The 72089-nt window shown below is 32.5% G+C and overlaps 2 protein-coding genes and 1 pseudogene across 3 annotated transcripts; 2 read left to right on the forward strand and 1 right to left on the reverse strand.

Annotated features, from left to right (window-relative positions):
- The first annotated feature begins 2179 nt into the window (after positions 1 to 2179).
- On the forward strand, positions 2180 to 15248 carry LOC143042171 (membrane progestin receptor alpha-like). Of its 2 annotated transcripts, none has more exons than XM_076214442.1 (2): positions 2180 to 2281; positions 14037 to 15248. In XM_076214442.1, exon 2 carries the CDS (start codon positions 14067 to 14069, stop codon positions 15039 to 15041), a length of 975 nt encoding a protein of 324 aa, XP_076070557.1. In that variant the 5' UTR covers positions 2180 to 2281; positions 14037 to 14066; the 3' UTR covers positions 15042 to 15248. The 2 variants fall into 2 exon arrangements, with proteins under 2 accessions (XP_076070557.1, XP_076070556.1); XM_076214441.1 differs by lacking the exon at positions 2180 to 2281 and adding an exon at positions 9186 to 9491.
- A 21562-nt stretch (positions 15249 to 36810) lies between these two features.
- On the forward strand, positions 36811 to 39693 carry LOC143042172 (membrane progestin receptor alpha-like; annotated as a pseudogene).
- A 7534-nt stretch (positions 39694 to 47227) lies between these two features.
- LOC143043698 (uncharacterized) lies at positions 47228 to 70002 on the reverse strand. The gene is made up of 13 exons (XM_076215880.1): positions 69787 to 70002; positions 68440 to 68599; positions 67386 to 67486; positions 66017 to 66142; positions 65007 to 65186; positions 63898 to 64013; positions 62422 to 62539; positions 61992 to 62000; positions 60854 to 61662; positions 60143 to 60223; positions 55017 to 55337; positions 54323 to 54427; positions 47228 to 48884 (listed from the first exon to the last, which is right to left on the reverse strand). The coding sequence occupies exons 1-13, from the start codon at positions 69860 to 69862 to the stop codon at positions 48675 to 48677; spliced, it is 2412 nt and encodes an 803-aa protein (XP_076071995.1). The 5' UTR covers positions 69863 to 70002; the 3' UTR covers positions 47228 to 48674.
- Positions 70003 to 72089: the final 2087 nt, after the last annotated feature.

The raw sequence follows: 72089 nt of genomic DNA on the forward strand, positions 1-72089 counted from the left end.
AATTTGTTGTTTCTGCTTTAATAATAATTTCATTTACCTCTAACTATTTATTTACGAAAGCATTTCTTAGGGAAAGTTTCTATTATAACAGAATATAAGAATTAAAGAGAAAAAGCTATCCAAAACACTAAGTATGGAAGCAGTTGTATATATTCATGGTAGAGTCCTATATATTTCAATCCACTCAGAATATTTAATTTTTTTTAAATATTTCACTTAAAAAGAAAAACATGAGAGTACTCACAAGGTCAACGGTTCATGTACTTGTTCCCATATTAAGTGTAATACCACAATTGATTTCTCCCGATTACTTCTTGTTAAATTTTCATTTTTCGAAAAATTGTGCAGAATTTTTCTTTGTTTTAAATAAAGAAATACTTGGCAGTAGACAGTTTTATCCTTTCTAGTATTATAAAATACATATCAATTACATTTCATTGCATATTGAAAAATAATCAATGATTTCTTTAATTTGTCTACACTCTTTCTTACCTCTAGTGTCCAAAATATTTTATAGAAACCCAAAATAAAAAAAAAAATATAATGATACTTTGAAAGATACAAGATTTATGTTTATGATCCAAAATGTTTTACGTTTCCTAGGAATAGACTACCTCAGACGTATTTGGCACAACGTTTTTGAAATTTGGTATCCTCAATGCTCTTCAACATTGTACTTGTTATGCTTTATAACTATTTTGATCTGAGCGTCACTGATAAGTCTCATGTAGACGAAACGCGCGTCTGGCGTAGTAAATTATAATCTGGTACCTTTGATATCTATTTACACCACGTGGACGTTTTGTCCCGGAGGGTATCACCTAACCAGCAGTCAGCACTTTGGTTTTGACATGAGTATCAGTTATATGGTCATTTTTATAAATTTCCGTTACAAAACTTTATTTTTTTCGAAAAACTAAAGATTTTTTCATCCCAGGAATAGATAACCTTAGACGTATTTGGCACAACTTTTTGGAATTTAGGTTCCTCAATGCATTTTTAACTTTGTACTTGTCTGGCTTTATAACTATTTTGATCTGATCGTAACTGATGACTCGCGCGGCTGGCGTGTTAAATTAAAGTTAAACTTGGTACCGTACATAATCATTGACTACAATGAAGTGTAGGATTAATTACATGCAAGTTTCAATTCAAGGGAATATTTTATTCGACATATTTTTGCATAAAACCGGCTGTGACGTACTATGATGATGTGGTGGTATTACACCTTAAAGTAACAAGCCACCGCAAATAGATATTGCCAAAAGTAACCTCAACTGTTAAAGAAATAATTTAAAAGACAAATAAAGGAATACTATAACACTTCATTGAGATGACAAACAACGGCAGTACCTATAATGTATACTTCAAGACCATCGTTTTTTTTTAATTGTGAAATTGATAAGGAATATTTATTAACAAGGTCTTGGTATCTTGCAATGAAATTTGTTTAAAAGATAAAAACGAGACTGTGGACAACGCTCACAAACAATCCTACAAAGTATTCGGGAAAATGGTCAAAGAGAAAGTCTTTGATTTGTACAAATGCAAAAAAAAAAAGTGTTGGTTAGAACATCATTATCTAATAGCAAAACGACTAATGTGTTAATAATTTATGCTTTTTACAACGATTTTACTATATATATAATTTATGTCTGTTTGTTTCACGCATCATAGTAAATATAATGGAATTTGTCGAAACTGTCATCAAAGTGAGAGGGTGAGCGCTATAAACCCAGGTTAAATTCACCATTTTCTACATTTGAAAATGCCTGTACCAAGTCAGGAATATGACAGTTCTTGTCCATTCATTTTTGATGTGTTTTGTCATTTGATATTGCCATGTAATTATGGACTTTCCGATTGGATTTTCCTCTAAGTTCAGTATTTTTGTGATGTTACGTTTTAGACAGTAATTAGATACTGTTTGGACAAATAATCGTATGCTTAAAACAATTACAGAAATGGCCATACACAAATTTAAGTGAATAGTTCTCCAGTACAACTATAACATGTATCCCGAGGGCTTAAGATGACTATGTCCAAATCACGGAATCTAGAAGGTCAGCTAGAACCAGTTGTAATCCTGCGGACACAAAATAATAGATAATCATACCCAACAGCTATCGGAACTGGAACATTATATCACTCATCACCAGAATTCATATTCGTCAGGATTCTTTATTTAATTTCTAAGTCGACTACACTATACGTTGTAAATTTTTGCATTAATCAGAATCAACTTTCATTCAATCTTAAACAACGCTCAGGAATAAAAAAAGTAAGAACTTTCATTTTTTTGCTAATCAATAATTTAGATATTTCTATGTCAGCGCAAAAAAAAAAAAAAAAAGAATAGGGTTTTCGATGGAAACAAGCTTATTTATAAAAGGGTTCAGATCTTACATTTGTTTACTAGATATGGTTCGCAAAATACATCTGGAAGATTGTTTAAGGTTTTTAAGGTATAGGTCAATTTTTGAATTATGATTACCATTTTTAAATAAGAGTTAGAAGGAACTTGAGGTTTCTTTTTATATATTTTTTTATTCTATCTATATCTTTAATGAGCCTGTCTGTCTAAGTTTTGTCAAAATAAGAAAAGAAATATCACTAATGATAAATCTATTCACAAGTAAATAATTCAATCTCATTGAATTCGTATTCATGAAAACTTCAGTTTAACACTTTTGCAAGGGAATGATTACGCATTAAATAAGGTTAAGGGACGTCAACACTGGGAGGGAAAAATGGTTAAAACATTTGGTTGACTGATTCGATCCTCAAAAACCCATTCTTGTATATGTAAAAACGATATTAAGATATTGCAAAGTGCACATAAATTTAAGTTTTTGGCAAAATCACTGGTGAGGTTTATAAACAGAAGTTAAAATAATAATCGAAAAATAAATAAGTTAAGATTTAGAAAACGAATCTTAAGAAATGTTTGTTATTCATTATGAGCATAGAAAAATCAATGAATTGTTTTCAATGATCAGTTTTAGTTACAAAACAGATAAAAAAAAAACTGCAATTTATAAAAACAGGATAGGCAATAGGTTGTCTTAGTTTTAAAACAAATTTGAAACAGATGTATTAAAGAGAGAGGAAATCTAATTCCGAAGATTATAAGAAAAATCATTGCCAATAGTCAAAAAGGGGTCATGAACAAACTCAGAGAGTGCGTTATTAAGTTTTATTACATGTAATTGTTTGGTCATTTTGATAATATTGGACGCTCATCTTGGTTTATGTGAATAGTAAATAAAGGACACAGATGGTTTCATGATCTTACTTTACTGAACATTCTTGCTGTCTACAATTATCTCTATCTATAGAGAACTTAGCCCAGTAGTTACAGTGGAAAATATTTTGTAAAAATTTACAAATATTAACAAAATTGATGAAAGCTCTTAAAAATTTATTATACAGAGAATAACTTCTTAAAGGGTCAATTGACCATTTTGTATCATCTAAGTTATTTGTCTTACTTTGCTGTACATTATTGCTGTTGACAGTTTATCTCTATCTGTAATAATAATAAAGATAAAACCAAAAGCTGCAAAAATTTTCTTAAAATTACAAATTCAGTGGCAGCAACCCAACAACGGGTTGTCGGATTTGTCTGAAATTTCAGGGTTGAAAAATCTTGACCTAATAAACTATTTAATCCTCGACAGATTTGCTCTAAATGCTTTGGTTTCAGAGATATGAGTCAAAAACTGCATTTTACCCTATGTACTAATTTAAACCATACCAGCCATCTTGGTTCGTGGGCGGGGTCGACGGACACGTGTTTTAAACTAGATACCCTAATGATGATTGTGGACAAGTTTGGTCAATTTTGTTTTAGTAGTTAATGAGGAGAAGATTTTTGTAAAAGATTATAAAAACTTACGAAAAAGTGTTAAAAATTGACTATAAGGGGTAGATCTTACTTTACTGATCATGTTTGCTGTTTACAGTTTATCTCTATCTATAATGTTTAAGATAATAACCAAAAAACGGCCAATTTTTCTTGAAATCACTTATTCCGGGGCAGCAACCTAAGAACAGGTTCTCCGATTCATCAGAAAATTTCAAGGCAGATAGATCTTGACCTAACTAACAATTTGAATACGTCATATTTGCTCTAAACGCATTGGTTATAGAGATATAAGCTAAAATCTACATTTTACCCCTTTGTTCTATTTTTAGCCATGGCGAACATCTTGGTTTGTTGGCCGAGTCACCAAACATATTTTTTAAACTACATACCCTATTAATGATTGTGAACAAGTTTGGTCAAATTTGTTTTAGTAGTTTACGAGGAGAAGATTTTTGTAAAAGATTATAAAAACTTACGAAACATTGTTAAAAATGAATATAAAGGGCAATAACTACCTAAGGGGTCAACTGGTCATATTGCGTATGTTGACTTATTTGTAGATCTTACTTTGCTGAACATTATTGCTGTTTACAGTTTATCTCTATAATATTCAAGATAATAACCAGAAAACGGCAAAATTTCCTTAAATCCTTTAAATCACCAATTTAGGGGCAGCAACCCAAGAACAGGTTGTCCGATTCATTTGAAAATTTCAAGGCAGATAGATTTTGACCTGATAAACACTTTTAATACTGTCAGATTTGCTCTTAACGCTTTGGTTATAGAGATTTTACCCCTATGTTCTAGTTTCATTAAATTTGGCCCAGTAGTTTTAGAGGAGAAGATTTTTGTAAAAGTTAACGACGACGGACGACAAGTGATGAGAAAATGTCAATTGGCCCTTTCGTCAGACGAGCTAAAAATGAATGAATGACAGATGTGTATCAACAAACAACCACTGAATTACTGGCACATATATAAAAAAATGTGGCGGGGTTAAGCATGTTAGTGCATTTTTGTTCCTCTTTCTGTGTGAATTTGTTTTAGGCATTGCAACAATTTGAGCACGTACTGTGATCTAGTTTGACAATATACGTTTGTTTTTAACAGATAATTCGATATTTTAGAGAATGTATTGATGCATACATAGAAATTGCTATCTTTATTTTTCGAGACTTGAATAACTGAGTGAACTAAAATCGATTAATAACGCTCAATACAATCTTATTAAACAGTATAGAAAAAAGAGATTGAAATGTTCATAATGTCTAACTGTATTCATATTAGAAATACTTCTTGGTTGAATTAATCCTTATTCTTGATGATCTGTTTTACAAATTCAAATTTGACGTCATTTTTTTGTCATTTTTTTATAATTTCTAATATGACGTCACTTGGCGTTGAGGTTTTGACTTATTCGGATGGTCTATATATTTTGTGTTGCATTTTGTCGGGTTTTGTAATATATTTCGGTTGTTTCCTGTATCATGTATATTTTTAGTATAGTCATTTTATAAAATTTACTGTTTGCAAAAGAATAAATTATTCTAAATAATAGGGATGTTCTGGTACCTAACAGAAAACCCTGGCCTGACAATTTTTATGAACTGTACTTGTTTCGGTTTTCAAACTTTTGTATCTGGGCGTCACTAGTAAGTGTTGTGTGGGCAAAATGCATTTCTGGCGTATTAAAACTTTAAAACTTGTTGCCTTTTGTTAGCTATTATTCGTGTGTTTCTTTGTCAATTGTGTTCTCCTATTTATTTATATTGTAGTCCAGTAATGTTGTGTTGTCATTTTAGTGTTATATTGCACATGGCCATAAAATAGGGAGGTTTGGCATGCCACAAAACCAGGTTCAACCCACCATTTTTTCCTTTAAAAATGTCCTGTACCAAGTCAGGAATATGGCAATTGTTATAATATAGTTCGTTTCTCTGTGTGTTACATTTTAACGTTGTGTTTCCGTTGTGTCGTTTGTTTTCTCTTTTTTTTGAGTGTGAATTCACATTACTATAAGACGTGTCACGGTACTTATCTAACCCAAATTCATGTATTTGGTTTTGATGTTATATTTGTTATTCTCATAGGATTTTGTCTAAAGCTTAGTCCGTTCCTGTGTGTGTCACATTTTAATGTTATGTCGTTGTTCTCCGCTAATATTTAATGCGTTTCCCTCAGTTTTAGTTTGTTACCCCGATTTTGTTTTTTGTCCATAGATTTATGAGTTTTGAGCAGCGGTATACTACTGTTGCCTTTATGTATATTACACGGGTATTTCTTTTATTCAGATGTACATTTTGTAATTAGTATCGTGTCTGTATAAATGCAAATATATAAGCTTAATAATGCATAATAGCTTGCATGTATAACACTAATACCTATTGCAAATATGGTATCTTAAATGTCAGTCATGTTATCGTTTTTTATGACCAGTTTTGTATAACAGCTTTCTTGAGGGTTTTTAATTTTGCTGTTTTTAAAATAAGATAAAATTGAGAAAGGAAATGGGGAATGTGTCAAAGCAACAACAACCCGACCATAGAGCAGACAACAGTAATAGATATCTATTTAAATTTTTTTTTTTACCATTCTTAAAAGCCAAACCATTAAACAGACTTATTTACAAAGATATATTTACGATACTGTTGTCAAAGATGACATGTTTTTGAATAAATATTGATTCTCTCAAATGGTCTTTGCTTCGGAAATAAACATTTTTTTTTCTAAAAATCAGCTTTCGGCATGATAGGGGTATGTTTTTCTCATGTAAGTTATGATGACAGTAAATGCATTGCCTAACGACATGGATTGTGGTTAATTTTCATATGATAGAGGCACTAGAGGTCCTGAGTTGGCATTTAAGTAATTGCTAGTAGCCATTTGTTAATTTTTGTTAAACATTGTCATTTTGCTAGGTTATTGTGTGATCTATTATAACATTAGACATCGGAATTTTTGAAATAGTGTGACTGTGAATATTAATGTTTGTTTGTTTATTCTGCATCATCAATATTTTTTGACGTTTATTTTCTGTGATAAGTAGTATTGTGATGTTTCATGTTCTCTGTTTAGGTTGTTTTCTCCATGATATATTCACCGTTTCCATTCTTTATTCAATCTTGAAATGTATCTTAATTTTGAAATATTTTCCATGCCAGTGCTATGCATGTTTAATAAACTGACATGTGCATTTTAAAATGCACTGTTCAAACTGTTCAAAAACAACCCGCCGAATGCCAATCATTTCACATGTACATGTATAAGCAAAATGCAGGTGTGATGATTATAACGCTGCACTGAAAAAATTATCGTTTTTTTTAGAAAAATAAAAAATTTCAATCTAACTACATAAATTAATCTGATTGACTCTTAACGCATCCGTATTCAATTATCATGATGTTATGGATAATTTAATCCCTGCACATCGGAAATCCGTAAAAGTGTGTTGTCGGGAACGCTTTTCTGGCTTTGTCATAAGCCTTTGTTGTATAATTGCCAATGTATTTATTCCATCTATATATTTCATCTATGTATTCTATTGTTTCAATTGTATACCAATTCGTAATCTTCATACTTGTTTAAGATAAAATTGAGAATGGAACTGTTTACTCAATAATATGGCTCCTTTTGATTATATAAAACATCCAGTATCATAAGTTTTATGTCAAGATTTAAGATTTTAGGGGGGGGGGTCATTGCCAAAAATATCATACCACTGGGGGGTTACCATATAAAAATATTTTAACTAGGGGGGGGGGGGGGTCACACAATAAAGGTGTTTATGTCTGACTTGTACATAAATTGTTGACAAAATTGAAGTTGATAGTGTAAACTGTAAAGCACCATGCAGCAGGATATGCCTAATTTCTCAAGGCCAGTGAATCTGATCACTCCTTATCACAGTTGTATAAATTTACAATTCATAAATTAACAACTCTTTGAAACGTTTCTTCCTAGTTTTGACCCCAGGAAACAGTGAGTTGGAAAGGTTTCTGGACATGCATAATTAACGTTCTATAGTTATGATAGTGTTTAAATAATTTTGATGTGATTCTTGAGATGAAATGGGTGTGTTTATATAATTATCTTGATGAAAGCAAGGATACATGTTAGTTATATGTCCGTCACGTGGTAATAGGTATACTTATTTTATGAAATTATTACAAAGATATCGAATAAGAATAAAAGATGATCTCGATATTATAGGTATATCCCTTCTGTATTCTTTAATTTTTAAGGTAATATTTTCTATTCGTTAGTATTTTTTGCCCTTTTTTCCTTTTATTCATATGTGAACACCAGTGTTCTCTGTTTTTTTTTTTATTTTTTTGTCCATTATTCTGTAAATTTTATCCATTCTCCGATATTCTTTCCTATCCAGATTTCAGACCTTAATAAAAAAAAAAATCCTTTAAATATACATCTGTACAAAACAAAGAAAGGCCAGAGGTTCCTGGCTTGCTTGTATATTTCTTTATCTCAAAAAAATCGTTTACATATTTAATCAAGAAAGGACAAGAACCATTTAATCGGTGTTATTTTATTTGAACTTCCTAAATCATTTGTACATTGGAATCCTGAACACCAACCCCTCCAATTCATAACTATATATTTGAAAGTTCAAAGGTTAAAAAAAATAGGATACAAGGGCCTGTGATTGGGATTAAAATAACAGTCAGTTTATTTACCAGTATACTGATAAAATTTGTAGGTTGCTGTAAAATAAATTAATAAATTGGAACATACATTTTTCTGTATATTTTTTTCTATTTTTCACGTTTCAGATATTCCTTTTTGAAAAAAAACAAGAAGACATGCTGTTTGTTATACTCGGAGCTTCTAAAAGCCGGTTACTATGTAGCTGGTCACCATCTCCTCAACACAACTGGGAATTCTTTTTTTTTTTTGGGGGGGGGGGGGGTCAGACTTTTGAAATTATGTTCTTAGGGGGGGGGGTCATTATGTGGTTTTATAAAATAATCGGGGGTTCCAAACATAAAATTTTATATCAAAAATTTGAACCAACCCCCTCAGCTGATAAATAATGACCATTCCCTAAATATTTCCCAACATTTATGAATATTATTTCATATGAATGATAAACGCTTGACAACAGATACATATGTGACTAGAAAATAAGGACTTTTTATATAACAAACCAATAGTCCATCAATATATTTACGACCAAATAAATGGATAATTTAATCAAGATTGAACCAGATCTGTATTTTTATGTAAACATATTTCTTCTCGGTTGAGGTGCATAAAACCAGTGACATTTAAATCAAATGATGTCAACTATCACAACATTACTAATGTGTATAGTAAAGTGTGTTTCAAATATTACCGGTTATATATAATATAATATGTAGCCAGGTATATCATTTTATAAAATACTTCTGAATGCAGTATTCAGGTTAACCACAGTTAAGAAGTTAACCTTACATACACTATGGATTGAAGATCTGTTAAGAAATTGTATAATTCGCGTCCGGGTTCATGTTATGGAATTTAAACTTGAATTGTTTTTGCAACAATGATATTTTTAACGGTTTTACATAATAAGTTGACAGACGACACCTCTCACAGTTAAACAGATACTTATACGATACTGGTACATGTAAGTACATTTGTATGTTTACACATAATGGGTGGTATAGGATGTAACTTTCCTTGTACACTAATATAGAGTACACATACTACACGTTAAATGTATACACAGGCGTTTGAGGGTGTTCAATTACGTACAATGTTTCGGTTATTATTTCCAAAAGATACTAGTTAAAAACTTAAGAATATCAATACACCTACAAGGCCACATACTTGCCTTCCACTTGTCATAGTTTCTAAAAAGTATCGTAGCCAAAGTGATGGTAGTTTACCTTGCATTGTGGTGATGTAGGATATTAAACCAGTTCGAAAAGAGTATTTTATGGAAAGTTCATCTTAAATACTAATAATATGCAAATTTCTGTAAATTCCATCCCTTTTCATTTTAACTACTGTTAATTTTATTTTATCTCACTGGGTGGGATTCGTATGTGTGTGTGAGTGTGTGTGTGTGTGTCGGGATTTGAGGGATTTAAGGCATAAATGTATATGTCCTTAGGGACTCATATTTAGAAATTTTATCGACATAAACAGTATGTACAATATTAGATTATTTACCATACTTTGGCATTAAGAATAAACAATCCTTAGAAAGGTTCGTGGCAGGTGCACTTTTTATATTTTAAACTTCAATACTTTGAAATCTTCCCAATTTGTAGCAAACGCACGACTTATAACCCTAACACTACTTATGAACAATATTTATATATTCACAAAACAATGATAAATGCATAATCAATGATAATTAACACATTATTTAAATAATAATATAAGTTATAAGGTAATTGATTGTTTATGCCATGTAATTTCAATTGATATATAGGTATTACCAATGTTATTTCAAATGATCGGGCGGAGCTTACGTTTTAGTTTGCATAAGGACAGTCTATTTGCAGATGTGTGTGATAAGGATGATTACCGTAATAATTCTAACTGATCTCTAATCACCTATCAGTGTCATCAAAGGAATTTACAAAAGAATGACTGGGCACTTCATTGATGAATTTATTCTAAAACATCTATCTATAGATGGACTGGTTTATTATGAGCGAACCGGTTAAACTACGCCCAGTCAAGTGAAATAAATTTAGTAATAAATTAGTAAAACAAACACACACTTTTTATATATTTATGAAGAATTATTACAATAAGATATAAAGCCAGGGATACATTGCAGAGAATATAATAGAAAAAAAAAGAATATAGAAAAAGTAAATATAGAAATGTTCTTCGAATTTATATAAAGGAAAAAAAAAACCGAACATTTTAAACAATGACGGAGAAAGGGCTTAAACAGAAAAATTGAAATCTCTTTAAAAATTTTACAAATATAGTTTATAATTAAAAATGTTATCTTAAAAATAGACCATTATTGAATTTTGTGATAACATTTTGTGTCGTTATTTACTTTGGAAATCCATCTTACACTAGTAAGTAAGGCAATTCACAGTTAGATATTTAGTTTGTTACCAATATATAAGTCATACAGAGTCTAATCAACATTAATACATTATATAAAGGTCAAGATTGTACCTTACATCCTTTAGCGACGGAGCCATCTACCCACTTGTTTATGCATTAACCACATGCACTACAGGAACAACAATGAAATCAATACGGTTCAACGTACAATATTGCTCCCTCTTGAAGCATGTAGATGATGTTTGGAGGATGACATTATCAACCTAGTGATACTCCTGCAGAAACTGCAAACACCTTAGTGTTGAGTTCAATTCAATCCTCGGCATGTCTGTTAACTTATAGTGAGCAGAAACGAAAATTATTTTAAAAGGATAACAGACGAAGTCACTCGAGGATAACAACATGACACTGTTGTACCAATGAAGCATGTTGATGATATTTGGTTGAATGCACTAGAAGAAATAGTAGAAACAAGCAGATCACTTTAGATTTGGAGAGATAATATCACCAACTAAAGAAATATACCTTTATACCTTTATCTTCGGGTCTTTATATAAGCTAACGGCTTCCACTGACCCTTCATCTTGGATTTTCGTAATGCGATTTCTGGTCTCATATAATATGTCTATATATATTAGACTTATTAAAAAAACTTATTGGTATATTATTTACAACCAAACATCTCTTCAGTTAAGCATTATTAAGTACTAAACAGGTTGTAAACATCATCCTCACAACGTACGTGCTTTGGAAATGACAAAAGGCTAGTGATCTAAACCGAAACTTCAGGGTAACAAAATGACATTAGTTGAGTATGCAAATGCAGAAATCATATTTTATCATTTATTACATTTTGTTTGACTTGTTAAATTCGTTCTAAACTTTATCCTATTATTTGACTGTGAACATATTGTAGGATTTAATAGAGACCATGATAAATCGATTTACAACTATTAAACAGCGGTATACTACTGTTACTTTATTTAGCCTCTAATCAATTTATGTTTTATAACTCTTCATTTCTTGGAATTTTTTAACTTAGGGCAACATTTTATACAATTTTAAACCTACATTTAAATATTTTGGCTTAAAATGAATGAAACCCCCAACATGGATTTTTTACAGAGGTCAACCCCCTGTTTTACAATGCAAGAATAGGAGAAATAATTCGTAAAATTTCCTAATGCATATTACACCACACACATATCCATACAGGTAATATAAAAATGATTCAAAGTGCTTTTTTTTGTAACCTACTCGTAATAATGCACGAACTATTTGATGCTCATAGCTCATAACTTTAGTTTTCACACATTATAAATGTTATACATGCTATATTATTCATTTTTTTAAATATCATTTGCTTCTTATGATCTAAGAAAAAAACATATAGCTCGTATGCTTGCACTAACTTACCAAAATAAAGATTAAGTTTACACTTTAACATTATTTACATTGTTTTTATAGTGCCGATTTTTAAGTCTTATCAGAACTTCCCTAAGTTAAGATTTGACTTAGCATACATATCCCGATATCCTTATCAGGAATCGCTTCCTTATATTCTTACGGAAGGGTGATTTTTTTTTTATGGGAGATGCAATTGCACGCCTCTAGCATACTAAGGAAAACAAAAACATGTGTAATATTTCGCTTAACGTAGGATATGAAAATAATAGACCGTCAAAGGTAAAATTACAAAAAAAGAACAATTCAAAACGTCCCTTTTGTAATCTCGAAATCAAAAGCTCACATCAAACGATTGAAAAAAAATTGTAATATTCCAGCCTCGGTACTGGCATTTTCTTATGACAAATATGGTGTATTAAAACTTATTAATGTTAAACTTATTCTAATTTAAAAAAAAAATGCATTTACAGTGATTACGGTGGTAGCTAACACCTTGACTTCAATTAATTTGGCTCGTTTAATTTCCATAAAATTTTGACAAAATATTAACTTTGACCCGTTGACGAAAATATTAAAAATTAAACCACACACTTTATCGGAAAATTTTCATTGGATGTATAGCAGTATACAAACACAAATTTTGATCATTGAGAACCTTCATATTTTCTTAACAATATAACTTAATTAAAACGTTCAGCTGATTTTACAGATTCATCTCCCTGTAGTGTTATGACCCACACTAAACTTTGATGACATAACGCTTATACCTCTGATTAATAATATGCTTATTTATGTAAATTTGGTAATGACACCACATTAAACATACTGGAAGATGTAGATGACAAGACATTACTGTAGAACTAATTTATTTATGTTATGTCGTAAACAAATTTTTACTCAGTTATAAAAGATCTTTCATAAAAGGGGGGGATATGGGCCAGGAAGTTTCTGATGTATTAAGTGTGTGATCATCATTTATACGTTTAAGAGGCTGTCCAAGTAAATATCAGACAAATCCTATGATATGGGTGGCACAACATAATTTTTCCCCACTGAATTTTTTGTTCCAATGCAATGTTTATATCATACAAAGGATATATATGTCAAAAATATTTTTGAATCAACAGTGGATGGCTCAGAAAATGATTTTAAAGTTCACTAACAATGCAACAAAATTTTGTACAAAAGGAAGAGTTATCTCCCCTTTTCAATGAATTTTCAGTGCTTTTTATGTATTTTTTTCTCTTTATTTGTTTCAGTTAATAAAAAAACAAAATTTAACTTTGAGAAAGAATAAATTTGTGATATGAAATAGATGAAAACATTTTGAAAACAAAATATGTCATGTGCCATCCACTGCCTGGTTTTTCCATGGACAGCCTCTTAAACACTTACGACAAAGAAGTTACTTCGGCAGAAGATAAAGCAAGAACAGTAAGTTAACTCAATCAAAGCTAAATGTGGTTGTTATGTTTATATAAAGAGTGAAAGGAGGATTAATCATATTAATTCGTTCTTTGTTGACTGTAAGATGTTTAGGATAGAATGTTACTGGGAAGGTTAATCCGGCAATCCTTTCAAACGCAGGGAATTAAGTTAGATTTTGTCATACCTTAACAGAGTGTTATTTTCATTTGCTGTACTCGTTGGTATTTTCGATTGCTCAATGTATTCATATATGGTAGTGGATTACTATATATACATGTTTTATCGTTTTATCTTACAGATTTGCATTTTGTTGAGAGAAATTATCAAAATGGTTTGGAATCCACCCAACACACTCAGTGCATCTAAAATGCCTGCTCTTCTGCAGAATCGGGGAATTGTTTTTGGTTACCGTCAGATTAATCAGCCGTGGAGTTATTATGCGCGAAGCATCTGTCAATTTCACAACGAAACCTTTAATATATGGACGCATTTGATAGCCATAGTCATACATTTAAGTATGATTTACCAGTATGCCGAGGAATGCGACTTTTATCGTGACAAACACTCATGGACATTATTAATTTTCAGTGTTTGTTGTATATATTCGACGACAATAAGTGTAATAGCACACATTTTTCATAGCAAAAACATTGATGCACATTACAGCTTATTTCTGTTTGATTACGCAGGCGCGTATATGTACGCGTATGCTTCCGGTTTGATAGCCATTTACTACTTTTCAGATTCATATACCTATGACATGATCGTAAATGGGTACTTGGTCGCTCATTTGATATTCTCTTTTGGTGGCGTTATTCTCATGTGTATTATGAAAACAAGTTTTGGACATAAAGACCACCAGAGGACAAGGAAAGGCCTACTTAGCTTGTTTTTTTCATTGCACGCAATTCTTATGTCTGCAACAGTAGCAAGAAAATATTGGCTTTCACTTAATGGCAACAAAGAACATTTAGCGTCCATTACTAACTATAATTGGGTATATTTATATTTTATACTTGGAGGATTATCGTACAGTTGCCACTCGCCAGAAGTGTTTTTTCCGGGCATGTTTGACATTATAGGACAAAGCCACCAAATATTTCATATATTTGCAACACTGACTCAGATATTACAAATTCGCGCAGTGCGCTTTGAAATCTCAAAAGGGAACGCTCCATATGGACATCCATCCTTGCCATTATTCTTTATATCATCAACAATGTCTTTGGGAATTATCACTTTTATATGTGTGTTTATCATTAGAAAATATTTTCCAGTACAAACTTTGAAAAAAGAAAAATAAACACAATTGAGCTGTTTTCTCAGTCAGTCTCCAAATCGGAGAATGAATATTTTTTATTTACTGTCTCCAATCAGAAATAGCAGAGGTTTGTCTTTATAATTTTATTGTATAGGTCATTTGTTGATTTTATATCTGTTAAAGAAAAATATGAACTTTTAATGAAATATGGCCATGAAATAAAAAAGAATTCATAAATTATCAAAACGGTCACAATTTGATTATTTAAGGAATCTACTTCAAAAGCATCTTTGCTGATAACAAAAATTTGCTAAGTTGTCGTTTGTTTATGTAATTTATACTTGTTTCTCGTTTCTCCTTTTTTATTTAGATTAAACCGTTGGTTTTCCCGTTTGAATGGTTTTACACTAGTAATTTTGGGGCCCTTTATAGCTTGTTGTTCGGTGTGAGCCAAGGCTCCGTGTTGAAGGTCGTACATTGACCTGTAATGTTTTACTTTTATAAATTGTTATTTGGATGGAGAGTTGTCTCATTGGCACTTACACCACATCTTCCTTTATCTATGATAACAAAACTAAAACTCTTAAAAATGAAATTAAATCGCAGTCCTTTTACTAATGTCAAAATAAGAAGGTCGATCACATCAAATGAATTGAAACATATTCTTGTCTTGGTACAGACACTTCCATATGTAGAAAATTGAAGATAAAACATAATAACCATATCACAATAGCCGGTGCCAATTACCAAACCACGCCGAAAGGATATAGCAAACATAGAGTAAACAGTAAAGTTTAGTTATTAACAAAGACACATTAAAGAATCTATACACGTAATTAAGACGATAAACAACGCTAGTACCTAGAATCTATACGTCACGACCATAATGTATTATTTGTGAAGTTGATACGGACTATTTATCATCATGGTCTTTGTATCTTCCTATAAAATAGAACGAATCGTTCTTTGACATAAATTTGGTTCATCAATTTTTTGCACAGACACTGGTGATATTATAAAGTCTGTGTAGCAGCTGCAAGCTCTTGAATACCAAATAATTTGGGAAATGTATGTCCCATATTACAATCGTCAAGAGATGACCGGTCATTTCAAATTCGAAGTATTTGTCTAAAAATAAGGCCGCTGTTTTGTTTGATTTCTAGTTCCGAGGGATATATAAATGGAACCAAATCGGAAATGATTGAATGCTTAATGAAAAGAACATCATCCGTATACCTGATTGTGAAATTAAATGATTAGCTTCTTTGTCTTCTTGTTTTAGTCAACTGTCTGAAGGAAGTAAGACTGGCATGAAAATAAAAATAAGTTGACAAGTAGATGCAGACAGTTCGTTCCCATAGGAATGCCAACATTTTGTTAAAAAAATCTACCTCCTAATTCAACAACTACAGATCTGTATGTTGTTAATAAGACACTCCAGCATACTGGTCACTTGTTCTTCTGTGTAGCATGTTTTACCTTTTCGTTCACTATCAACAATTTTTTTCTGTGGAAAAGGATTGTGGAATATTTCTTTCGGGTGATTTTTCAAATTCACATGGGAATTTGTGGTATACAGTGTTCAATATTCAGAAGTCGTAATAGGATCAATTTCGAATAACAAAACATTCAAATTTAGCAACGTATTCCTAAGCGGAAGATTATACGGACAGAAGAGGAAATATGCTTAAGGTGGTACCCAATACCTTGACAAAAATTAATTTGGCTTGTTGAAATTCCATAACAATTTGACAAAATATTAACTTTGACCATTTGAAAAAAATATAAAAATTTCTTAAAACTTGAACCAATCACTTTCTCGGAAAAAATTGACATTTGAAACGGGAGTGTGTTGTTATCTATTATTTACCATACTTAACAATATGAATCTATATTGTTTGTGGTGAGTTATTCCAGTCTGGAAATATCTCCATATTTCTCAAAAGTGAAGAGAGATACACTAATGATGTAAATACACAGAGAGCCGTGGTGTAGTAATAGCTCATCAGACTCCCGTTCCGGGGAGAAAGTTTCAGGGTCTAAAGGACAAGGTTCACTTATGGCACAAAATGGCCTTAAATATCAACTTCATCATAAAACAACAAACGGTCACGATTTGGTTCGTAAATGGGTCTGTTTTGAAAGTCTTAATGCTAAATACATCAGTTCTTTTCATAAAAGTACATAATATTCTCCAAAGTAAGCCCGTTTTGGACATTTTGTAAAAATATGATGATTTTGTACATGTTTCAGAGCTAAAAGCTAAAAGCATAAGAAACACCTTGGCCGCCACGATCCAAAATATATGTTTGTCGTAATAGTATTTCTATGTGAAATTTTTAATGTTTTGGCCCGATTAAAAAAAAAACCCATCAAAAATGTAAGGCCAATTTTGACCCTTCGTGAACCTTCTCCTTTTCGGCTCTCCCTTGACACCACTGCGAGTATGGTCTGGAGGAACGATGATAGTCCGTCGGAAGGGAAAGATAAATGACTGACCTGTGTTAAGAGAGAGCCATATCTCTTACATGTCATAGACACCCTTGTAGATTTCGAAAAAGAGCAGACTAATGGAGCGACAAGGCTGCACTCGCACCTGCAAAATGAAAAGGGATTAATATAAGTTGCAATAACTTGTTTCCCAATCCACTATAAAAAAATATGTTTAAATTAATACACAGATCCTGATCAATTCTCTCATTTGCTTTAATGTCATATTTTTAATTATGTTTTTCCCTTTCTATAAAAAGCGTCTCATTTGTTTTGCATACCTTCCATATTAATGGTGAAAATACGCATCTTGTTATACATGATTGTAAATGAAACACCCGAAGATTTGACATGATTTTTTTTTGGACGTATAGAATTATGTATGTGACACAACTCTCCACAAGAGACAAAAATGACACAGAAATTAACAACTATAGGTCACCGTAAGCGGTTTTCGGAACAAAATAAACTGACAGAAACATAGATATCTAGCAAATTATGTAAAGACCATTGCTAAACAAGGTAAGGTAATCTATTCCACTTATAAACTAACGTATTGGTGATAACATTTTCTTTCAATTTTGAATTGGGTTGCAAATGATATATATTTTATGAGTATCGAGATAACACAGAATATCTAGCGTGTCAATATTTACCTACCTTAAAACAGCGGTTTTATGTTACCTGATAAATAAAATTATCGCACCCTTAAAGTGTTGAAAAGTAAAATGATGATTCCGACAACAAATGTAGGCATGTTATACAATATTGTAAAGATAAATCAATTTAGATTTACGATATAACAAGTTTTAGTGGGGTTGACAGCCTATAAAGCGGCATATAACGGAACTTCGTCACCACCTGACATTTTTCTAAAATGCAAGTTAAGTACCTTGTGTTATAATAAGGTATATAGGAAATGTTTTTCTGAGACAAGTGCCTGTGTAGAAAACGGTTGATTGAACCTGGTTTTATAGCGCTAAACCTCTCACTTTTATGACAGTCGCATCAAATTTCGTTTTTTACATAATTTATGTATGTGTAGATTTATTTTCACCGAACTATCATTTGATGAAGCTGAACGGTTCATATTAATCGTTGGTATTTTCTTTTGTAAGGGAAAGTACCCATGTTGAAATGAAAGCTGTTAAATGTACCAAGGTTAAATATATCCGATCTTTCAGGTGTTAATGTTTTCAAATCCTAATAAAACTGTCATATTTCAATGTTGTTAATATTTTTCAATAAAATATTGTTGCTCAACCTGCACCCTCAATTTCGCTGCTAAGATATGTATGACTATATATCTCTGATGGAATTCGTAAGAAAGTAAATGAGATGATTTAAAGTCTAAGCTTTACTTGCAATCATTAAACACTCTAAAATATGAATAAAATTATCTATCAGCTTGGTGCTTAATTCAGAGTTATTATGGTTCTATAACGTAACAGTAAACCAATCTGGGTACCTATTGATTCTGGAGTAAAGATTCTAAATCTTCTTTAATTTACTTGGCAGGAAATTGTACAAGGCATTATTACATGCAGACAGAAAAAAATGTCAATTCTGCAAAGTTTGTCGGCAGTATTGAAGTATAAAGGATTTTTTTTAAAGATTGGAATGGGCAGAAATTTTGCCTTGCAATCGGCAACCAACAAGGTCCATAATGATGTTATAACAAGGAACCTTAACCGTGCAGAGAGTATGAAATTCGAATGCACGGTACATTGTTTTCCATATCAAGCAGACATACAGTGTAGCTATGTATTTATACATCCAGCAAATCCGAACTGACGACTACTTCAGCCACAGTTTTACTTGTCTTTTTTTGGAACCTAAACTTTAAATGTTATTTGTTTATGTACTATGTTTTACCTAACTCTTAGTTTAGTTCATTTTTTTCTGTACTGTACATAATGTGTATTTCTCTTATGTAAGTTGTCTTATTTTATAATGTACCATTTTTTAACTCTGAAAATGACATATGAATATTTTAACTTGTCTGTATATATTCATTGCACATGATGTAAGACAGATCAAGTGCCCCCGTTGAAAAGGAGCAGTCTCTAAATAAATATACATATTTATTCACTGTGAGTAAGGTTGTTCTGCGAGAGAACGTTCTGTGCTGGTGATTTGGTCTTGACTGGTGCTGGTGATTTTTGAAAATATGTAAACAAAGACTAAAATGATGATTTTTTTTACGTTTAAAAAATGGAAGGAAACAGTTGAGATGTTTTATTTTGTTTTTTTATGGGTTCATAGGCAAACAATTAAAAATTTGACCCTCTAAACTGTTTAAGTAAGCGTAACACAAAAGTGCTCATTTTTTTAGAAAATCTAGAACTGAAAAAATAAAAACAAAAAAGCTCCATGAGTCCGCTTTCTATACCCAAATCTAGAAGACAAACTTATTTTGTGAAAAACCAATGCAATTTATTAATCATCAGTTTAGACATGTTCTGATTCCGTGCTGGTGGGTCCTGGCATTGTGCTTAAAATAGTCATAATTATAGTACTTCCTGTAAGAATGTCCTTCTATAGTAAAATAACACTATTTTTGCGTAGTTTTTTTTTTTTTTTAAATATATAGCGTTAACAGCACTATGCGAAAATAGTATGCCTTGCTGTTGCAACAGACTAATGATTTTCACGTCAATCATTGTCAATTTCACGTGAAAAGGCGGAGCTTAGTTGCTTTGACAGAGAAACGGGTTGGATGTATTAGCCTGCCACTCAATTAACTATTTCAATTGAAAAATAAGGGAAAAAAAGTAAATATCATTTAAATTTTTGTGACATTTTAAAAGACTTTAATATATTGTAGTTTCTGTTAGACCGTTTTCGTTCTTTGTTTGCTTCTGTTTACTGCCGTTGTACGGTCAAAATTGTTTGAATACTTTTAAAATAGTTCTCACTACGTCACTGTTTTTGTAAGTTATCGAGTACTTCGGAAATTGTTAAGAAGAAAAAAGGGAAGGAGTATGGAGTACACATTGTTTAGACAATATCCAAATCAACACTGGACAATCAAAGCTATGAAACGATGCCTTTTTAGTTCTGCTTCATCTTACAGTCAGCATGAGTTCATAATTTCAACAATGAACAAAATATAGATACCTCATGGCAAGTTTAAAACAACCTCTAGCACCAGCTTAAGCAGTTAATCTAATTCTAACAATCAAGTAGACAAAATCAGATTTCTTTAAGACAAGTGAACATATATATATGCAGAGTTACATAAAGGGCTTCTGGCTATCAAGCTTTTTTTTTTTACATCACAATAATCACTATTTGAAATAGTAAACAGTCAGTATAACAATGATATTAATGTTGTGTTTAACACTGACTATGGAAAATAGTAGCCAGGGTTTGAGACAATAGAGCACTCCCCTTCGGGTCGTGCACTATATCTCTCTCTCTGGCTACTATTTTCGCATAATCAATGTTAACATTATTATATAAATAGATACATTTTTCTTTTAAAGTAAAAGTTTTAAATCTTACGGGAACCCTCCTTCCCCTCTTGGATAATGTTTTAGGGTAAAAATTATCATCTGCAGTACTAAAATCGTACTTGATCATCTTCATCAAATTATTTTTTATCACACATTTTTGGAATTTCAAAACTATTCAAAGCTTGGCAACTTTCACTATGACCCCCTCTCTCCCTTTTTCCAAAAAACAAAGCCACAATATCATTGTCATCCTTTTAGTAAGCACTAAATTGTTACAAGGATCTGATTTTAGCTGCTGAGGACACATGATGCTTACGCGCAGAAACAAGGCTAGACTGAGATTCAATTGGTTGATTAAAAAGAAAAGTATCTACAGTATCGTATACATTTGTCAGAGAAACACTTTCCAGATGCTTAGGTTACACTGAATTTGTTATCTAAACTCATCTAATAAGTGTTCAGGCCCACCTGATGGTTTGCCGTAATAAACTTAGTAAAAAAAAGTCCTGTTTTCTATATTTTTGCTCTTTATTTTTATGCAAAACCTGTTGATATTTCGGGTCATTGTTGAAGGTCGTACGGTGGCGTATAGTTGTTTAAAACACCTAGTACTTCATTTGGTTTCTGATAGAAATTTGTCCATTGGCAAGCATTCCACATAATTTTTTTTTATATAGTTATTGGATATTTTACAACGTATTTTGATGGTCATGCAAAAGGATGGTAATCCCGGAAATCATATGGCTTATATAATGCAATTTGCATATTTTCTTATCTCAAAAGGGGGGCAAGATGGGTTCCATTAACAGGTCAAATCTTTTTTTTTATTTCAAAACAGATAATAGTTAATTTAAAATATTGATAACCGATAACACTAATTTAAATGATCTTAAATGAGAAAACAGAAAACATTGAAATCGAAAATAAAAAAATCAGTTAACAGGGGTCATTTTTTCATAATAAAAGTTCACGACAATGATATTTTTTAGAAAACAGATAACAGCTAATTAGTCAATAACAGTTAACGGCACATATATTTTCAAAATAACAGTTAACAAAAGTTTTAAAATGCCTAAACCATTTTAACAGAAAAGATCTTGCCCCCTTTCAAAAAAAATAATATAAGAACCGATAAAAATAGGCGAAAGTAATAAGGATAAAGAATAATGTGCAGAATAAGGGAGCTACCATTTGATTTTTAGGGGGGGGGGGGTGGCTAGGATAAAAATTTTGTCCTGCATTTTGTTAGTTGTTATCTCTGTCCTGTCTTTTTATTTTTCACTCTAATTGGTCCTGCTTTTTTATAGCTTATCCCGACTTTTTTGCAAGTGTTCCATCCTTCCTTTTTTTTACTCAAAACTCCTGTCCTGCCTATTTTTCAAATTTCATCCTAACTTGTGTTAATATGTCTTTTGATTGAGTTAAGCCATTTTAATAGATTTTTATAGTGTGTCTTTCTATGTTGTGATGTTACACTATTGTTTCAGATAAGGGTGAAGGTTTGGAACCATTTAAACGTTTAAAACCGCTGCAATTGTTTGTACCTGTCCTAAGTCAGGAATCTGATGTTCAGTAGTTGTCGTTTGTTGGTGTGGTTCATAAGTGTTTCTCGTTTGTTTTTTTTTTTTTATATAGATTAGACCGTTGGTTTTACACTAGTAACTTTTGGGGCCCTTTATAGCTTGCTGTCCGGTGTGAGTCAAGGCTCCGTATTGAAGACTAACTTTGACCTATTATGGTTTACTTTTATAAATTGTGACTTGGATGGAGAGTTGTCTCATTGGCACTCATACCACATCTTCTTATATCTATAGAAAAATTATTGAAAAAATTAAGGAATACAGATTAGAAGGAAACCCCGCCAAGACCCTCTTATATTCTTGGTATCTCTTTTTATAGTAACATTGAATTCACGACCATAGCGTAATCGTACAAAAATTGAGGAAAAGGGGTGTGCATCAGTGGAATGTAAGATTCGCCCTTTATAAGTACACAAATAAAAAAAATCAAATTGATTTTCGTCATTAATATGACTCAAATAAATAAGAAATTTGGGAAAACTACAACCCTTAAATACAAAAAAAAAAAATAAAAAAAAAAATACGTAGACATAATTATGCTTTTATTCTTTTTAATCTCCTGATGACCATTATATTTTTGGATGACACAGTACCAAATGCGTGTAGCATAGCATTATAAAATATGAAATGAAGATATGCATATACTTTTTACATGTCCAAGTCCAAGTCCCCCCCCCCCCCCCCCCCCAATCAGAGAAACTATCACAATGCTTAACGAATTTTATATCCCCCCTCAGAAACTATCTTAACAAATTGTATGCCAGTTCATAATAAACATTTAAAGATTCGTAAGATTTCAGGTAAACACTTTAGAAATTCATTTTGATTTGGATTCAGGAAACGCCGAAGTCCCAATGAATTTGTCTGGTTTTTTGATGACTTCATCATTCTTCAATAATACTCCGGGCATGGTAAAATAACATGTACGCTGTTAATACGCTAGTAATTTTGGACGCATTTAACTTGTCAAACATATCTGTATCGTGTGCACAATGAGCTTTAAGCGTGTTAGGGGCGTAAGAGAAGCGTACATTAGCGTTTATTTGGCGTTCAAGTAACGTATGTTGGCGTACGCGTATGTCTGGCGTTTGTCTAACGTAGTTGAAATGCACGCTACGAAGGAAAAACGTCCGTTGAACGTATTTGAGACGCGACCTGGTTGTATCTGGGACGATTATCCGTGCTTTCGGCGTGTCTGGAACGTGTAATTGTGGGGTGTTTGTTACAAACACGCTCCGCATACGTCCAAGTAAAAGTCAAAATATCTTGAGGCGTATGCAACGTGTTCTAAACGTGTCTCAACCTTATTTGTAGCGTAAATATTACGTGTGTGTAGCGAACAGGCATACGCCTGACAAACGCTAGAGCTAGATGAAATTTTTTATGCTGTTTAAAAATTTCCTGGAGATATAACGTTCACCAAGCGTATACCTTTACATTTCGACGTACTTCAAACTTATGCGTTAAACGCGCGTTCCTCTTGCGTGCACCTAACGTATGCGGACTTGGAAAATTTTCTCTATACGTCTGGTGCACGTCGGTCTATACGCCAATTTGTGACGGCGGCATTAATTAAATCTTACGCTTAACGTAAGTTTAGGCGTAAACGTAAATCGTACGATTTCGTTTGAAACGCTAGCCAGGTTACCATCAATTACACACGATTGTTATTGCGAAAAGCCAGTCGTTCTTCTGCAACTGTGGAATACAATTCGACAAAGTAAGTTTTCGGGTTAGTGGTCTAAGCGGAAATTTCTATCTGTTCAAATGTAAACGTAACACAATGTGGTTAAGAACATTATCTAATTGCATAACGACATTTGTGTAATTCATTATACATTAGGTAATACAATTTTTGGGACAAAAGTAATAAAATAACCTTTGGACAATTTATCGTATGGTGAATACAACAATTACAGAAGTGACCATTGACAAACTTAAGTGAATATTTCTCCAGTTTAACTACTACATGTATCCTGCGGTCAAAAGATTAGTTTGACCAAAACACGGAACATAAAAGGTTTGCTAGCCCTAGTATCCTTCAGCCACTTATTATAGAAAAATCATACCTACCGGCTATCGAATCAGGAACAAGATATCACTAACTGCCAGAATTCATTCTCGTCAAGATTCTCTATTTATTTCTGGAATCGACATCGCTATACGTCTTAAATTTGGTACTGTTTGATCAGAATCAACTTTGATTTAATCTTAAACAAGGCAAATGAATATAAAACGTCAGATCTTTAATTTTTCCTTATCGATAATTAAGATATGTCTATGTCAGTGCAAAAATAGAAAAGGTTTTTCAAGGGGATTTAGTAGCTTATGTATTGAAAGGAATAAGATTTTCCAATGTTTTACAAGATATGGTTCGTTTCAGAATCTAAAGGACTATGGGTTATTTTATTGTTTGTACCCCAAAATGAAAATAACGTCACGCCATTGATCGAATTTCAATTGTGTAGGACGTTTTTTAACCAATCATGACGCTTTGGTGTACACTTTTGAAAATATTACTCAGAACGCATTAGATTCTGAAACGGCGAATAACCACTGAAAGTTTGTATTAGGTTTTTAAGGTATTATAGGTCAATTTAAGAATAATGAATACCATTTTTTCATTAGAATTTAAGATTACTTTTGGGATATTTCTTTATGCTGTTATTTAATAGATTTGATAAGGTATGATACATTTGTACAAGGTTAGATATACATGTATGCTTGAAAAAAATCATTTTTAAGATATAGAAAAAGCTAGTATCTCGTTAAGAGTTAATATGGTAAAAACTAAATTATCTGATAAAATAGCAATTTTTCTGCAATAATGGTGATCTAGGTTCTTATTTTTTTTCTAAAACTTTTCAATAATTTTTAAACATAAAAATCTTATAAAGGAGGTGAAAAAAGTATAAACATTTGCATATTTGAGTCTCGAGGCCACGAACTCTCTCGTAACTTGACGTCCTTTTGAAAATAAAAGTAAAAATGTCTGAACCGATGGGTCACTGTGAAAACTGTTTAAACATGGAAAAATAAAGGGTGGCAGGTACAAATGTAGGTGAAGCTTTCATAAATGAAGAGATAAATGAAAAATGAACAAATTGATACCCGATTTATATCATTCCAATTCCGTTAGTTGGCACCAGAAGCGACGAAGCAGCGCATCTATTTTGGATGGGAAAATATCCACTTTTTGATATGGGACGAGCTCTGACGTCCCACGGCCCCAGCTTGTCTGGCAAACAGCCGTTGGACGTCAGTAATCTCGGACTAGTTTTACCTATAACGAACGCTCTGTCTCATTAAAGTGCCACTCTAAAACTGTAATCATTTACTTAAGGTTGATCCACGTTGCATCTAGTCGTGAATATGCATGACATATTTGCCACTGGACATTAAGGGAGCAATTAATTAATCAGCTTCATTGGTGATGCCAGAAGTCTATTACTAGTCAGTAATTGACTTCTGGTGATGCATAATCATTTATCACGATTGATAATTGTCTCGTACAGTTTTCCAATTTTTATATATTTTATTTTTATTTATAATTGATTTTTAAGCGTAAATCTTAGCATTTCTTCCCTCGTTTTTCTCTGTGCATTTAATCTTTTTTGACCATTTAATAACGTTGTCGTAGTCCACATCAGGGGTAACAATGTATCCTATCCAGTCAAACTAAGAGGAGAGGGGATTTGATCAGAAAAAAAGTCTTCATTGCGTGGCAATAATTTATATACTGAAGCGTGCAATGACGGCAGCCTCGTCTAGGTGACAACATTTGCTGTTTCAAGTTTTTTTTTATATCTCTGACTGGTATAAAAGCAAAAATAGATGAACAATGTTGACAATAATATATATAAGGATTCAATTTATTTTGGCGTTACTTTTATCTTTTTAGATATTGTCTAGCTGATCGTTTTTGTTATTTAAATTTTCTTTCATCTAAAATTGTCATAAAATCAGCCGTGCGACTTATCTGAAGTTTTAGCTGACACAGGGGCGGATTCAGCCATTTTTAAAAGGGGGACCCAAACCAGGATAAAGGGGTGGTTCCAACTATATGTCCCCATTCAAATGCATTGATCGTCAAAGAGGGGGATTCCAACCCTAAATCAACAAAAGTCACCCGACCTAGACACATTTCTGACTCTGAGTTGACCAGTCTGTGCTCTTTCTCTTAGATGCCGTGTGTTAAGCGTTGAAATAGCCAATACACATTTTAACGTTCTTGTTTGACCCAATCATGATTCGAACAAACGACCTCCAGTTCTCGGGGCGAACACACTCACACGAGACCAACCAGTGAAAAACCTCAAGTACAGTACAATAAACAAAACAGTTTCACAGAATTCTCACAGTTACTAAAGCGACCTAAAAGTATCTAACTTAAATTAGATGCGTTAAATGATATTGTAAACTAGTAAAATAATTTTAATTAGTTGTTAGTGGCTTTGAACAAACTGTAAGTAACTGCGAGTACTCTCAAATCTGTACTTAGTGTCTTTTTGTTGTTGGGATATACAAGTATGTGGCCACGTCCACTCTGTGTAGTATTTCTGTTTGTATCCATCTGATGAGTTAAGCTTTTTTTGACTGATTTTTATACTTCAATCTTATGTTGCACTGTTATCCCACTGTCCCAGGTTAGGGGAGGGTTGGGATCCCGCTGACATGTTTAACCCCGCGACATTCTGTATGTATGTGCCTGTCCAAAGTCAGAAGCCTGTATTTCAGTGGTTATCGATTGTTGATGCGTTTCATATTTGTTTTTCGTTCATAATTTATGTATCATTTTGGTCTCTTGTGGAGTGATGTCTCATTGGTAATCATACCAAATCTTCTTTTATATATATATATACACGTAAATATCGATGGCTGACATCAAAATAGATTTCATGAATCAACGCTCTCGACAAATTAAACAAAATATTGCACTAATTATTTGAGTGGTTCAGATGTGGCTAGCTGTTTCAACTCTAAATTTATGTCCTTATTTCAATATGCCCTTATTTTCCAATGGTATTTTAAAGTTTCATGTCCAACGTCACTGTCGACCTCCTATTGCATTTTTTTTTAAATCATGTCTTCTCGTCATGAACATGCATGAAATATTTGCAACATGACGAAAAGCAAACAATAATCAATCAATTTCATAAATTGTTCCATGTACATTGAACACGAAGATCTTGTAAAATGCTATATAATATTTAAAATTTCCATTTAAATTTTTTTACATGAAAAAGAAGATGTAAAAAAAAAATCGTTATTTTGAAAAGAAAGAAATCAAAAATATAAATTCCCCCCCTAATCTTATAAAACTATTATTTGCTTTTATTTTAATGCTAAAAATTTATTCAATTGATATGATATTAGTTGATGTAATTTTAATTATGTATTATTATATCATATTAAATATGAACTTTTATGTCAAATGTTTTATTTGCAAAATGTATTTTATGATTTTGAATAAATGACCTTTTTTCGTCAGTTTAGTTTTTATATCATATAGCAAATCAAACTCAGACTCTGGCCTGCAGTCAGGATTCTACTTCGTCAAAATTATCTCCCTTATTACCCCAGTTCATTTTCACAATCGTAGAAATGGAAGTCATGCAATGTAGGGATGACGCGCTGCCAATTTTGCTCTTGAAAACCGATAAATTTATCCACATAGCACCATGACGATCCTTATATGTCAGTTGCATTTTAAAAAGACGAATTTATCTACTAGCTAATGAGCATCAGTTAATGATCTTGTCTGCATTGATTCAAACTATTGTCTGATAGGTTGTCAGGTGGAATTTTCGAAAATTCTTAAACATTTAAAAAAAAAATCTAATTAAATATTTCGTGGAAGGCAGACTAAAAATTTTCAGTGGTTGAAGATTATAAACCATAGTTATAACACACAAAACAATTATCTTTTTTCGAAGATATGCATTTTCATCATCAAACTTAAAAGACTGCCGTCAAGTACTTTTAGTAATAGAAATAGCTATTCAAACACACCAACTCTGTTTTTGTGATTCATCAGATAGGTATTTCACTTGACCCATATATTTCATCTTTTCGTATTGTGATTTTTTTTTATGTTATAACGTCAACCTGTAGCTTTGATATATAAAAATGATAGAATATGAAGCGAGATGATATATCAAATACTCTTGCTTTGTACGATTAAAAGACAAAATATACACCTCAAACACGACCGAACATAAAAAGATGCACTCGATTTTCTCTTTTCGATAAAATTGTTACCAATTTTTTGGATTTTTTTCTTGACTCACATAATGGAAGTGCAGACACGAAAATTACTGAACTTATAGATTTATACGTTCTCATTCCGTGGTAAATAAAAAAAATAAAATCGGAGGTTATGCATTTTCTTCATTCATGCAACTTGATAGATACCCATGTCATCGACTTGATATCTAATTTTTCTTCATTACTATGTAATAGATAAATTGAAAACTGAATATGCAAATGTCGTTTTTAAAATAAAACACTTCGTAATTGAGAAAAAAATGGTCGTTTTATTTGTTTCTATTAATTTTTTTAAAAATTTTGAAGCATTTATCGCCTTCTCTAACAAAGACCTTAGATTCATTTGTTCTATTTCAACTGGGTTTCCGCCTGCTGTGTATATATAGTATGTTTATGGTATCTAGATGTCTGTCTTAAATATTTGTACTCGTCCAATTCATGGGAAATAGGCTTCTGCAAGTGTTTTTTGTGAGTACATTTCTTATTTTTGTTACGGTTTTTAAGTCAGTAAAAGTTAAATGATTAAGTTAATATTGAATTAAAAGACATCCTCACCAAAACAGCTGTTCAAATCCTTTTTTGTTCGAAGGTCTTTTAATATTAATATTAACTTATCACTGAACTTTAAACTTAAAGATACATAGCAGCTTGCATATATAACACTTATACCTCATGCAAAAATGGTATATTAAATGTTGGTCATGTGATCTTCTCTGGATGACCAGTTGTGTGTAACAGTTTTCTTGTGGGCATTTTTGTTCGGATATTTATCTATGAAATTCATTGAACTGTATTTGTCATTATCAAATTCAAATTCAAATTCAAATATTTATTGTCATATAAACTCTGAACAATAAGTTTGTGACAAATAATATAAACATACACAAAATACATTTAACAAACAAAACCATGAAAACAAAAAAAAGCAAAAAAGCAAAACAATCTATCTATATGATATATAAATATATTTTATAAATAAATCAAGAGTCAAAAGTTAACCAAACAGACTTTAAACAGACTTATTCACAAGGGAATGTTTACGATGCTGTTATCAAATCATTAAAGATGGCATGTTTTTGAATAAGTATTGATTCACTCATATGGTCTTTGCATCTGAAATACACACATTTGTTCTAAAACCAGTTTTCGTCATGAAACATATACTTTATGATGACATGAAACTTAACGCCTAATGAGACGGATTGTGGTTGATATTCATGTAATGTCGATTAGTTTAATTGGGGTTGAACTTGCATGTCAGTAACTGCTCGTAGTCCTTTGTTAATTTATGTATCATTGTCATTTTGCTTAGTTTCTTCTGTTACCTATTCTAACATCGGACATCGGACTATGATTTTTAAACTGAGTTTGAATGTGCGTATTTATGTGTATTCCACATTGGCCAGAGGCATATGGAGAGAGTTGAGATATAACAAATGATGTTTAACTCCACCGCATTTTTCCGCCTTTCCTAATTCAGGAATCTCTAGCCTTAGTAAGTCTTGTGTGTGTGAGTGTCTTTAAAATTTTGGTTATTTGTATGTTTCGGTTTTTAGAGTGCTGTCTATTTCACTGAACCAGTATACATTATTTTTTATGGTCCAGCTGAAATATGTCACCGGGTGCAGGATTTCCTCGCTACTTTGAAGACCGATTAGTAGCATTGGGATATTTTCTGCTCTCTGGTCAGGTTGTTGTCTCTATGACACATTCACAGTTTCTATTCTCTATTCTATCTGGTAATATACCTAAATTTTGAAATCTTTTTCCATTCCAGTGCTATGCATGTTTAATAAAGAACTCGGGCATTCGAAAGTGCACGGTTCAAACTTATGACAAAAAATACCAAACATCAAATCAAGTCCCATGTAGAAGCATAATTCAGATGTGATCATTATAACGCTGCTCTGAACAATTTATCTATTTTTCATTTTTGATCGCATTAAGATTTGAAACAAAATCTTCATCCCAACTACATAAATCTTTTTCCTTTATCTTAAACACATAAATCTCAACGTGAAAAATGTAATGTAATAGGGTTATTCCTTTCCTACATATCGAAAATCCGTAAAATTATGTTGTTAGAATCGTATTTCTGGCTTAATCTATAACGGGCGATATCTTTTTGCGCCAAAAAGTAACTCATTTGCGCCACAACTTAATTGCGCCAATACTTCTTTTGCGCCACCTAATTTTCAAAACTATAGGTATCATTTGCGCCAATAAAATAATCATCCTAATAAAATTATCTCGCTTTCTGACTCGTTACACAACACAAAGTCATCAATTTTGCAATTTTCTTCTTCAATTTTGAAGAGCTCTGAATTTTTTTATTTTAAAGGTCGCTCTGGCAACATATCGGTTGCTAAAATTCTTTTGCACACAGTTCTCAAAATTTGACGTTCTTATTTCTGGACTTTTGTTTCATGACATATAATAATCTAATTCTCCATTCAAAATAATTGTACACGATTCATCTGTGGATAACCTAGCACAACACGACTTAACTGTACATCTCCACCTTATTTCTCCAGTTTTTCTTAACTGTTACATGTACATCTCCACCTTATTTCTCCAGATTTCTGTACAAATGCCTGCCGGAATTTTGTGTTCCTCAACAATGATAACCGGTTTTTCCTCTATCAGACTCTATTTTCTTGAATGGTATATCAGACACTCTTGACTCGCGAAAAAATATTCTATTACTAAACAAGTTATTTTTTGGTGAGTTTTCTTAAATATGATGAGTGTTCAATTAAATCTTAAGTGGAAATTTTAATAATAGTACATGTATGATATAGGTAAAACATGTACGGGTATGATATATTAAGTAAAAAATATTTACAGGTAAATGTGGCGCAATTTCATTTCATTTATTGGCGCAATTAATACCATCAAAATAAAACAGAGTGGCGCAATTTATACCTTTTCAAAACTGCAATTGGCGCAAATTGATTCTGCCCTCTATAACTTCGTTGTAAAATTGTATATACTTCATCTACATGTATGAATGTAATTTTCTCAGTTGTATAGCATATTACATAAAAATTGATACGAACACAATTTTCATACTTGTTAATTAAAGAAACTGTTTACTTAAATAACATTGCTCCTGTTAATATATAAAAAAATACTACTATCGTAGAACATATCCGCTGTCATATCTGAAATGGATATTCCTTAAACGGTCAACCAACTCGTGTTGGCATCCGTAAAATCTACAGTACTCTAAAATATCTGGTCAACTGGGAGATATATACTCCATATATAGACGCTACTGGAATGTTGCTACATAGAAATTGAAAGTTTCATAATTGGGAAGCTGAAATTATCTCTTTTGTCGTAAAGTTTTGTTGTCAATTGTCAATTTATAGATGTAAGTCAAGATGTGAGGCAAACTTAACTGTATCTGTCGTATTCTTAATCTCATTGACAAGTTCGATAGTAAAGATGCGTTAAACATAGTCACAAAATTTGGAATTATTTAGTGAGAAAAATTCATCTATAAAAGGATACTCCTAACGTATTTTCTTTCTTCCTAATAAGTTCCTGTATGAAGACAGTCTCACATGAATAAAGGAGCAAGTCTGTAAGAAAAGGAGTAAAGTTGGTGCTAATAATTAAACATATTATACATTTAGTGTAAAATTTGAACCGTATTCTTAATCAAAGACCATTATTGAGATTTATGGTTAAATTTGTGTCGCTAACTTCACTTTGGAAATCCATCATTCACAAGTCAGTATGCCAAATGCAGTTAGATATTCAGTTTGTTACCAATATATTCGGCACACCGAGTTTAATCCACAATATTTACATTTACATATGTCAAGATTTATTTGCACAATTCTTTACCTCCAATGCTTTCGTCGACGGGGCCATCTACCCCTTAGTTTACGCATTAACCACTACAGGAATAACAACGGCATCAAAATATCGGTTCGACGTGCATCATTGCTCCCTTTTGTACCAATGTAGCATGTAGATGATATGTGGTCGAATGCATTAGAAAACAAAGAAGAAACTAACACAACACTTTAGATTTAGGTTTGATTTGATTTTTGGTGTTTTAACGACACTTTTAAGCACCGCTTTTGGACTATTTCGTGGCGGCCAGTTTTGATTGGTGGAGGGCAGGAGTGCCCAGAAAAAACCATCGACCTTCGATAGGAAATCTGACAATCCTAGTCAATTAAGTTTGGAGTCGAGTGCACCCACACGCGCGGAGTTTGAACTCACAACCTCAGTGTTGACTAGCTAATTATTACACTGTAGTAACTACTCGGCCACCGAGGTCCATCTTTAGAGTTAGAGGGATGGCATCATCAACTAGAGAAGTATGTATAACACCAACACCAAAACATCTTCAACTTTGTTAGACTACCGAAGAAACAGCAGCAGCTATTCGGTGAAGAATTATCCAGTACTCAACAGGTTTTAAACATCGTCAACGCAAACACACGTACATTGAAAATGACAAAAGGTTAGCTGATCTAAACCAGAGACTCAAGGATAACAACATGACAATAGTTGAGTATGCAGATGCAGCAACTTATATTCTATATATTCATTAGCTAGTGTATGACTTTTGTTACAATAATTGTGAAGTTTATCCTATTCTTTGACTCTGTCAATTTTGTAGGATTTGATAGAGAATATTTAAAATTGATACTTGACACAAGTCAGTATTTATTAAATGTGTTTTTCAATAGAAATATAGCCATGATAGTCAGAAGGTCAATGTAATTAAAGGAATCTATTTGAAAGATAATTAAATATTTTGATCATATATTTTATATTATTCACGAGATTGACACTGGTATGTATTCAACATGAATAGACGAGTATTCCTTTAATAAAATTATAAGAATCTTTATTTTCATTATTTAATCATATAATATTGATTTCATATGAATTCCTAATGAAATAGAGATCTTCAACACATACAATTACCTTCAATTTTACTATAACATGTAACAAAAATGGTATTGAGGACACTTAAACGCTAAGCTTAACTTGTTGTAAATTGATCTTGTATAGTGTAATTATAATATTTATTTATGCATTTCTCTGTGTTAAGTGTTCTTGTGTTTGTTTGTACTGTATTCCTGCCACGTGTCATTTTAGCATTATTTGTAACATTGCCATATAAGCGGGAGGTTTGGCTAGCCATAAAACCGGGTTCAATAAATAAAGGCAACAGTAGTATATCGCTGTTTAAAACTCATAAATCCATGGACAAAAAAAATCGGGGTAACAAACTAAAACCACCATTTTTTCTTAAAATGTTCTGTACCAAGTCAGGAATATGGCAGTTGTTATCAAATAGTCCGTTTTACTATTTCAGTGTTTCTGTTGTTCCGTTGTTTTCCTCTTATAGTTGAAGTGTTTCCCTTAGATTAAGTTTGTAACCCGCATTTGTTTTAGCTTAATCGATTCATGACCATTGAACAGATGTATACTACTGTTGACTTTATTAAACCTCTGGCATACCAGCTTTTACAATGCAGGAATAGGAGAAATAAAACTTTTTAAAAACATTCCTCGTGCATATTACACCAATACTAGGGGAACAAACCGTGCATTATTTTCTAATGTATAAAATGGCGGATTAAACCTGGTTTTATGGGTAACAAAACCTAGTCAGCGTAAAACTAATTCTTATTTAAAAAATGCGTGTACTGCGATAAAACTATGATGAACTAACGCTTATCATAACTTTGGAAATTCTATGCTTAATTATGTAAATTTGATCATGACACCACATTAAATATACTGTAAATGACAAGACAGTACTGTATAACAATTTATGCGATTTCGTAAACAAAGCTGTCCTCTGTTTTAACAGATCATTCGTGGGGGGATGGGCTAGGTACATATAGATCGATATGCATTAAGTGTGTGTTCATTGTTCATATTTTTAAACACTTACAACCAAGACGTTACTTCGGCAGAAGATTTAACCAAAAACAATAACTTAAGTAATCTTCAATGTTTTTTAATTTTAATTTTTCATTTCCGAGTGAAAGGTTAATTAATCTTAAAAAGTATAATAGTTTTCGTAGAACAAAAAAAAAATAGATACATTAAGTAAGTTATCTTATACTTTCGTATGATTGATGATACAAGTAATCACGATTATAACGGATAATGTCTTCTACAATTTCTTTTTGTGAACATTTTCTATTAATCATTTAATCGTGCCGAGTCTATTCTTATTCGTCTCAGAATAAGTAAGGTTACATCAAACTATATCTAAAAGAACGACATATGGTGTTTTTTTTTTGTAGAAAATAATCCAGTGTCTTTTTTTCCCGTGTACAACTTTTAAGAGAAAGCAAAGTCTAAATTTAGAATCTTGATAGACAGGATTTAAATATTCATAACTTACTAGATTCCCTGTTAATTAAAAAAGAAATATTCATAAATTGGGGTTCCAATTAATTCATTCAATGTTGACCTACTATGAATTTGGCTATTAAGTAAAGGGTGCTGTTGATTATGTAGCTCACAACAGCTACACGTATTCACCCGGTTTGTAAGATGTTTAGGAAGTTACCATTTGATTTTTATGGGCGAGGGGACTAGGACGAAAATTTTGTCCTGCATTTTTGTTTAGTTGTAATCTCTGTCCTGACTTTTTATTTTTCACTCTTTTCGGTCCTGCTTTTTTTTCTTAGTTTATCCTGACTTTTTTTACATAAAATGTCATCCTGCCTTTTTTTTTTGCCAAGTTGCTCATCCTGCCTTTTTTTTTACTCAAAACTCCTGTCCTTTCTTTTTAAATTTGTCCTAGCCCCCCCTCCCCCTTAGCAAGAAAATATTGGCTTTTACTGAATGGAAACCAAGCATATATAGCGTCAATTACTAATTATATTTGGATGTATTTATATTTTATACTTGGAGTATTATTGTACAGTTGCCACTTGCCAGAAGTGTTTTGCCAGGCATATATGATATTATTGGACAAAGCCATCAGATCTTTCACATAGTTGTAACGCTGACACAGGTAGCACAAAATCTAACATATAACAACATCATTATTGACTGGAGAAAGCTAATTTACGAAATTGATTTTTTGTTTTTGCTTTAATCGTTTGAATTAAGGCAATGTTTCTCGTATAGCCCACTAAGTCAAGTATGCCTGGATTCATTTTCTCAAATTTTTCATTATTGTTGAGATGCTCAAAGGATGCTAGCTCCCTTTCCTTTTTTTCATTCAAAAGTTACTGGACTTTAACCGTTCGCATTGAGGCAATTTGTCGCTTATTGCGCACTAACTTTAATATGCCTGAATTTATTTCTATAAAACTGAAACTGATTGTTTGGATTGATAAAGAAAGCTCCCATATTGTTGGAATTGATGAACATAATACACCGTTCTTAAACAATGTTTGGACTGGGTGTAAACATAAACAAAATTTATACTGCAGATTTTTTTTCTGGCATTGCATATGTTCAAACAACAGCACCTTAACCGAGTAACATAATTCCTATGACATGCTGCTACAGCGGCACCGACTAAGAGGCTGTAATTAAAACATATGATACCGATTTCAATGCGCCCAAGCCATATTTCTGGGATAGCCTTCGCAAAAACAGAAACAAAATACGTGAGAACGTAAAGAAAACTCAACCAACTCGTAATAAAGGATACAAAAACCCACTGCATTTGTCCCTTTTTCTGTCAAATTTTCTTGACAACTTAGTTTACCTTTTTACCCCTAACTGCTTTCCAAAAATCGTTAACGTAATCGTTAGCTGTTTTACCTAAAATTATGAACTGTATTTCATATCATGTGTTAATTCTTGAAACCTACTACATATAGAACACAACACTTATTGGTAAAGCAATTTTCTCGGGAGTCCACCAGTTTACTCGCTGTTAGTGAGTTTAACGACGTTGAGTTTGACAAAATTCACGATGCGTATACACTTAAATGTGTTTGAAATAGTATATTTTTTTAATATATTGTGTGGCCAGGTAAATCATACTTTCGAAGCTTGTCAATAATGCATACAGGTTAACATTTAAAAATGTCTTTTTATTGCCTTATAGATTGTTGATCCGTTGAAAATGACATACATTCGCGTCCGGGTTCATTAAATATCCTGAAATAATATTTGTGCCGGTTTAATATATAGTAAGTCGAAAGAGACTTCCAAACAGATGCACTAAGAGACTGGTAAGTACGTTACTATATCTATACACTAAATATATAGACTATTCGCAATCTGATAAACCTAAAAACGAAGACAGCGCACTAAAACGTACAGGTATAAAAGTTTACAATATAACAAAAAAATTTGATTGAAAAACTTCCTGTCAAACATCAAACAGTATATATTCACTAGCCTAGCTACAAGATCAACTTGCCAGAGTTCCAATACCGTATAGAAGCTAGAGTATTGACAGTTTCACTTGATTGGTGATTTCACAATATTGTATTTCTACACCGTATGAAAAGAGCATAAAAAAAAATTATAATATATTGAAGTTATCTAAAAACAATTTTGTATTAATGATTGATAATTTATTCTTAGATGCAGAATATTTTGTATTAGTTATTGTTAGCTTAGAACTAGCTTCCAGTAACTACGAGTACTCTAAGAACTATACCTCGTGTCTCTTTGATGTTGAGATACATGCATACCAGTACCAGTTCACGTCCATATTTTGTTTTTGTTAGATCGTTTTGCATACATCTGATGAGTTAAGCCTTTTTCGACTGATTTTTATACATGTATTTCGTTTTTACAATTTATATGTTGTACTGTCACACCACTGTCCCAGGTTAGGGAGAAAAAGGGGTGTGGGATTGCGGTACCCGCTTGGCATGTTCAACCCCGCCACATCCTGTATGTATGTGCCTGTCCCATTCGGGAGCCTGTAATTCAGTTGTTGTCGTTTGTTGCATTTATTTTTTTTTCGCTAATTTTTTTTGTACATTAATTAAGCCGTTTGTTTTCCGTCTTAATTGTGATGTCGGGGACTTTTATACTTGACCAAATGGTATGGGCTTTGCTCATTGTTGAAAGCCGTACGGTGACTTATAGCTGTTGATTTCTGTGTCATTTAGTCTCTTGTGGAGAGTTATATCATTGGCAATCATATCAGATCTTCTTTTTTTTAATATACAATCATTGAATGAATACATGTATCAGTGCTCCAGTTTTTACCAGGTTTAAAACATAATTTTCTGAAATTATCCATTGATATATAAAGAAACTTTGCAGAAAGGAACGTTTTAACTTCTTCAGGCAATGTTTACCTGGGTGAATTATGCTGTTTTTTAGAGGAACCTTATGGTCATATACATGTAGCTTCTCACATTTATACTAATTTATACATCTCCCGTCTTTTAAAATATTTAGATATGCGCGTTTCCTAGGGGAAATTCTAGATATAGCATAATGAACGCACGAAATGTATACCTTCTAATTTTGATTTCTGTTCTTTTTGGTATTTTCGATTGCTCTTAATCAATGTATTACAATGTGACAGTGCAATTATATATCTATATATGTTTTATATTCCAGATTTGCCGGCTTCGGTTAAGAAATGGTCAAAATGCTTTGGAATCCAGCCAACACACTCAGAGCATCTGAAATACCAGCTCTAATGCAGGATCCCGGAATCATAATTGCTTACCGTCAGATAAATCAGCCGTGGAGTTATTATGCACGAAGTATGTTTAAAATTCACAACGAAACATTCAATATATGGACGCATTTAATAGCCATTTTCATACATTTAAGCATGATTTACCAGTATGCCGAGACATGCAACTATTATCGTGACCAACAATCATGGACTTTATTGATATTTAGTGTTTGTTGTATATATTCGACGACAATTAGTGTAATAGCACATATATTTCATAGCAAAAACATTGATGTCCATTTTAGCTTATTTCTGCTTGATTACGCAGGCGCGTATATGTATGGATATGCTTCCGGTTTGATAGCCATTTACTACTTTTCAGATATGTACACCTATGGCATGATCGGAAATGTTTACTTAATTTCTCATTGGATATTCTCTTTATGTGGCTTTGTTCTTTTGTGTATTATAAAAATGAGTTTTGGACATAAAGAGCAACAGTGGACAAGGAAAGGTCTATTAGCTTTATTTTTTACGTCGCACGGAATTCTTTTGTCTGCAACAGTAGCAAGAAAATATTGGCTTTTACTGAATGGAAACCAACAATATTTAGCGTCCATTAATAACTATAATTAGATATATTTATCATTTCTTCTTGAAGGTGCGTCGTACGGTTGCCACTTGCCAGAAGTGTTTTTGCCAGGCAAATTTGATATTATTGGACAAAGCCACCAAATTTTCCACATATTTGCAACATTAACACAAATATTACAGATACGCGCAGTGCGCTTTGAAATATCAAAAGGGAACTCTGCATATGGACATCCATCTTTGCCTTCACTGTTTATATTGTCAACTATTTCTTTAGGTGTTATCACTTTTATATGTGTATTTATCATTAGAATATATTTTCCAGTACGAAATATAAAAAAAGAAAAATAAGCCACCTTGAGTCTTGGTCTTAAAGTTAAAAGATGTATATATATATATATATATTTTGATAAATAAAAAGTCCTTGGTACAGAAAATATAATTTAAAAGTAAAAAACACAAAAAATCACATCATAAATCGAACATTGTTTCTGTTAGCGCTTTCACCGCATCTCCAGCGGTTCATCAGACAGAATTGTTATCGTTAATAGTAACGACTTGTGACGTTACGTTATAGTAACGACTTGTGACGTTACGTTATAGTAACGTCATGCGGTAGTTGTATATATCTTACGGAATTTTATTAACGGACCGAATTTCACTTCCTATTTAGTGTGGGCTTATAAAGTTCAATAAAATATTGTTCCTTGGCTTCACGCGGAATTTTATCTTCGGTCCACATCTTAAAAAAGGGATATATTTTAAATTTTCCCTTTCCACATCGGTCAAAGTGTTCAGAACAGGGAGAATTTCGAATTGACGGGTCTTTTATCTGCTGTTTATGAACTCTCACTCTATCAATTAGTCTATTTGTTTGACCTATGTAGTTTTTATTACAAGTGGGACAGGTTGCACAATAAATGACATTTTCCGATTTGCAGTTCATGCTTTTATTCGGTTTGATTACTGTGCCGGATTTCAGAGTTTTACTTTGTCCCACTTCTAGCATTTCGCACGTTCCACATCTGGGATCCCCGCATTTTTGTATTTCTGCTACCTTCTGTGTACTGAATTGTGCTCGTGTGAGAAGTTTCTTCAGATTTGGTGCTTGTCGACGGCTCCCAATAAGCTGTGATTTGTCGACAAGATCTTTCATTTTCTCTGATTTGTGAAGAATAGGTAAAAACCCTTTAGCAGAATTTAAGATCTGGTGATTACGTGGATTATGAGTTATAACAAAAGGAATTGATTGTTGTTTATCTTTTTTGTCTTCCCTTGATACTGTTTTTCTTAGTTCAGCGATTGGAATTTTCAATGCATTTTTAATTCCATTTTCAATTAATCTGACTGGGTAGTTTTGTCTTTTTAGATAATTTTTCAATTCCTGTAGTCTCTTATCACGTAACTCCAAATTTATTACTATTGTGCATATACGTCGGGCTAAATTAAAAGGAATATTTCGTTTGGTATGTGACGGGTGACATGACCTAAAATCCAAATACTGATGGGTATCAGTGGGTTTACAGTATAAGTCCGTTATTATTTCTTCTTCTTCCTTGATAATATTGATGTCTAGGAATGGGAGTTTTGAAGAGCTGGAATCGTAAGTGAATTGTATTGATTCATTTAAGGCATTCAGCATTGAATGAAATTTATCTAGTTCAACTTCACTTTTTGTCCAGAAAATAAAACAATCATCAAGATATCGCTTCCAATTTTCTTCAATGTAAAGTCTGAAGTTTTCATCGAATTCGGAAGGTATCTTTTCGTATAGTTGTTTTTCTATGTAACCCATAACCAGAGTGGCATATGTTGGTGCCACCTTTGTACCCATCGCGGTTCCCTTGATTTGAAGGAAATAAGTGTCGTTAAACTGGAAATAGTTGTTCTCAAGGATAAGTTTTAATCCTTTGATGATGAAGTCCTTAGAAAAACGTTCCGGAATTTCATCTAGATACTTTTCCAACCAGTATTGTACAGCTTTTAATCCTAATTCGTGCGGGATGTTCGTGTAAAGGCTTATTACGTCAAAACTCACTAGTATTGTATCAAGAGGTACCCGGTCAGGAATATAGTTTAGAAAATCCATGTCATCTCTGACAAAACTTGGCACTTTTATACAAAGTGGTTTAAGTAGGATATCAAGGAGGTTGCTTAGCCTTTGGGTACTACATGAAGGTCCTGCAATAATCGGTCTTATTTTAAGATCAGTAGGCCTGTTGATTTTGATATACATAGAATCACAGTTTTCTACATGGTCTTTATAAGCCCACACTAAATAGGAAGTGAAATTCGGTCCGTTAATAAAATTCCGTAAGATATATACAACTACCGCATGACGTTACTATAACGTAACGTCACAAGTCGTTACTATTAACGATAACAATTCTGTCTGATGAACCGCTGGAGATGCGGTGAAAGCGCTAACAGAAACAATGTTCGATTTATGATGTGATTTTTTGTGTTTTTTACTTTTAAATTATATATATATATATATATATATATATATAGATAGAGTCTATAAGAATCTACCAACCAGTAAACTTAATAGGTATTGGATCATCAAAATTGACAATACTACACAAACAGGAAAAATTATATGAGTCTGAAAGATTGTGTAACAATACCGATAAATAGATGGAAAACAAAACACTAAAAAGTGTTGAATATCATTGCACAAAGATGGAAAAACTGAACAGATGATATAAATTATACAATAATTGCAAATATTTCGGCTCAACAAATGGCCTTCTTCGGTGACAAAAGTTTTAACAATAATGAGATATAATGTATAAGGTGTAAACATAGATCACTAATAATACAGGTAAGTTTTGGTCGATTGATTTTAATCCAAAATCCTGAATATAATAATATAAACACTAGACTGTAAATTTAATTATTTCTTTCTATTGATTCCATCTGGATGGAGGACACCCAGTGTTTTTATCCTAAACCTCTCCCGATTTTCTCTTTGCCTATTTTGCCATGTACAATCCTATTCGATCACAAGGATCTTCATGTGATCAAAATCTTTCAGATTGTGATCTGGTAACCTGAAATGTTGGCTGACAGGAATTTACGGTTTTTTTGTGAGGTCACTCCTGTGGCCATTGAGGCGTTTGTGAAATGGCTGCATAGATTCACCAACATATTGGAGACCACATCTATATATATAAGTACGTCTGAGTCAGTGACAACTCTACAACAGATGTATCCATCGGATCGCCATCAATGATGGTGATACATGGCTGTGTACATAATGTATATACAACTCGTCTAAACATCAACCCAACAATGTTAGATCTGTAAATTTGCTTTCGCAAATTTTTGGTTCTTCCCTCGCCGGGATTCGAACCCATGCTACTGTGATATCGTGACACCAAATCGACTGCACTGCAGCCGTCCCGCTAGACCACACGACCACCTGGGCTCTAAGAGGAGCCCAGGTGGTCGTGTGGTCTAGCGGGACGGCTGCAGTGCAGTGTGATATCGTGACACCAAATCGACTGCACTGCAGCCGTCCCGCTAGACCACACGACCACCTGGGCTCTAAGAGGAGCCCAGGTGGTCGTGTGGTCTAACGGGACGGCTGCAGTGCAGTCGATTTGGTGTCACAATATCACAGTAGCATGGGTTCGAATCCCGGCGAGGGAAGAACCAAAAATTTGCGAAAGCAAATTTACAGATCTAACATTGTTGGGTTGATGTTTAGACGAGTTGTGTATATATATATATATATATATATATATATATATATATATATATATATATCAAATTAAAAAAAAATTGAAAAATGAGATATTGAGAAGATAAAATTGAGAATGGAAATGGGGAATGTGTCAGAGCGACAACAATCCGACCATAGAGTAGACAACAGTCGAAGGCCACCAATGGGTCTTCAGTGTAGCGAGAAACTCCCGCACCCATAGTCGTCCTTCAGCTGGCCCCTTAAAAAATATGTATACTATAGTACAGTGATAATGGACGTCATACTAAACTCCGAATTATACATAAAAACTAAAATTAAAAATCATACAAGACTAACAAAGGCCAGAGGCTCCTGACTTGGGACAGGCTCAAAATTGCGGCGGGGTTAAACATGTTTATGAGATCTCAAGCTTTCCCCTATACCTCTAAAAGATTAATTTTGTTGGTTATAAACACATCAACGTGTTCATGTGCATGTACTAAACAAATAAACTCCTGTTTAAATATCTAAACCCGCTGCATTTAATTGCATCTGTCCTAAATGAGTAACCTATTGTTCCGTGGTTGTCGTTTGTGTATGTGGTTCATAAGTGTTTCTCATTTTTAATAAATATAAAGCGGTTGGTTTGCCAGTTTGAATGGTTTTACGCTAGTAATTTTTGGGGCCCTCACTAGCTTGCTGTTGGGTGTGAGCCAAGGCTCCGTGTTGAAGGCCGTACTTTGACATAATTGTAATGGTCCACTTTTACATATTGTGACGTGGATGTAGAGTTGTCTCTTTGGCAGTAATACCACATCGTCTTACATTTCTATGTCTATCGTAAATGGGCTGTCCTTGTGATTCTACATGTGCTTTAGTATTCTTTTACAATTTGATCTCTGTTAAACATAATCACTTTTATTAAAATATGATCTTGGAATTTAACTTTATCATAAATTATCAAAAATGGTCACATTCCTTAAAGAATTAATTCCCAAAGCCTGATTGTTGATAATAGCATTTTGCTTAGAATAATGGTAAAAAGCAAACTATATGTTTCCTTTTGAACAATACAGGATTTAAGCTGTAGGTTAACTTAACATAGTTTTGTTTTCCCCGCCCAACTTTTTTGTCATTTGGTCTCTTGTGGAATATTGTTAAGTTGCAGTCATACCACGTTTTCTTATTTTATAAGTTGGTTGTTTTGCAAAGTTAACATGGCTAGGTTTTGGCATTTAATTCAACTCTTGCAACATGCTATCAAAAAACACATGTTAAAGAGAGACGAAAGATACAAATAGGATCATATTCATACTCATAAGTCGAAATCTAGCTTTGCACGCATTGGATAGAAAACGAAAAAAAAACCCAAACAACAGTACACAAAAACAACATAGATAACTGAAGACTAAGCAACATGAGCCCCGCAAAAAAAAAAACAAAAAAACCAAGAAGTATTGCAGTAGCCCCGTAGACCTGTTATGGTATCCAACTCCTCATGATGTTAAGGAGAGACATATATCTGTTACAAATGTATTTTGCTCAATCAATCTATACAGAAAAAGTCTAAATACATAAAATAAAATCAACTGAAATTACTAAATTATCGAAATATACCAGAAATTAATATTTCGATACAAAAACTAAGATTTAACAATAAAATATCCGTAAAAGAAAATTATCAAAGATTGTCACAATGCTCTAAATTAGAATATACGGAAACTAACAAATGTCATGACCTACATGTAAAATTACTATTTTAAATCTTAAACTAAATCAAAATATCTCCGGAAACAGGAAACAGAAAAAGTGTGTGAAATTAAATGCATATTAAGATTTTATGTCAATATTTTCCAAAATATATAATGAATTATATGAAATATTTATGATAAAAGATAATCGTGATATATACATGTAGCTATGTAAAAAAAATTCTGACAAAATAATCATAAAATATTGAAAAGTAAATGACAAAAGTATAAATCGGAATTCTGTCGACAACACTTTTACGACATCGGCTGTTGTCTGCTCTTTAGTCGGGTTTTTATCTAGTTGACATAATCCCCATTTCTAATCTCAATTTTATTTTTAAAAAGTAAAGATTAAATGATTCCAATATCATAGAGCTATACATAAATTGTTCCACGGAAGTATCATGGGGGAAGTAATGTTAATACACATTAAGTCAAGTTATTGGAATCGTGTGAGTTTGGCTATTACGGTAATTAAAGATGGTAGAATCAGATAAAAGACCATAGCAAGGCCACTGCCTAGTTATTTATGTGCAGACTATATATAATGAAGAAGTTGGTTTGTATTTTGACATCTTCTAAGAGAACGAAAAACGTTCTGAAATATAAAAAAAATATAATTGATTTTTTTCTGTACCTAGGTCATGCATGCCTAAAAGTTCATTCAGCGATACAGGTTGCTGTTGCAAGCACTGAGTGCAAATTATATGGTGTTAACACGGCTATTTTAGCCTAAATACAAGCATGGTAAAAACAAAGCTTTCAGTATGAAGTGATCATTTAACTGAGACCGGTACAGATGCATTACATGTAAATAATGGATGCTTTGTAAATAGGAATTGAAATCAATTGAACTTTTCGGAGATGTTTAACTTAATAGTAACAAAGTTCCAAATTCGTTATGAATAAGCATCATAACCTGTAGACACTCCCAATGATTGACTGTTGTAAAAAATTGTGACACGTTGGATAGGGGTAGGCAATTTTGCGATATATAAGGACCCATAACGTGAATAACCTCGCCCTTATAAGAGGGACAAAAGATAACAGAGGGACATTCAAACTCATAAATCGAAAATAAACTGACAACGCCATAGCTAAAAAAAGCAAGACAAACAGACAAACTATAGTACTCGAAACCAATATAGAAAACTAAAGAGTTAGTAACATGAACCCCACCAAAAACTAGGGGTGATATTAGGGTGCTCCGGAAGAGATAAGCCGATCCTGTTCTACATATGACACCCTTCATGTGTTTCATTGTCCTAACATTGTAAATACAAACTCGGTAACAAGTCGGTAGGTTACATCCGTGAACAAGGGATGGGATTGTAGTTACGACATTAGGAGCATATCCGCTATCATCTGTGAAACGGATATTCCATAACGATCAACCAACTCGTAAAATTCGCGAATGGATGCTTAAGGAGGCTCGAGGGTATAAAAATTTCAGAAAAAAATCAAACATTTGTTTTTCATTACAAATTTTATTTATTTCCTTTTGTAATTGTTACTTTATCATATGGTACAAAAATCTTTCAAAACAATCAATTCGTGTTGGCCCCAGATGACTTTTAAAATGTATACATCATTGAAAAAAAGTTCTAAATTATCTCCCTTTGGTGGAAAAATGCCATTTTTTGGCTTTAAAATTGAATTATCTTTTTCAACTCATCGGTGACCTATCTTTTTTAATATAATTTCCATATAAGCTGTACTTAAACTAAATTATTGTAAAATTTGAGCGATTTCTGTAATAAATTTCTTTTTTTATTTCGATATTACCTTTATTTCTCCTATTACTTCAACAGAAAAAAAAACCCTTTACAAAAATGTATGCTTCTTTCGAAGGCAGATTGTGAGCGCAAATGAACGGTGACCCCACTTTTTTATTTTATTTTTCTATTAACTATAAGATAAAGTTCATTTTATAGAAAAATATAGAGAAATCCTATATAAATGATTTAGACCCGCGAACCCCCCTAAGTTCAATGACATGATTCTCCCCGCCTCCTTTTTGGTGTATAAAAATAAGGAGATGTGGTATGATAATAGAAGAGACAACTACCCATCAAGGTTCAAATGACGAAGTGTAAGCAATACAGTACGAACTTTAACAATGAAACAAACCTTTACCATATAGTTAACTATGACAGGCCCCAGCATGTGCTTGTATGTGCAATATAAAGTGTTCTAAATTTGCAAATACATCTTCTGAATCTTTAAAATATTTGATTTGCATGCTTCAAATAATCCGTTGAAAGATGCAGATTTACTGTGGTACTGAATATTAGCCTTAAAATAGATGTGATTTGTTTAATCAATGAATGGTATAAAAACCATTTCAAGATTGCGTTGAAATTGCAATATTTGGACTGATTTTCTGCCTTTTTGAATATTTTTTTATTTAACGGCCGTTGCTGTCTGATTATTTTTTTTGGTTTCTCGATATATTGCCTTATTGTTCGCTGGCTTATTGTTCGCTGGCTGTTGTTCGCTAGCTTCAGCCTGGTATTTAGAGCAGTACATACATATATACATTGTTTATCACAAACAACATAAAGACAAAGACAGAGTAATTTTATTTCTTTGTGTTTTCTTAACATTATTAAGATAATAATCTAACCATCATATACAGAGAATTGTTTGTCTGTCATTTTACATGTACAAAATGTATTACAGATTGATCTAAAAATAGAAGAACATATTACAATAATAATTTAATATTCATTTTTCTACATGCAGTGAGAGCTTCTTGCGAAATAAATAAAGATCCAATTAATAGAAAAATAAGATTCATAGATCTTTATGTTTTTATTTAAAACTAATAAATTAAATACGGACAATTACCACTTTAATTTGTAAATATAAATAGCGGATTACTCCCAACGAAGCTCCATAACACTTCCGTCATTCGGATATTTGAACACCAAGTCCGTTAGGTTGAAGGTAAATGGATTTCACAATAATGTTCAGATTCCTATTCGTTATACATTGTACAGTTCCTCAATATACACCTGTCTCTCAACGACTTGGGTGTGAGCGTTCCCGATGAAGGTAAATCAGAAAAGCTCTTCGGACGCACCAACTTTATACAATGTAACGTTATATTCATACCCATTTAAAAGTAATTTAAAAAAAAGTGCTTTGAAATCAAGTCTAATCTGATATACTTTGTAATTCATTAAAAGATGCATATGTCTATATTTTATTTATGAAATAACTTTTACCTTGTTTCATGCATTCAGATAAAATTCATAAGTTCAAAAAATACTTTAATTCCATTGTCTAAGTAGACAATTTATAGCATTTTGGATCGACATGACATGCAGACTATACATAAAAGAGCATTAAAACTGCATTTTAGATATTGCTACATTGTATCAGTTTCTTTAATAAAAGCTATGAACTTATTAACGCAGTCAATTTTCAACATAATCCAGTTATAGTTCTCCGGTTATATGCACAACATATATTGATTAAATATTTATAATATACATTTGGAAGCTTACTCAATGTTTTTTTTTTGTGAGCACTGAATCTAATTGTTCTCTTCAGAATTGAAAACAAGCTGTTTACAATAACTTATTTATAAATAACATTCGTATTGGTACCATAGCATATTATAAGACTAAGATAAAATGAATTATAACAAAAAGAAAACCAAAAAAAAAAAAAAAAAACCATTGATCAATTTTACCATGTTATCCAAAACATGATCTTATAAGGAATTACTTAAAGATTAGCGTTTTCATAATAATGATGCTATTGTGCCACTTGACAGTGATATTGACAAATGAGAATACCTATACTTTTTGAATTTTTATTTTTTACTTCAAGTCCGGTTCAACTAAAGTATTACAAGTAAAACATGAAATGAATAAAAACAAAAGTATATTATAGCACGCAATTATGTTTGAATTAGACGAATAATGCCTATTGTAATACAAACTCGTTCACTTGCAGTGAAAGAAGACTGAACTGACATAGTTCAGTTAGGTAGAATAAGTACAAATGAAAAAGAACGATCACTCATAGAAATTGGTATGTCCGATAAGCAAGTTAAAAATGAATTTCAAATGGCAACACAATTTACAATTAGTGACAAAACCAAACGCGTTTAAAAATGAAGATAGAAAAAACAAAGATGTCAATAAAAAACTGTCAGAATGACATGAAATACAAAAATGTATCCTTAATGGATGATGCAACTCACAAGTCTTCAGTTCCTAAATACATGCACAAATTATTTCGGACTATGAGCAATATACGTATTTCCAAGCCACTTATTTCCAAATTGCCACATAGATTTAATCTTTTCGAACACTTCCTCCGTTGTCTCTGCTTGAGGCTTCATGAATGGTTTTTGCTGCGTTGAGGGTCGTTTTTGTTCTAAGGAGTCATTATCACTTTGCGGTAATAGGTTCCCGTGATCATCTACTTCAGGTGATACTTGCTGAAAAAGAATATATGACTAATACACATAAACGGATCGTCAAAAGTGATTATATCATGTTTTTGACGATTTTTATGATTTTTTTTTTTAACATAAAATAGTCCAATATTTTTTGGTTGAGAAACCGTTTTATAGAATTACGCCCACTTCCAAAAATCCTGGATTCGGCCTAGAAAACATGTATATAGCAAGCTTTTTTTTTTTTTAGAATATGCAGTATGGAATGAGGAAATTAAATCGGGTGACTCATGAGGGGAGAGTACCACACTCTCTGCGTGATAGATCTTATTCAGCTTCTATAAGAAGGGTAGCTATAAGAAGGGTCCGTGCGAGGCCTGTAAAAATAGACAATATCTTCTATCTAAAATAACCTCATCATCCAGTGACAATCAAACGTCCCACCCTGTTGTTTGGTGATTTATTCTCGTTTTAAAAATGAAGGAAATATAGTGCCACTGGATTTAAAAAACTTAATCTATTTAATAAGTTTCATGTAAGGAAGACTATCATATCATTTGGTCACCATTCGAAACAATACGTTATACACCTGCATAGGTATTTCCACCTGGTAAAGCTCAAATAAAAACTAAATATATAAAATATTACACAGAAAAGTTTTTTGAACTTGAATTGAAAATAATCCATTAATCTAGATATTGTTATCTTGGACGGACAAACGTTAAGCAGTATACCCCTCCCTCTAGGGACACTCTTCATTTACAAAAAAAAAAAATCAGTATATTTCCTACAGGATAGTTAGATCATAAATGGTTATACCCTCCCCATCCCCCGAGTCTACATCCATAGCAAAGACATAATATCATGCTTCCCTATATCAAATATGATGTCGACTGTTACAAGGTTTACAAACCTTTAGTATATATCAAATAAAACTCCGTTATATATTTTCAAATTTTTTAATTGCTATTTTTTCAAAATAATTTTTCAATTTTAATCGTTCAATTTAACAATGACCCGTATAGCCTTTCTCCATATTAAATACTTTTAAATAAGCTAAAGGCATTAAAACATTGTGAGAAATTAAGTGGATTAAGTACAGTAATACGGTACAAGCACATGTACATGTAGTACAGTCACATTCTGATTGTTGATATACAGGTCAAACTTTATAATAGGGATTATATTGAAGAATACACATTTTATAGTTTTAGAAATGTCTTTTACATATTTTTTTCGGTATACTATTTAAACATATATTTTTTATTTTAAGCTATTAGTAAAATGTACTATCTTGGTGAGATACATGTATATGCACAAAGAAAAAAAATAGTTTTCCATAGGTTTTTTTTTATTCTGAACACTAAATTATATAAAAAAATAAATGAGAAAAAATTATACAGAAAATAATGCTATTATAAGAATATATTATTTTTTGTTCTCATTCAGAACATATAGAAAAGCAACATACTATTTTCCTTATATGACCTATCTTGTATACAACATAATTTAGATGGTCTTTCATTTCTTTATTCAATGATATTAAATTTAGAACACTCTCTCTCTTTTCTCTCTCTGCTTTTATGTCTATTCCGTAATTTTGCCTTGTATTTTGCATTTTAGCCAATTATTCTGTATTCTGTAAACCCCATTCAGACCCACATATAGTTTATATATATATATTATGGTTTACATTGCAGTTACTTTTTATTGCGATTTTATTTTCTATCAAACTGGAGATAACCCAATTTAAATTATATTATCCATCGCTCATTAAAAATAAATCGCTTCTGTGGACGGCTCCAATATCAAATAACTAGATGATATGCTGAGAAAAATATGCATATATATACAGTGAAACCTGTTTAAAGAGACCACTTAAGGGAGAGCAAAAAGTGGTCTATTGAGACAGGGCGACTTTTAATACAGATTCAATTTATATGAAGTATACTACAGAGGTATCTAAAATTAATTGTTTAATAACACAGGTTTTTGTTCAATACAGGTGGTCTCTTGAGCTGGGTTGACTGTATATACATGTACTATGCTTCTAAATATATAAATTTTTGATAATTTCTATCTGCTGATTTGTTCAAGAAAAAAATTACCAATCTGAGAATTTTATAAAAAAAAAACAGGTGTCTTAGATTGTAAATTTTAAAGCAAATAGTAAATCAGATGTGAATATATATATATATACAGACTATATCAAAAGAATATCAAGCAGATTATACATACAGAACAAATGTCATATATAGGTCTGACTAGTAGCTGAAACAAGCGTACTGATTCAATCACATCCTTGTTGCATGCATCGTTAGTATATGATATAGTCTTTCCAAGGATTTGTATAGTAAGTCTAACTATACAATTTCTTGGTCTATCTAATAAATTAAGCTCCTGACGTATCTAAGTATTTATACATCATCGGCTTTCACGTGTTTATGTTAAAACTAAGGAGATTAAGTATTATTTCAAAATGAGACAGCTATCCACCAAAGTTAAAATGAAGTGGATGTAAGCAATCATAGTCAACCGTACGGTCTTCAACGATGAGAAACCCATACCGTATTTTCGGCTATATAAAAAAAGAAGATGCGGTATGATTGCCAATGAGACAACTATCCACAAAAGACCAAAATGACACAGACATTAACAACTGTAGGTCACCGTACGGCTTTCAACAATAAGCAAAGCCCATACCGCATAGTCAGCTATAAAAGGCCCCGATAAGACAATGTAAAACAATTCAAACGAGAAAACTAACGGCCTTATTTATGTAAAAAAAAAAAAAAAAAAATGACCGAAAAACAAATATGTTACACATAAACAAACGACAACCACTGAATTACTGGCTCCTGACTTTGGACAGGCACATACATAAATAATGTGGCGGGATCCCAACCCTCCCCTAACCTGGGACAGTGGTATAACAGTACAAAATAAGAACGAACTATAAAAATCAGTTGAAAAAGGCTTAACTCATCAGATGTATGAATGTTTTCAATGAAGTTGAATCCAGAATAGCCATCAGACGTACACAATAAAGTGTCAGTTTTATTTAATCGTCCATTCATCAATGCTCCTGTATATTAAAATCATTCTGCCGTACGATTGACTGTTTTCTCCCTTTAAGTTTTTATGGACAGGGTTGGCTATACAGAATCATACAGTATATATCCTTATCTTATGCAGAACTATTCGAAAACACAGTTTCGCTATGGAAATCTTGTTCTTTTGAACACAAAAGATTACGTACCACAACCTACCTTCCAGAAAACAATCCTCTAGTGTCAAATGGAGCAGACGCTTGCAGTCTATCAGACCTTTATGTATAAAGTTTGATGTTATATGCGTAATTGTTTTACCGAAGAATCAAGAGGTATTTGAATATTGTTAAACTTAATGATCATCAAAGAATTATGAAAAAAATGTTGAAGACTGATTAAACTGCTTTTGATTTTGATTTTTATGATATATTTTTTAATGTTTAAAGGCTTACAAAAAAAAAACTGATTGCCAAATGAAATACAATTTCTTGTTTTTTTAATCAAACTATTTACAGTCATTTTAAAAATATTATCTGTATTCTAAATAAGTTGAAATAATGGAATAAGGCATTTAGTGAAAAGAAGTTTTTTGTTAAATTAATCACTACAAATTAGAGTGAACTCAAATCGAAGATTGCGATTTCTACATGTGTTATGTGAAAAGTGCATGATTAGAACTGAAAGAGAGACAAAAAACAGTGACAGTGAACAACTCCTATGATTGAGCAATGTCAATTTTTGTAGCTGCAAATTAAAGGGTTTTTAAAAAGAGACGTTCGAATAGAAATAATTTCAATCACTTATTGTAGAATTCATTATGGTATTCATTCGTAACGAAGTGAAAGGAACTGGTTACATGATATGCAATTATGGCAGTTGTCAAAATTGACGAATCACAAGAAAAAAACGACTTCATAAATGACAAGATTATTAAAAAAAAAAAAAGAAAAAAACCCAATTTGCGTTGATGTTCAAAAATCATATAGTTATAGTCATTTGATTTTTTTTACTTCAAACCCTTAATTCGATAAAAGTGTATTGACTGAATAATATTCTATTTGGAAAAGATACATTACTTCTCATAGTGTTCAGCAACACAACCGTTGCAAAGAACTGAAGACGTTTTGTTATGAAGCGATTGTTTGGTTTTTGATTCTTGAAATATCTTAACCATCGAAAAAGTTAGTCACTTCAACCCTCTATTGAAAATTGTGATTTTTTAAAAAGTAAAATGGAAGCATTTTGCTAAAATACATTTATAAACTAGCCATCTTAATTTTTGTGGATGGTGAAAAAAAACACCTTGAACTTTCGTGTTAAATATTGTGAATTTCGGTTATTCAGTTAACTATCACAATACAGAGTCTTGCATGTATTCACAAAATCAGTGACTATTTAATAAACAATTTAAACAATTAATTTGGAAATGGTGAAGCTCTCTGTGCAAAACATCATTTGACACGATATATACAACAATGACACAGACTCTATTTTTTAACAAAATTATACTTATTAATAAGAAATGATGAGACAGGTCAGTTTTCCCCCACTGTATAGTAGTTGTAGTATCGTTAAAATAGGCAGAGAGTTTTTAACTGTTAGGCTGAAGGTGTGTACTGTTAGTCGTATGGGCTGTATCCTGTATATTGTTAGTAAGATGTTTGTTCGGTCAGACGGTGTGTTTGTTTTGCTCTTCCAAGAGGTTGTAGTGTTACAAGTAAGCAAAATACAGACATGTATAATTTTTATATTTTCAAAAGCTGTCCGAATTGTTGCCTATTAGAAACACTTTATAATATATGCAATTCGAAAAAGGTTCTGAATGTTGATTTATCTATGTCGTTTGAAATATATATCGTGTCAAATGCAGTGCAAGTCTCACCTATTCCAAATTATACTTTCAAACTCAGAGTCCTAAAAATTAAAATCAATGACTTGGTATTGCAGTAGTATAACAAATTACACTCTGTGCTTCAGATCTATGCATTTATTTTACTAAAAAATGTTAGTATTTCTTGTTTTTCTACTATTTGTTTGAATCAATGATGAGTTGGAACACCTCTTTATAACATCACAATAAAAGCTGTTTAAGGGGTACACTTCTACTTGAAAATCGTTGGTACACACGGAGGCATAATATTTTATGTGTGTCCCAACTTTTAACAATTAGTCTTTTAATTGCTATTTATATTAATTTTCTAATTAAAATATTCACTGAGCAAACCTTTATTGCTTTGAAAGTGAGTATTTTTTTTATATCCATTGGTTGTTCTTAAAATAAAAACTCTCCCTTAAAAACAGACCTCTAGTATGTAACTTCTTATTACATGTACTCAACAACCATGACAACCGTAATACACAAGAAAAATATGTGTTTATTTCTGTTCTCTATATAAAAAGGACTGGTATGTCCGATTGCTTTAAACTCACCCCTTCACCATCAGTTTCCTCTTTTCTATCTGAGTTATTGTGCGTTCTAGGTACAGAAGTGCTTCTATGTTTAAACCAAGAGTCGGACAGAGGTTCTTGGTCTCCCTGTTTAAAAAAAAAGTAAGTCAGCGGTTACATTTTACTACATAACAAAACAATGTTCATAAAGTACCATACCCCGCTCGCACTATGACATTCCCGTCGTCAATGAATCGCAAGATATGGATCCATAGTTTAAGCTGGCTTTCATATTTACATATCCTCGCATCTGCAGTTGTTGATTTTCATTCTTTGACTAACATGAGAGCTAACAAAACATGTTCCAACCAGACCATAGTCTTTATATAACTGTCCAAAGTCAGGGACTTTTCAGTGGTAATCTTTGGTTCATGTGACTTTTTCGTTGGTCGTAATTGATTTTCATAGATTGAATTGTTATGAATTAGTTCGATAGTTTTCTCAATATCAATGTTCAAATTGTTTTTATGTCGGGGCATCTTCTCATTAATGAAGGCAATACGGTTGCCTTTGCTAATTGCTTACATACACTTCATTTGAAATTTAGTGGATAGTTTTCACATTTGCAATCATACCGCAACTCCTAATTTTTATATGTAACAAGTAAATTGATAGCACATAGATGTTTTTACTATAAAACGCATATAGATATTTCGTTTATGTACAACCCTCGTACCTTCTTTTGTTCCAGAGGATGTCTAAGTTTTGGTTGTTTCTTTTTCCTTTTGGAAGACGGGATATCCCTATTGGTATGTCTATATATTTTCTCCCTCAGCATACTTTCGTTTCGTTTTAAGTTAGACTTGCTTGGATTTGAATTCAATGTATCATCTGTTGTGTTGTCGTCTATTTCTTTTTCCTCCCCAGTTTCTGTAGTAATGTTTTCATCTTTTGAATGTACAATGATTTGATCATTTGTACTCGTATCTAGGTCATTTAAACTGGGATCAATTGGACTATCTTCATCAGTTATTAGTGGATTAACCTGCTTCTTTTTCTGGTGAAACACAAAATACAAAGAATTAATAGAAACGAAGATAATATTATATAATAAAATATTAAGACAACTTTACAACTATGCGGTGTGGGTTTTTTTCTCATTGTGGAAGGCCGTACGGTGACATATAATTGCATACACTCATTTAAGGTGGTACCTAACACTACAGGGAGATAACTCTGTAAAGTCAGCTAAACGTTTTAATTACGTTGTGTTGTTAAAGGAATATAAAGCTTCTCAATGATCAAAATTGGTGTTTGTCAAACTGCTATATAACCAGTGTAATTTTTCTGACAAAACGGTTGGTTAAATTTTTTTTTAAATTTTTATATTTTTGTTTTTACTTTGACAAAATTTTATGAAAATTAAACGAGCCAAATTAATTTTAGCGAAAGTGTTGGGTACCACCTTAACTTTGGTGTATAGTTGTCTCATTTGAAATAAGAAAAGTGGCATCTCCTAATTTTTATATAGCTTGCTTGCCATGAGGACTGTTCAATCAGGAAAGTTTAACATTTGAACAATCATTAGTATCTGGATTTTTTTCATATTCCAACTATATATCATGGATACATGTATATGAGTGAGTCGATTATTTCTTTTACTGTGCTTGAAAGATTTAGAACTTTTCTTACTGAAAAATGTCGAAAATTTCTAACTAAAATCTCTACATTGTCATAAATAAAGAAAGGAAGGAAGAAATAAATAAAAAAAGAACAAAAGAAATAAAGAACGAAAGAAAGAAAAAATCAAATTTTACTGACCATTTTGACATTGACATTCTAGATGTAAATTGAATCGATAAAAAAAAAACGTAAAACAAAATAAGTAAACAAATAAATCTTACCGTACAACCCAAAAAGAGAAGGAATTCCATAGTGTGAGATATTGCATTTCATGTCTTTACCGTTTTAGAAATTTTTACTAAACAAATGCAATGTTGCTAATGATGTTAAATAAGCTAGAAAAAGGAGGGGGATAATGACATAACTTTTAAATCTTGTGTATTACTGTGGAATTAAATACACGGAGTTTGGGATTAATTACGACGAAAGATTAGGTAGGTGGGTAAACTTATTCTATCGAAGTATTAGTTGACTTAATTTCGTAGTTTTCAGCATGAGTAATTGTTTTTGTGCTGTGGCTTTTTTTAAGGTCGCCATGAAAAAGAGATAACCGGAAATCAAATTCTTCGATAGTAAACGCCAATTTGATGAATAAGATTTTCTATTTTATTACTCTACTTTTTGGGCCATATATAATAATTGCAATGAATAGAACGTTTTTGTTTTGGTCAAATTGTTGTTGTATCATTCAGTGGAAACTATATATATTGTTAAATTTATTTTAAGAAGATGTTAAAATATTATCGACAACATAAGTCGAATGAAAGACAAAAATATGATCAAAAGGGAGAAAAGCGACAATGCACACAGAAACCATCAAAACATCACAAGTAATCTAAGACTGCACCAACAAGAACCTCATAAAACATGTAACGAACAAAGGTTCGTACATTGTGAGCGGCATGTAAAATTATTCTGTTTTTTTTTTTTTTATTAAATGTAGTTTTTTTTTACAATATTTTGTTGTTGTTTTATCCAGATGATCAGATGGATTGTGGTTTCTTTGGCTATAATTTATTTATCTATAAATCGTACATTCTATAGATTTCTACTACTTGCACTGATTTAACATCTAATGCCAATTTAACAAGATTACAAATATATTTTGAAGATTAAGAATGTTAAAGAATTAACTTATGAGGAAAAGGGATTACATTTGAACTAAACACCACGTAACGCCTTCGAAGTTATTTACTTTCGTGAAGTGGGCCAAGGGACAAAGTACTGTAATTAATCACAGAAAGAGAAGAGTAAAAAAAACGAACTTGTCTAAAATAGGCCTTTCAACTTTAGTTCCACCGGGATTTAAACTTTGTACGCTAGAAGCACATTTCGTCAACAAATAATAGCTCATCAGTGACGCTTGAATAAAACAGTTAAAACGATCAAATACACTTAAAGCAGGAACGTTGAAGAGCATTGAGGACCAAAAAATATGAAATCGAATAAAATGGAGAAAGGAAACAGTGAATATGTCAAAGAGACAATAACACGACCAAAGAAAAGAAAACAACCCGAGGCCAGCAATGGGTCTTCAACACAGCGAGAAATTCCCATACCCGCTTCAGTTGGCTCTTTAACAAAAAGGTGTATTTAGTCTCATTCAAAGAACATGGACGGCATACTGAACTTCGAAACATATAAAGGAAACAAAAGTAAAATTCAGGTTAAATATTTTGGTCAAGGTAGTTTTTGATAAAGTTGAAGTCCTATCAACTTGAAACTTAGTTCACATGTGTCCTATGTTATGACCTTTCTCCTTTTAATGTCAACTTGGAGTTTTGATCCAAATTTCATGGTCCACTAAACACAGAACATGATATTACGATTAGGGCATCTGTCAGGGTATTGTGGACACAAAAGTACGGTGGCAGAATGCTGCCATGAAAGAAAAAAAAATTATGTTGTTCCCTCAAGATACTATGTCGTTCCCTCAAGATGCTATGTTGTTCCCACAAGATAGTTATCTCGTTCCCTCAAGATACTATGTCGTTCCCTCAAGATAGTTATCTCGTTCCCTCAAGATACTATGTCGTTCCCTCAAGATGTTATGTTGTTCCCTCAAGATAGTTATCTCGTTCCCTCAAGATGTTATGTTGTTCCCTCAAGATGCTATGTCGTTCCCTCAAGATACTATGTTGTTCTCTCAAGATAGTTATCTCGTTCCCTCAAGATTTTAAAATTGTATTGATATATGATTCATTTCGCCCTTCGAAGCGGAACTGTAAACGTGGCCAGATCCCAAAAGTAGAATATTTGCATAATAATAATGATATAATAATTCTGTATTTAAAGAGAATAACTGAGAGGGGATAGGAGGGGTCCTGATCCAGAAATCCCGGGCTTAAAAACACGAACTCTCGAAATCCCGAATTTAAATAAAGTAAATCCCGACGTCCCGTAATCCGAAAAAAAGAATTCCCGGATCCGAAAGGGTCAATCCCGAAATCCCGAGCTTAAAAACACCCGATCCCGGAGTCCCAGTAAAAGTAGCACTCCACAGTTAGATGTGTAGTTTCGCATTTTGGCCCCTGAGGATTTTTCAAATATAAGAGCTAGTGTGCAATAAAATTCATTTTTGGATAGCTGAGTATTAAAATAGCCTTCGTATTGGGTTTATATGAACATCAAGATCATATAATGTATGTAATATAGGCTGTTTTCTGTATGACAGTCCGTATTTGTATGTCCATACCATACATTGGTCCGGCAATTTTTGTAATGTTTTTTTCCAACTTTTTGTCGCACGAACTTTGTGATTAGATTTTTCGAAAAAATTAGGCGAAAGACACCCATTTTTTATTTGATCATAGGAAGATTTATGAAAACTTTCTAAAAAGGTATCATTCAAAGGCATTGGAATTCTAGTTTGATCCAAATTTTTTTTTTGGGGGGGGGGATATGTGACATGCATGTTTACCCCCTTTTTGCAATATTTTATGGTAAATAAATGCAGAATGTTGCCATGGATACACAGAAAAGGAATTGTTTTTCACCCTTTTAACATTTGAAAATTAAATCTAAGGAAGATACTGATTACATACATATGCACATGTACAACACAAACAGTTAGGTTAATGTATTAGAAATCCAGGAATAGGAGATGATAAAACATTTTGTGGCTCATTTCTAATTTTATTTTCTAAGAGGGTGGTAAAGGGTTATTTTCGTGCAACGTTTTCGACCTTTTCATTTTACGTGTTTTCGTGATTTGGTGTTTTATTTCTCGTTTTCTCGTGTTTGGTTCGATGTGCGTGCTTCGTATTTCCCCTTATTTATTTTCCGTGTTTCGTGTCGGTGGTCTAAATTTCTCGTTCTTGCATTGTTCCGCATTTGATTAAAAAGTGAATTGGAAGTAACTCCACGTCTTTACTCCACCGTTTCGAAGTTGAAAATAAAGAATAAATCAATATAATTGTATTGCTATGTTGAGGGAACGAGATAACTATCTTGAGGGAACGACATAGTATCTTGAGGGAACGAGATAACTATCTTGAGGGAACGAGATAACTATCTTGAGGGAACGACATAGTATCTTGAGGGAACGAGATAACTATCTTGTGGGTACGACATATCATCTTGAGGGAACGACATAGTATCTTGAGGGAACAACATAACATCTTGAGGGCACGACATAGTATCTTGAGGGAACGAGATAATTATCTTCAGGAAACGACATAGTATCTTGAGGGAACGAGATAACTATCTTGAGGGAACGAGATAACTATCTTGAGGGAACGACATAGTATCTTGAGGGAACGAGATAACTATCTTGTGGGAACGACATAGCATTTTGAGGGAACGACATAGTATCTTGAGGGAACAACATAACATCTTGAGGGAACGACATAGTATCTTGAGGGAACGAGATAATTATCTTGAGGGAACGAGATAACTATCTTGAGGGAACGACATAGTATCTTGAGGGAACGAGATAACTATCTTGAGGGAACGACATAGTATCTTGAGGGAACGAGATAACTATCTTGTGGGAACGACATAGTATCTTGAGGGAACGACATAGTATCTTGAGGGAACAACATAATTTTTTTTTCTTTCATGGCCGCATTCTGCCACCGTACAAAAGTCATTCTTTTTCGATAAATAAAAAAAAAAAGAATGTTACAATATTAATAAAGGACCCACATTGCTTGTTAGTAGAGTAAGTGCGTGACCTACCCTGAATGATTTAGGGCGGATCCTCAAAATATTTATCCGGGTACCAAAGACTAATTTATCGTCAGTATTACCATATCGATCCTAGAAAATAAAATTGCAGGGTTTTACTTCTTTATCCAGCCTACGTGGTTCGAATTCATCAATATATATTTAATTTGATTTCCATTTTACGACACGAGAGGTATATCGGATAATCTTGTACAATGTTCGTGGTTTCTTAGTTATAGGACTATATTGCAACACGTGAAAAGAAATATTGAGTTCACTGAAAACTGTTCTGGAGCCCCCTAAAACAGTATGTTTTTTTTTTGCTCAGGATTGAAACCACAAGGAACTCGATGCAAACTGCCAAAAGACAGCTAACAATGTTAAGAAAAAGAGATTGTCGTTTATGCGACCAATCGACTTTTATATTCTAATTATTTCATTATCATCCAAAATACACATAATTGTTTCTATAATATGCATGTATCTATGATGTTCGCAAAATATGAAACACAGCACGCACAAGTTGCACAATTTATTCAAAAAATTCTAAAATTTACAGAGGAATTGCTGTTTTCGTGTGACAAACATTTGTAGTGAAAGGCAAACTGATAACGAAAAACGAAACAATTAAAATGCATAATATAAACAGTACAACATTAGTAATAGTTTAGTTGAAACGACATAAACGAAAACGTTATTAAAAATATGAAATTATATATTTACCGGTTTTTGCTTTGAAGTTCCCTTTCTTTTAATGCTGCTCCCAGGTCGGCGTTTCGAAGCTGAGCTCACTCTTCTAGAAGAAGATGCACTCTTGGTTCTCTTGACCCGTTTCTTTTTCTTCTTATTTGTTCCTCCTTGCTCTGTTTGAGTTGCATCAGTCTGGTGCTCTGGTATAGTAGTCATCGAAGGCGGAACGGCAATAGGTGATATAAGATCCGGTTGAAAGTCTCCACCATGACTTATACTGTCCAGTACTATTTGAGGAATACTTGGTGTTTGAGTACCTTCGTCTCTCTTACCATCCAGAAAGTCACCAGTCGATTGCAATTGCAAAAAATTGTCACTACCCTGGTCATCATCATCGGAGTCTGAATATTCAGATGAGTAATCGACTGGTTCGGTAACTTCCGGAAGAGACTCGGCAACCATCGTACCCCGAGTTGACGGGTTAATATCGAGAAGTATCGAAGACTCGCGCCTAATTCCTGCAGACAGAAGTGAACCAGTTGTTAGTGTGGAATCAGGTCGATTTCTATCCTCTACAATAATTTCAACACTTCGTGGTGTATCATTAATCAATGCTTTTTCATCAATCATAACACCGTTACTTTTGCACATACGTTTATTACGGATTTCGCCATTTGCGTATTTTGGATCTGGCTTTGGTGTGTCAACCTCTTTGTTTTCTTGGTAATATTTATAGTTCTGATAAAGTTTATAGCCAACTACAGCAATGATTATTATCAATATCAAAGGTACGATTACCCCAAGTGCTATTGCCGCCGTATAATTTTCTGCCTCTGTGTAAGCTGATTAAACGAAAAGAGATAAAGAGAGAGTGCAATTATTTTTTGTTTTCACGTACATTTTACAAACTCAACAACATCCACTCTTAACAAAACGAAAACAAAAAAGAAAATGCTTTCAAGCAAATAGCCATATTAGAACTCTTCAGAATTGTACTTGACTGTATTTTCTTTACAAAAATCAAACAAAATAGCAGATAAATTGAAAATAAAAGTTGTGTATAGCTGTATTCGACATGGTTAAGATTATTTTCTGTGGAATAATTACTTACTGCAAGGGGACAGTTTGCTTACATTTTAAAAGCAACTACATTTGAATATATTACACTTACGACAGCTACCTGAAAAGATAAACAAGAAATATATAGAATATATTATATTGTTTTATAGGTATTTTTTTTAAACACATGTAGGTTTAACATTCAATTTAATTAAATTTTGTACTTTTAATGTCTCAAGTAATTTATATCATATTGAACTTAATATTTCGTTAAACTTTGCGTTATTGCCTAAAAAGCAATATTATTAACGGTTTCAACTTTTCTCCACCTAATGCATATTTCGACTGTAAAATATTCAATCTACAATTCATGGTTTGCTAGAATTCCTATGAGTTATATTCCCATTCAGGTTTGATATTTATCAAGTCTTGACTTCTTTCTTTGAAAGTTTGGTAGTTGAGCTCCGTTAGAAATCTTAACTGTGAGGTATTTAGAATGTTCGGCTTGAGCCAGTTTTGTTACGTTATAGATCAACGCTTACTTTTCAGTGAAAATTCTATCGTAGCACCTGGAGATGACACAGATTTTGATGTCTGTCCATCATAACAGTTATTAGGATACTGTGTCATGTATCGTGAATTCCCATCAGTTGACATCACCTAGAAAGAAAAAGAACAAAAACCCAGTGGCGATTGGAGATGCTATTGAGTACGAGAGAATGGTGTTCCAGAAAACTGAGAGTTAAATAATCCCCTATCATGATTAAATCATTTATTTTAAAATTGTAAGTTTAATATTCAGATTTGTATTTTTTTCAACGTGTTTCCGAAATGTTTTGAATGCACGAGCAAGGAGATGACTGTAACCCACAAAGTGTTCCATCTCAGACACAGTACACATTGCTATATACACTATCTGTTGTTCTGATGCTATTGTAACTAAGTATACATGTACATCTTTAAAATAAAATAATCTCCAGTAGTTGAGTACAATATAAAAAAGAAGATGTGGTATGATTGTTAATGAGACAACTATCCACAAAAGACCAAAATGACACAGACATTAACAACTATAGGTCACCGTACGGCCTTCAACAATGAGCAAAGCTCATACCGCATAGTCAGCTATAAAAGGCCCCGATAAGTTTGTATATAGTATATAGTTGAGAAACAAAGAATACAAAATACTGAAAACTTTACTATATTAATATGCATTCCGTAGGGTGATCTAAAACTAAGTATTTAAAAGTAACCGTAGTTCTATTTTCAACAAAATATCTGGGTTGATGCCACTGCTGGTGGACGTTTCGTCTCCGAGGGTATCACCAGCCCAGTAGTCGACACTTCTGGGTTGATATGAATTTCAATAATGTGGTCATTTTTATAAATTTCTTGTTTACAAAACCTTAAATTCTTTGAAAAACTAAGGGGTTTCTTATCCCAGGCATAGATTACCTAAGCCGTATTTGCACAACTTTTTGGAATTTGGGATCCTCAATGCTCTTCAACTTTGTACTTGTTTGGCTTTATAAATATTTTGATATGAGCGTCACTGATGAGTCTTATGTAGACAAAACGCGCGTCTGGCGTACTAAATTAAAATCCTGGTACCTTTGATAACTATTTCTTTATCTTGGAGTGAATAATTTTCAAATTATTGAAATTGCTTTCTTAAAAGGTAAATTTACAAAAGTGTACACTAATACATGATGATTGATTGAACAGGATCACGTGTAATTTCATTGTCAACTGTGTGCACCAGAATTATTGGTTGAAATTTCATTTTTCAAAACATATTAATAAAAATTCTAAAACAGCCAATTGATTCACATTGGCGGATCCAGAACTTTTTCTAAAAGGGGGCCCACTGACTGACCTAAAAAAAGGGGGCTCCAGTAATGCCTCTGTGATTCCCTATATAATCAACCAATTTTTTCTCACGAAAGGGGGGGGGGGGCGCCCCCAGCCCTCCCTGGATCCGCCTATGATTCATTAAACAGAGTGAAATCTAATCTTACCAAACATGATATTCTGTAGGTGGTAGATTCGTCCGTTGTTGTGTCCAGATTAAGTACATGTTGATATGTCATGGAGTTTCCAGAGGATGAATATAAACAATATAGGTCTCCTTGAGCTATAAAAATGTTACATATGTATATTCATTGTTATTATATTAGAAAACAATAGTATCAACAAAACATAATATAACAGCCATAATTTGATTTGAAAGGATTGGATGATTGGCGTTGTTTATCACAACTTTCCACACTATTGCGGCGATACGTTTTTATTTTTTATGGAGACCGGAGTGCACAGAGAGAACAACCGAACTTCGACAGAAGAAAACCTGGCAATCCCAATGAATTATGATCGGTATCGAAAGCACCATACATACATGTATTCGGGGTTCGAACTCACTACCTTATATGATCTTATTAGACCACAAGGCCTCCGAATACCACACCCCCCCCTCATTTTTTTTAAAGGAAGCAACATGTAGTATGGTCAATTAAAACGTTTATTGAATACTCTTTTCAAATTAAAGGATTATGTAATGAAGTATTATAGAATACCTTTTTTTACATACTATAAAAATATTAAAAACGAAAGCTCAGTCAACTACCACGGGCAAAGCATACCTTAGATTGATTTGGATATTTTAACGTCCCTTTTGTTTTTTAGTTTCTTAAATTTTCACGTTTTTATACATCCTTGTCTAAGGTGGTACCCAACACTTTAACTAAAATTAATTTGGCTCGTTTAATTTTCTTAAAAGTTTGACAAAGTATTTACTTTGACCCTTTTACCAAAATATAAAAAATTACAAAAATTAAAAAAAAAAAAAAAAAAATGAATTTCATACTCAATAAAAAAGGTAAAATCACAAAAAAAAAAACCCCAAAAAAACGAAAGCCGTTGAAAATTCAAAACTGAAAGTCCCTAATGAAATTGCAAAATCGAAAGCTCAAACACATCAAACGAATAGACAACAACTGTCATATTCTTGACTTGGTACGTACAGGCATTTTCTTATTAAGAAAATGGCGGATCAAACCTGGTTTTATAGCTACATTTGTAACTAAACCTCTCACTTGAATTAACAGATTTATTTGATTACTAGTCTTACCTGAATACATCATATTTTGTGGACATTGTGTGTAGTTAAAAGCTAGAGCACTTTTATCTGTACATATGTCAACAGAGGAATCGAAGTTACACGCCGAATTCCCTGAACTATCAGTAAAGTTGTATGACCAGTCACCCTGGATAACACTGGAACAGGTCGAAGCTGCTTCAGATGCGTATCCTAAAACATATAATGAAAAATTTCTAAATTATTAATATGCATTTCTTTTATTATATTTTCATTCCCATTAAGAAGAGATGTAGGACAAACTTCAATGAAACATTGAGACATGAGACAAAAGGCATTTAGATATATATTAGAGTATTCAATAACGTACATGTACAGGTTAAAAAAGGGTCAATCAGAGTGTCTTAACAAAACGATCCTTATCACCCTGATTTTTATTTTCTTTAAAGGAGAAGGCTGTAACCAAAAAAGGTACAGATAATGTAAAAATGTGGTCTAACTATGCACTCTGTTTATACAGCAAATATATCACAACACACATTTGAAACACCTTATCAATTTGTTTTATGTTGTAAAATTCTACTGTTATTTGGTCTTTTTCTAATTAGTTTGTTGCTTCAACGACAATTTGAATCACTTAGCTACATTTTGACTAAAATATGTAGAAATGTTGAAAGATATTTGATGTATATGAATTGTATATATCAACTTCTATTAAATTAAAATGCAAGATGAAAGTCTGCCAGCTTTAAAATTTTGTATATGAGTGATAAAAAATTCAGGGGCGCAATTACTATTAGATCAATCATTAAAGATGACTTGCGCTTAATAGAAATGGCATTTATAGTCAAATACAGTAAATACTAGTATGTCTTCCAGGACATCCTACCAATCAGTCAGTCACCAATCACAATTAACCCTATTAACTCACTAACTCACAAAATTTACCCATTTACTAACTTACAACATTTACTCATTCACTAACTCCTAAAGTTTACTCACTCACTAACTTACAAAGTTTATTCATCACCCGAATAACTTACCATCTTGTACCATAATGTTATATGAACCATATGCATACACCGTTCTGTCACAGATGTCACCGACCGTCACAGATGCTGTGTTTGCAACTGTCTTCATCCGTTCGTTGCTTAATGTTGATTCTTCAACTGTAAATACAGATATTTTAAAATTAACACAAATAATGTTTTTCTTTGACAACGAAAAACGATTCAATCCTTTGCAATACCACCATATTATATTGTATTTCTATTTTACATTAAAAATAAGCCAAATACCTATGAAAGTTATATGAATTTAGACTATGTTTTACGTCAAAAATATAGTTTTCAATACATTCCATCAAGCTGTTATACTTAAGGTGGTACACAACACTACAGGGAGATAACTCTGTAAAATCAGCTAAACGTTTTGATTATGATGTGTTGGTAAGGGAATATTAAGCGTCTCAATGATCAAAATAAGTGTTCGTCAAACTACTATATTACCAGTGTAATTTTTCTGATAAAACGGTTGGTTCAAATTTTTTGAAATTTTTATATTTTAGTCAAAGGGTCAAAGTAAATACTTTGTCAAAATTTTAAGAAAATTAAACGAGCCAAATTAATTTTCGTTAAAGTGTTGGGTACCACCTTGATTTATTGTTATTTGATTAACGTCCAGTACAAAATATTTCGTGCCTATTCAGGACGATTGTTGTTTTTGGACGTCAAGTGGCTGATATTTCATGCATTTTCAGGACGATTGTTGTTTTTGGACGTCAAGTGGCTGATATTTCATGCATTTTCAGGACGGTTGTTGTTTGTTGGATGTTCAGTGCAAAATATTTAATACTTGTTGAGGACGATAATTGTTTGTTCGACGTCCAGTGGCAAATAGTTCATGCATTTTCAGGACGAGTATGTGTACAATGACTTAATAAACCTCTGACAAGTTTGTTTAGCTTGGGACAAGCATGTGCATACGTGCCAGGTTTTTATAATAGATATAAGAAGACGTGATATGAGTGCCAAAGACAACTCTCCATCCAAGTCGCAATTTGTAAAAGTAAACCATTTTTACAACACTTATTTGAGAACTCCAAATCTTCCTTCGTTATTTTCAATTCATGTAAAGAAAAACATATATAAAAGTAATATATAAAAACGAATGATTTAAAAAAAAATTTCAATCAAAGGCTCTATCAGAAAATGATGCAATACTATTATTCAAAGAAATAATCAATCCATATGCTAATTTGATCGATGGAATATGATATTCCCAGGTTTTGAACATTTTGTTTCAAATGCATTTTAGCGAGCGCAACAGAATAAGACTAGATTAAAGGTGTTTGCTGGCGCCGCAACCTTTGACAGGGGATAATTTTCTCACAATAAAACAAGAACGACCTACCTGAATCTTCATAGTAATAGTATTGGAATGTAGTGACTTTAACTAGCTTAAAGCATATATATGCTCGAACGTCCACTCCATAACGCGTAAAAGTGCTTGACCTAAAACATAGAAATATACATGAGCTTTTAGTGTACTTACACAAAATGTACATGATGACCAAAAAAAAAGTACTGGTTGTGGAGCAATAAAGCTCAACCTCAAACTTCTTGGGACCCTGCGATCATTCCCGTTTTTGTGGAATTCTTAATGATAATTCCTTACTTTTATCTATATTTTGTTGTATAGACTTTTGAAGAAAAGAACGAAGTGCTGATATTCATATAAACAAACAACTTTAAATCTTTTTTTATAGATTTATAAATGCGAACAAAAAAGACGGGATCGGTATGTGTTCATCATAATTTGATCTAATTTAGTTTAAAACAAACTTGTCGTTGACGACCTTACGGTGACCTGTAAATGTTAATTTCTGTGTCATTCTGTCTCTTGTGGAGAGTTGTTTATATGTAATCATACCACACTTTCTAACTTTTATATTGTCTCTGGGTATTTTTACCGTATATACTAGTCAACAGAGTTTAGTTAAATTCAGTTCAAGACAATATTACTTGTCCAAAAATAGGGAAGAGGGTATGTTGAACACTTGTATACACTCAATTAACGCCAATATATACAGTACAATATAAAAATATAAGACAAAACAAAAACGAGTCTGTATTTGCAATAAGCAATTCGGAAGTGAGCAGAACTTTTTCCACCAAACATATTTTCCGCAGTTATACGCCAAACAATCTAGTTCTGCTGTACACTGTGACATTGGGGATTTTTAAAAAGCAAAACACATGTATCTGCGTATTTCACATTTTAGTTTGATTGAAGCATATATTTGATGCGATTTTATGGAGAATGGACTGAATTTAATGCATCATAGAAAATTTATGTGACGAGATACATTACAAGCATACATACAAGTCAACATTGGTAATATTTTTCTATAGAGAAGGTATTGTGTTTATTCCCTTATTCTAAAACAAATCCACGCTTTAGTTACCTTGCTACATATTGAGTTCCCGAACTTGTATAGCATTCAAAACTAAGGCTACCAAATGTTGAAGTTGGATAATCGATTATTATAGTTGATGTAATGGAAAGCGATCCTTTGTCTGTTGAATGCCATGTTCCACTATTCATAGGAAACAGACAAGCTCCATCTAAAATAGAACAAAAATATATGCCAATAAGAAACTAGACGAAATGTAAAAGCTATCGGGTTTCTTTATTACTGTATCGCTCATGTGAGCTTGAAAAAATGAATTTCTGGCCACAAACCAGTTATATAAATCATTCATTGTTTTCATATGAGATGCGAGCTAAGGAAACTATTATTTGATTTTAGGGGGGGGGGGGGGGGGGGCGGGGGCTAGGATAAAATTTAAAAAAAATAGGCAGGATAGGAGTTTTTAGTAAAAAAAAAGGGGCGAAATGAGCAACTTTGCAAAAAAAAAGGAGGATGCCATTCTATGTAAAAAAACTTAAAAAAAAAAGTCATGATAAACTAATAAAAAAAAGGCAGGACTTAGTAGAGTGAACAAAAAGGCAGGATTGAGATTATAACTAAAAAAATACAGGACAACATTTTTCATTATGGCCCCTCTGCAACCACCTCTTCCCCTTAAAAATACATTGGTAGCTCCCATAAGTTTAAACGGGGGCGTTTCCAACACGTGAGCATTGATCGAGAAAAAAAGGGGTATGACCATCATGAATCCGTCACATGCATTGTTGGTTTAAACATTTCCATTTTGGCGAACCATTAATATATATCTGAACAATTAGGTAGATTGAAGCCTGTTGGTGATCTTCAGTCAGACAAGAGAAGTGTAGATAGTTCATAACTTAAACGAAGACGCTGATTTCTTTTTATATCAATGCATCTCTTTAAGGTTAACTGTATATATATATAATTAACTCAATTAATAACAATTATATACATGTATGAGGGTTGACAGGTACAAAGGAACATAGGAATGAGGGGCCGGGAAGACGGACCAGTCGAAGAGGGTAGCGGAAGTTAGGAGTGGGAACTAGGGGATAGGTTGGAGTAAAACTCGCAACTCGACTTTCCTTACTCGCAACTCGACTTTTTGAACTCGCAACTCGGGACTTTCTTAACTCGCAACTCAACTTTCCTAACTCGCAACTCGACTTTCTTAACTCGCATCTTGCAACTCGACGATAAGAAACCCTCAAAATGATTTTATGGATATGCTGGAATATAGATTCAGGAACCATGGCCTACCTCCTCATTTTTATATCTCATATATTCTTACCTTTCAGTACATTTGTTTTGCAATACAAATACTAAATAATTAATTTCAATATAAATTATTCAACTTACCTATGACGTCATGATTCTGAAGAAGAAGAAGAATGAAAAAGATGAACCAGAAGGACGACTGTTGACACAAAATCATCTTATGTTGGAAATTTCACTTTCCCTAGAAGATCATCCATATTTCCTAATCATCTTATGGAAATTAACCGTTTTCTCATGTTTTCTATATAAAATTTAACTTTATGTTATAGTGTCGGCCATTGTTTTAATCTACCTAGCAATAGTATTGTCACGGATGCATAAACAATAATTTTACCAAGACAAAGTCTAAAACTTTTAAAGACTAAGCCGATTTTTGGAAATAGAACAAATTTCATCGACATTAAGATTAGTGTATTAAATAATGTTCTTTTAAATTTGGATTTATAAATTATATCAATCACGTTTAAGGCTACTGGATTATGTCAAATTGTTTATAAATGAATTCATACTTCTTATTAAATGTTTTTTTTTAAATTTCAATCGGGAAAACAGGATGGACATTCATGTTTATTTTAAAATTCAATTAGTCACATGTGCTTAACGGTAATAAGCACGCTTAGGCTTATTACTCAAATGCAAAAAACAATAATTGAACAGTTACAAGTTGCATACGAAATTAAATGTGCTTGAATTATATTTTCTATTAATCATTCATATTACATGTAACAACATTAATGACACTAATGTGTATACACAAGATGCGTATTTTGACAATTAATGGCTCATCAGTGATGCTTGAAGCGGAAAAATTTTTAAATATCCGAAATCTAATTATAAAAAAGAAGATGTGGTATGATTGCCAAAGAGACAAGTCTACACAAGAGACCAAAATGACACAGAAATTAACAACTATAATAGGTCACCTTATTTAAACTGTTTAGTGGTGTATGAAGAACTTTTAATAAAGGGTAGGGTGGTGCGGGGCTCCAGTCATGCTTCAGTGATTCCCTATAAAATCAACCAAAGTTTTCTTTCTAAAAGGGGTGCCTAGGCCACGGGGCCTTTAGATCAGCCTATGGGTGTGTTATAAAAATTGATTTGAGATTATGCCAATAAATTTTATATCACTAGTCATTATAGTGGAAAACAAAAACTATGCTTCATTCATGTATACTAACTTCATTTCATACTGTCGGTGAACAGTCGAAAGCTCGGTTGTAGTAATATACCTGGCATTTCTATAGCAGTAGATCTGAATAGGGAATTCTTCATTTCTATATTGTTTAGATATTTTACGCTTAATATTCTCCCTTACTTTTTTTTTTATATTAGCATCGAATTATGTTCTCATCTTTATTTTTGGCTTATTTTTGTCGATCTGTTATTTCTATTTTTTGCCTTTTTTTCTGCACTTTTTTATTCATCATTTTCTATTCTGTAAACTCCATATCTACCCATTCACAGAACGTTTCAAATCAATGATGTCAATTCAACTTCAAAAATAAAATTGGAGAATAATCTCGACAAATGAACTCGATTTACTTTAGTTGTACAAGAAACGTAGAAATTATTTGTTAATAAGTTTTGGGATAATTTCCACAACAAAGTTTTTAACCAAGCCAATATCGATAGACTGTGGAAATTTCCCCCTAAAGATAACCAAAAAGAAATCGATAGACAGGGGAAATTTCCCCCTAAAGATAACCAAAAAGAAATCAATAGACAGGAGAAATTTCCCCCTAAAGATAACCAATAAGAAATCAATAGACTGTGGAAATTTCCCCCTAAAGATAACCAAAAAGAAATCGATAGACAGGGGAAATTTCCCCCTAAAGATAACCAAAAAGAAATCAATAGACAGGAGAAATTTCCCCCTAAAGATAACCAATAAGAAATCAATAGACAGGAGAAATTTCCCCCTAAAGATAACCAAAAAGAAATCGATAGACAGGGGAAATTTCCCCCTAAAGATAACCAAAAAGAAATCAATAGACAGGGGAAATTTCCCCCTAAAGATAACCAATAAGAAATTAATAGACAGGAGAAATTTCCCCAAAAGATGACCAAAAAGAAATCAATAGACAGGGGAAATTTCCCCCAAAAGATAACCAATAAGAAATCAATAGACTGTGGAAATTTCCCCCTAAAGATAACCAAAAAGAAATCGATAGACAGGGGAAATTTCCCCCTAAAGATAACCAAAAAGAAATCAATAGACAGGGGAAATTTCCCCCTAAAGATAACCAATAAGAAATCAATGGACAGGGGAAATTTCCCCATAAAGATAACCAATAAGAAATCAATAGACAGTGGAAATTTCCCCCTAAAGATAACCAATAAGAAATCAATAGCATGGAGGAATTTCCCCGAAAAGATAATAACGA

The sequence above is a fragment of the Mytilus galloprovincialis genome, chromosome 8 (genome assembly GCF_965363235.1).
Source record: "Mytilus galloprovincialis chromosome 8, xbMytGall1.hap1.1, whole genome shotgun sequence".
NCBI classification, from domain to species: domain Eukaryota; kingdom Metazoa; phylum Mollusca; class Bivalvia; order Mytilida; family Mytilidae; genus Mytilus; species Mytilus galloprovincialis.

Excerpts from the sequence above, each read along its gene's own strand:
- LOC143042171 (XM_076214442.1), top strand. The coding sequence starts at position 14,067 with ATGGTTTGGAATCCACCCAACACACTCAGTGCATCTAAAATGCCTGCT.
- LOC143043698 (XM_076215880.1), bottom strand. The coding sequence starts at position 69,862 with ATGATTTTGTGTCAACAGTCGTCCTTCTGGTTCATCTTTTTCATTCTT. Across the intron at positions 64,014-65,006 it reads ACAAAATATGATGTATTCAG|CTCAAGGAGACCTATATTGT; the intron begins GTAAGACTAGTA and ends ACATTTTTATAG. Across the intron at positions 48,885-54,322 it reads AGGAAACTGATGGTGAAGGG|CAAGTATCACCTGAAGTAGA; the intron begins GTGAGTTTAAAG and ends ATTCTTTTTCAG.